Source organism: Diabrotica virgifera, chromosome 7 (genome assembly GCF_917563875.1).
Source record: "Diabrotica virgifera virgifera chromosome 7, PGI_DIABVI_V3a".
NCBI lineage: Eukaryota > Metazoa > Arthropoda > Insecta > Coleoptera > Chrysomelidae > Diabrotica > Diabrotica virgifera.
Genome location: NC_065449.1, coordinates 223,774,326 through 223,846,414, shown reverse-complemented (window position 1 = coordinate 223,846,414; position 72,089 = coordinate 223,774,326). Strand labels below are relative to the sequence as shown.

The following is a 72,089-nucleotide window of genomic DNA, read 5'->3' as shown; positions in this document are numbered from 1 at the left end:
AGTCTAGATGCCCTGGTCTTCATTTTTGTCAGCCTTAGTTCCATCACAGAAAGCAAAAGGACCAGTTCTAAACCAGTTCCAACTTAAATGCTAATAATGAACTGCCGGGAAAAATTGGCTACAAGTAGCGTACAACAAAAATCAATGGAAAGGAAGACTTGAAGAGGCTTACGTTCAGATGTGGACGTGAATGGCTAGACGAAGAAGAAAGAAGAAGAAGTTCCATCACCGGTGAGGTTGGCTTGAAGCTCCCGAAGGAAGAAAAGGTTGATTTGTTCCCAAAAACTATAAGATAAAGACACATATCAATCATCAAGAAGAAAAACCAAAAACGAGCAAGTCTGCCATTCTTTTAAGAAATAATCGTCAGAAACAGTAGCAGATGGCAAGAATAAATTAAATGGAATTAAGTTAAGGGGATTAGGTATGGAAAAAAAATGATTATAAAAAATTAAATGTAGACTATATAGTTCAGAGAAATAAGGAAAAGAAATATTATGTTGGTGACACAACACCCTTCAGGCCGAAACCAAATTTTTTGAGTAGTATGGACATCTACATTAATAACCTATATGTTTCTTGCATCCGATTTTGATGATATACATAGTTATAAACAAATGAAGATCAAAAAACGGTTAATTTTCGCTTTTTTCGTCTATTACCAAAAAGTTAAGCATTTTAAACAAATTTAAGAGTAAGAAGCTCATAAATCGTATAAAAAACTTCAATATGGTGTTCGCGGAATATGTTTATCCTTATTGGTTGCTTAGAAAATTGCAAAATAAATCATAAATTTTGAGTTTTAATAAATATTCATAACTTATGTAAAAATTAACTTAAAACTTTCCTATTACACGAAATGATGAGACCTCTGGTGCCTAAATCATACCCTAAATTTCAAAGCAATTGGTCAAGTAGTTTAAAAGTTATTTAATTTGTTTTCCCAAATTAATTTTTTTTGTAACACTATAAGTCAGAAAATGGTGAAGTTGCAGTAATGCTTTGTAAAGTATATGAAAGAAGAATATTTACACTATTAATTTAATTAAAAACAAATGCAAATATTGCAAAATTATTTTACAAGAACATGTGAAATAAAGGGGGGGGGCTAATTTCGTCCCTAATTGTCCTAGGACAATTGTTTTCTTTCTAAATGTGTCAGTCTTTCTAAATATGGAAAAATAATTTTTCTACGGGTAACGGTTAAAAAGTTATTCTAATTGTTTATTAGTAAGCAAAAAGTCGACATGTTTTTGCAAAATAATTTTACGCTGTTTAAAATTACTTTTTGTCATTTTTTTAATTAAGTTAACCCTGCTGTCCTGTTCGGGTCTATTTGACCCAAAAAATATTTTATTTCTTATTTTACAAATTATTACGAGGCGTAACGATTTGGTGTTTCGTGACTTTATTACCTACTATGAGGTCTTTCAATTGCATATGAGATAAAAAATCAACTTTCTGTTTTTTTTTTGATAAAAATGAAATTGTTACCTAGGGTACGTTCGGGTCAATATGACCCGCGTATTTAAACCGTTAACAATTATCTGTGTATGTGTGTTTAGTTGGCAGTATTCTATATTAGCAGGACCTGTATTTTTGTCAGCCAGATACGTCTGTAAATTAAAACAGGTTTCTGCAACCTAGAACTTGTAAAATAAACTGTAGTATAGCTGGACGCTGTTGCAAACCAAATTATAAATATGACCAACATGGACCGACAGCATGTCTTTGCTACCAACTAGAAAGACATGAATAAAGTTGGTTTCCAAGCATACATTGGTCTTTTATTTTTAGCTCAAGTTTATAAGTCCCATGGTGAATCAACTAAAAGTTTGTGGAATAAAGAAACGGGTCGTTGTATTTCAATCAATAATGTCGCTTGATATATTTTATAAAAAATTTACAAGTAATACATTTTGATAACAAAACTACTGGACAGGATAGGAGACGTTTTGATAAACTTGCTGCAATACTTGGAATTTAGGAAACATAGGTTAAAAATGTACGAAAATTTTTTAACCCTGATGAAACTGTTACCGTCGATAAGCAACTAGTTGCCTTTAGAGGCCGCTCTCCCTTCAAATGGTAAATTCCAAGCAAGCCAGCGAAATATGGCACAAAAGTTTGGGTTTTATGTAATTATGAAAAAATTGCAGATCTATACAGGAATGCTTGTGATGTGTGAGTTGAGCGGTGACAAAGCCGCATCTTTGGAAAGCTACAATATTACGTGTAAGAACTTTTTTACATCGTAAAATTTAGGACAATTTCTTCTAAAATAAAATAGATACAATGCCGGGGACTATAAGTAAAATAAAGCGGAGCTTTCAGCAAAAATCGTGAATAAAGAAGTTCATAGCTCGTCTTTTTACTTCACACAAGATACCACTGTTGTTGACAATATTCCTAAAAATAATAAAAATGTTGTTATGAGTACTTTGCATCATGATTCGATGCATCATGCATCGCTTTCAACATGTGAAAAAGCCCCAAATTATTTTTTCTACGAGCGTGCAAAAATGTCTACTTTCGCGCACGCATTTTAGTTTTGAAAGTTTCACTTTTCCGAACGCGTGGTACTTTTCCGCACGCGTGTTACTTTTCAGCACGCGGTTTTTACTTTTTCGCACGCGTGTTAATTTAGATATGTTAATATGGCCTTAAAGTAATTATAATATATGCAATAAACTAATATTTAGATATTATTTACTAATTTATTTCAAATATATCTTATTGTGTTCCTGTTTTAATGAAATTAACGCGACAATTCGATGAAATAAAATTATTTGACATAATATTCGAAAGTCAAATCGGTAGACAATAACAGTCGTTTTGAATCATCGTCATGGAAACCAAGATCGTCGTCATGCTAACTAATTATATTGAAAGTTTGGTTTTGACAACCTTGTCAAAGAATTAATTTGTGTATGTATTTTCATATTAATTAAATTAATTGATTAAGATTTGGTAATTTTTTAAAGACTCTTAGAAAAAATATTGTTCCTAACTCTTGCAGAAAGTCTCTTTTCCGCACTCGACTGCTTGCCGAACTCCCGCTTCGCGTCGTTCGGCAAACTGCAGTCGCGTGCGGAAAATAATGACTTTCTGCATTTGTTAGGAAAATAACTATTAAATTCCAATTCCAATAAGGCAGCGGTGGATACTCTAGATTAGCTTGTTGGCACGTATACATGTGAGAAGAGATAAATAGCTGGCCAATGATTGTTTTTTATAATCTGCTGAATATTTCTGCCTACAACGCGTTCGTGTTATGGGCATCAATAAATATCCAATGGAATACCAATAAACTGGAAAACGGAGATTTTTCTTGAGGAATTGGCAAAAAACGAATGAAACCAGTCATCATTTTCAGAAAAAAATATATACCAATAACTAAAGCCTCTCACGAACTGGTAAAAAGGACACGAGCAGAAGCAAGTAGACAAGATGGAAATGCTAGTGAACCGTCTATGGACAATCTAACTCCGCCTGCTAAACGAGCACGCTGTAAACTTGCCCTAAAAACGATAACAAGACTAATTATTATGTTGTATATATCATAAACATATTTGTAAAATTCATTTTTTTTATTAAAATCCTAGTTGTAAGCTGAATTAAATTTTTGTAGATATTTGTTACTAGGCTTTTTTGAAAGAAAAAAATACCTTTTATTTTTGTTAATAAGGTTTAATTAATTGATTGGTTGACTTACCTGTTAAGGAGGGACAATCATAATTGTCCTATCTTACATTTCGAACATTTGTACTTATGGTAAGTGGTCTTTTCGGGCCGCTGATCACAGTTTAAAGAAGCAGAAGAAGAAAAAGAAGATTATTAAGCTTCTTGACAAGTGACGTCCGCGCATCACTGTTTTTTTTTTATTTTATTTTTATCGCACAAGACATGGGTGGGTTCAAAAGAATCAATGGGGGGGAGCGTACAAATGTTCGAAATGTAAGATAGGACAATTATGATTGTCCCTCCTTAACAGGTAAGTCAACCAATCAATTAATTGTCCTTCACATAACATTTCGAACATTTGTACTTATGGTAGGCTGTTGAAAGATTAAACAATATTGTGCGATAAATAAACAAAAGTACATTGCAATCCAAAAATGAATAGTACTTAGCAATTTTTTTTTTTTTTTTTTTTTTTTAGAAACTTTACACAAAATATATACATATGTATACCTAACTAATATATTAGAGCAATTATTAATTAAGATTCATGTTTATATTTTAATTATATGAGATGTGTACTTTCAACCAGGTACAAATAAACATAATAAGAAAATTAATGTTCTTACTAATATTAGTAACCTACACATGTAATATAATTACAATTACATACAATTACATGGACTCACCAGACAATACGGTTTTGCAAAGAGTCCGTAATCTTTTGCTAGAGGTTTATTATAAAAAATATTGAATACTTGAGAATTTTCTGTCCATCTCGCCGTCTCTCTAATATCTTCTATAATCCAGTTCTAACTCCCGCTGAGGTAGATGCATGTCTGACACTATACACTTTAAAAATATTAGTGTCTATATTTTTAATTTAAAAAAATGTTATATCTATCTACTCAACGCCTGGGTAGATGTTGCTTTATACGTCTCTTTTTTTTTGTTTTTAGTTATAAACAAATTGTCTTCCGATTGAGGACGAATGTTTTAGAAATCTCTAAACACTCTCAACTGTGTTTTTTGTTTTAAATAGGTTGATATTTGTTTATTTATTATTATTATTATTATTATTATTTTTTGGGGAAGTCTTTATCCTATGTTATATCAAAATGTCAATTTTATCTTGATCCATGAAAATATTCTGAATTTTTATTAGGTACAGGGTTTGCAACCTCTGAACTGAAGTGAGTGCAATCAACATTACAAGTTTGTAAGTAAGATCTTTCAGGGAAAGGCTTGTGAGACGAAATAATGTTTCTAAATAAAGTAATACTGGTAGAGGGTCCCAAGTTAATTAATATTTGGGCAATTAAGGTTTGAGGTTATATATACATTTGTAAAAAAAATTTAAAAATGTTTTTATAATATTCTAGGATATCTTCTATCAACGCCAATGCAGCACTGTGAATGTTAATACTAGCTATAATTATAATCCGGTTCTACGATAGATTTAATAAAATTGAAATTTGATAATTCATAAGCAAAATGGTTATTATTTTATACTAAACCGTCACCATCTCTTGAAAAGTGTATCATACAGATTTAGTGATTTGTTGTAATAGATGGGATGGAATCCTCAGGAATGCCTTTTCTTAAAAAGCTTGCCTGACAAGAATATGAAAACCCAAAGGATGTCCTGGATATAAAACCCCAAAAAAAAATTCTAGATTAAATTTTTATCAGGTCCATAATTATCTTTTTGGTTGTGTAAGGTATGGTGGTCAAAGGTTGTGTACCAAGGCTGAAAAACATAAAATTTAAATCCATGCCAATCTAGAGTTAAGGCATTGGCTTTCTCTGATCCGGGGTCAGGGTTCAAAATTACATACCTTGCACATTTTTTTTTTTTTAGGATATGTGGCAAACATATCGATTTCTGGAATAAGAAGCTGCTCAAAAATTATAGTAACACAATTATCACTTAAAGAATACCTACTCTGTTTCTATTTTTAAAGATCTTGATTCCGAGTCAGGCAAAAGCATTTTTTTTTACTGTTACAGATGCAAAAATAATTTTTAAATTCCTATTTTCACAGAATTATTAAACTTATCTGCAAATGTTGAGTACTGTACACTACCCATCTTGTTAATGCAAGACACAGCTGTTGCGTTATTTATTCCTAGCAAAATGTTACAATTCCTATATTCGTTGAAAAAGGATTTCAAGCCACTATATGCTGCTAGTAACTGAAGTACATTTATATGTAGTTGTTGTTCATGACTCCAAAAACCATGAGTTTTGTTATCAATGCAGTATACCCGCCATGCTAAAAGATATATGCATCGCAAAATATTTCAAGTACATAATTGGATTATTTTATATTTTGCTCACTAATTGGTATGTTATTTAACCACCAATTGTAATCATTTTTAAATATTTAGGTATGGTCATTTTAGTGTTATAACTATTAGTTTAAGAAAGAGGCTACTTTTCTTTTGTACTTATTTATATATTGTTTTTTTTTTTTTAGTATAATTTTCCATATTTAACTTCCATAAATGGACGAACTGTTACAAACTGACCGATTAAGGCTGCAAATGATCTTATTTTACATGTACTTTTATTTTTGATGTTCTGAATACTATTAGATTTTTTTTTTGTCAGCAGGTGCAAAATATATCTGGTTCGAATCAAACGTAAAACCAAGAAAAGTTATATTTTGTGGGGGTGAAAGTATACTTTTCCTTTTTTTTTTATTTATAGTAAATCCCAAGCAGAAAAAACATAGAAAATGTTTAAACAATATTTTCTTTACATTTTAAATATGATTTTGAAATTGGTAAATGGTCCTCTAAAAAATTGACAAAAGTAAAGCCTCCTGTTATTAGATTATTTAGGGCTGGTTTTAAAGTTTTTGTAAATATAAAAGCCGAGATATTATTCAAACCAAACGGTAAACAGTTTAATTAATATAAAAAAAATTCTGTACTTAAATTTTAAATATTTTTTAGAATTTTAATGAACAGGAATAGCAAAATAGACAACTTTTAAATCTATTTTTGCCATAACCCTTGAAAATGAGCTTGAGGACTGACCTATTTTAGTCTTCCAGCTTAAAATATGTGGCTTCTATAAAGCAATTCAATTGTTTTAAATTCAAAACAAAATCTCTGATTTCCGTCTTTTTAGGCACAAAAAACTACGAAAAATAAATTGTCCTTTTGTATGTGAAGAAGGAGAAATAGTAATTTTTAATTACTTTTCAAGTAATTTTTTTTTTTTTTTGTCATACGACCAGTTTGGGTCTATGAGAACTTTTGGTGCTCTCTCTTCAGAGGGCGTTGTTTTAAATAAAATATTAAAACCTTAGACCAAACTTAAAAATTTCTTATCTGAAGTAATCCCTTTCCATATTTTAATACAGTTAGCCATATTACCCTATTAATTTTTATTGACATTTAGTATGACATCCTGGTTGTTCTCATTTGCTTTTGGTACTGCTGTCTGTTCGATTGTTTGCATCTCGATGCTAGTAGAGGGTGATTTGAGTACTGACTTTGTCCAATTCTTGGTCTGCTCAAGGTTGGATTGAAGTTTAAACGCTGCTGATTAAAGTTGCTAGATTCTGAAAGAACTCTTGATGGATGCTGAGTGGAAACAGCAGCTTGGCTTTGTGGTATAGTCTTTGGATAAACAGTGGTCTTTTGTGGCTTCGTAATGACTTCGAGATGACTTAATAAAGCTGATTTTGTATCTTTGTTTAATATTTTTGACAAAACCAAACAAAAAATTATTGTAAGTACACTTACTAACTTTGTAATATTAAGGTAGACGATAAACATCAATGCAGAATGTGCAAAAAGTAGTTAAATATATTTTATTCTATTCTAAACTTCTGGGCTACTATAAGTAACTCTGCGAAATAGGAGTAGCTCAAAATAAAGATTTTCTGGGCTACTAAAAAAAGTACCCTCTTCTAGTTTTATTGTTTGAGGACAAACCAAACAAACATTTAATGTAAGCAGTAAACTTACTACCCTCGTAATATGAAATCTAGGCAAAATGTGCACAAAGTAGTTGAATAAATACATTTTATTGTATTCTAAACTTCTGGGCTACATTAAAGTACCTCGGAGAAATAGAAGCAGATAAAATAATCATAAAGATTGTCTGGGCTGCTAAAAAGTACCCTCTGCTGTAATTTTATTGTTTGAAGACAAACCAAACAAAAAGCTTGGTGTAATTAAACTTGCATGTAATCTTAAATCGAAGTAGAATTTACAAAAGTAGTGAAATAAATATAATTCTATTGTATTCCAAACTGCTGGGCTACTGTAAAAATACCTCTGAGAAATAGAAGCAGATAAAATGATCATAAAGATTGTCTAGGCTACTAAAAAATACCTCTGCTCTAGTTTTATTGTTTGAACACAAAACCAAACAAATAATTTAGTGCAAGTAAACTTGCTTGTAACGTGAAATCGAAGTAAAATTTACAAAAGCAGTTAAACTAATATATTTTGTTCTATTCTAAACTTCTGGACTACTGTAGAGTACCTCTGAAAAATAGAGGCAGGTCAAATAATCATAAAGATTTTTTGGGCTGCTTAAAAGCACCCCTGCTCTAATTTTATTGGTAAACCCTTTATTTTGTTCTATTTTAAACCTTTGGGCTATAATTTTATTTTTAAACCCCTAATAATGTAGTCTGTATTACTTTGGGCTACCTTAAGGTATCCTTATTGACACAAACAATATAAATTTTTGCATAATATCATGTCTGTCGGACATTTTGCTACAAAATAAACATTAATAGGAAAACCAGTGCACTGTGGCAACATAGCGCCTGTTACATCTCTGTGTGTTTTGACAAATACTATTGACGTTTTGAGTATTTCGAATAGGGAAGAAGGCGAGATATAGTAACTATGACAACAGAGAAAATATATTGATAACAACAAAAAAGGACCCCAAGTTTGAATTTGGTTAAAATTGTCATTTCGTAAATATTAAATATTTATAGTTCGATCTATTCACACATAATTTAATTTATCTAACATAAAATGATTCAAAAATATCTTATAAATAACTTGGTCTTTTGGGATAAAACCCAAAAATATCATATAAATACCTTAACTCTACCAGTTTCTGTTGCAAATTTTCATATTTCCGCCTCTTTCGGGATACACAATTATTCTCTGATGACTTTTGTGGTATTTTAAACACTGTCTAATAATTTTTATAAAACTATTTGGAAAGCACTTGTGATCAGTACACGCACAGAAAAAAAACAGTGATGCGCGGACGTCACTTGTCAAGAAGCTTAATAATCTTCGTTTTCTTCTTCTGCTTCTTTAAACTGTGATCAGCGGCCCGAAAAGACCACTTACCATAAGTACAAATGTTCGAAATGTTATGTGAAGGACAATTTACATTAACAACATAATTTTTGTTTACTTAACCATAATTTCTTGTTAATAAAGTTTCATTTATCACCATTAGCTTATTTTATTTCGATTAAAGAGCGGAAACCGTATAGTTGGGTCATATTGACCCGAACAGTACATTTGTGTAGTTGACTCGAACGGAACAGCAGGGTTAATAGTACAAGTGTTCTTCTTTCATAAACTGTCCGAAGTATTACTGTAACCTAATTATTTTCTGACTTATAGTGTTGCAAAAAAATGAATTTGGGATAAACAAATTAAATCACTTTTAAACTATTTGACTAATTGCTTTGAAATTTAAAGTATAATTTAAGCACAAGAAGTCTCAGCATTCCGTGTAATAAGAAGGTTCTAACTTAATTTTTACATAAGTTATGAACATGTATAAAATCTCAAAATTTATGATTTATTTTGCAATTTTCTAATCAACAAATAAGGATAGACATATTCAGCGAACGCCATATTGAAGTTTTTTTATATGATTTATGAGATTCTTATTCTCAAATTTGTTTAGAATGCTTCACTTTTTAGTAATAGACGAAAAACGCGAAAATTTACCGTTTTTTGATCTTCATTTGTTTATAACTATGTATATCATCAAAATCGGCTGCAGGAAACATAGATGTCCATACTACTCAAAAATTTGGTTTCGGCCTGGAGGGATGTCACGAGAAAAATCTTATTTCTCTGGACTAATAAAAAGCTAACAATAAAACTCACCCCAAGAGAATAATAAGTCTGGAAATGATAGCTACTCTCAGTCCTGTAATTGGCTTTTATAAGATTACCACCACCATTTTGAGAATTGAAATGACAACGTGAACTGTATGGAGGTAGACATGTTCCGTATTAAGACAGATACTTACAGAGCAAGAATATACGGGGTACGTTCAGTATGACGATTTAGATGTTAGATGAAAAGAGATATATTAAATAAAAGATAATAAAAGAAGATAATAAAAGAGGGCTCCAACGAGTTTTTAACGAAGAAAACTGGTAAAACAAATGGAAGAAAATTATTGCTAATAAAATGTTAAAGAAAATAAAGTAAAATAATTATTTAAAAATAAAATAACAAAGATGTGACGTTTGTAACGTTACATTATTCCAATAAAATATGTCCATATGACAGTGCCGGTATTCATCAACTGGTGGTTGTTTTTGTTCTGGTGAGAGAAAACGCAGCACCCATTTTCAAAACAGCTTTCTCATACCTAAATATTTATATATAACAGGCAAAATGCTGCCTTAACTTTGGAGTATCAGCTATCTCTTTTGTCCTATTTGATGCAGCTAATAACTGCATCATTTGTCCTTCCAGAGCGCTCAGCGTCATTGGTGTCGGTACGGCTGCAGTTGAATTTCCTAAACCATCTAAACCATCGTTCAGATGGTATCTGTAACACTTTTTGAGCCATTACTCAGTTTGGGCAGTATTTTTCCCATCAAATAACAGTGAAAAGATCTAAACTAGAACACATAAGAAACGACGACATTAGACAACAAATGAAGTAGAAAGAACAATCATAGATGACATCGCAAAACAGCTAGTATTGTACGGACACGTAAGACGAATGGAGTAAAAAGAATCTCAAGAAAAGTATTAGAATGGACCCCACAAAAAAACGAAAACGAGGAAGACCAGCTACTGCATGGATAAAGGGCATCTCCAAGGCTATGTCGGAAAGAAGTCGGTGATGTCTGAAAGAAAAAAATAGAGCAGGACTGCCACAATAGCAAGGAGTGGCGATTATGAACGAAAAGACGTAGAACTAAATAAAACCTGTTTAAAATTATACAAATCACAGTGATAAATCAACACACGAAATTGGTTTGAATGCATTGTTTATAGTACATTATTTGACGGTTTTTGCTGTAAATTTTAAAAAACCGTTTGGATTGAAATAGAATATGGCATACGCATAGCAAACATGTCAAAGAAAAAAGTGATATTGTGCCGATGTGTGCTTTTGCCCTGGGGTGAATGTCACCCCTTCTCGGTGGTGAAAAATATACGTTCAAAATAAGTCCAAAATTCGATAAAATGCCTAATTCTAAGCAACTTTTATTCTATACAGTTTTTTCACCAAGTTAACACTTTTCGAGTTATTTGCGAGTGAAAATGTTCATTTTTTAATAAAACTAACACGTTTGTACACAATTTTTCGCAAATAATTCAAAAAGTAAGTATTTTATCAAAAAAACCGTTGTTATAAAAAGCACAGCTCGTAAAAAAGTGAAAAAATGGTGTATACATGAAGTTTCTAGCTAGACCTAGTAGAAGCAGAGTTATAGCTAAAGAAAAATAGGTTCATATTCGCCAAACTTCAAATAAATATATTTCAAAGAGAAATATCCAAAAAATGAAGCACTTTTTGGAAAAAAACTCAAAACTTTTTTAAAGAGTTTAAAAAGGTTTATGTCCATTTTTACAAAAAAATATTCTGGCATCAAATGTGAGCAAGTTACGCTCAAAATACAGTTGGTCCGTTTTGATCTGGCATAGAAAAATCGGGAAAATCACCCCCTAATTAACAACTCAAATAGAATTAATCGTTACCGCTTCACATGTTGCTTTATTTATGTTGTGTCTATATGATCTGTAAGTTTCATCGATTCAACGTGCTTATTTTTGAAAAAAAAAATGGTTTTAAAATAAAAATTTTAAAATTTTTAATTTTGAAAAAACTGCTCTTTTTCAAAATAACTTAAAAATTATTAGTAATACCAAAAATCTCGAGAAGTAATAAAATGTACGTTTTGTTTTTTTTTGAGTATTTTGGACTTTTTGTTTTCCTGTTGGAAAAAAATCGGTTATGCTATGGCTGTTCAGTTTGCATACACTCGGGATCAGGGACTCGTTTAAGCCATTTTAACTACAGCCCCTTCAAGAATAAGCACTTTGAACGGCTGAAACTTACAGATCGTATAAAGAATAAATAAGTAACGTAACCTGTCAAACGGTAACGATTAATTTTTTTTGATATGCTAATTAGGGGGTGCTTTTCGCGATTCTTTTTACCAAAAAAATAAATGTGTGTGTACTTTGTACGCACGTAAGAAATTATACTTCTATTATATGATTTAAACGAAATTAATATACTTTTTATTTGTATTTTATTTAAATATTAAACTAATTTATACTTACTATTTCTCAAACATTTTTATTAAAACAGTGCCAAAAATTAAAATAATACAGGAATAAAACACACAGAAACACATTAAAAATGCCACAAATGATTTCTGAACATTAATTGTCGGACATTTTTTTAACTAGATACGTATTTTCTGAAAATAAAATTATATAATAAATATACTTACAATCATAAAATGTATAAAAAAAAATAAAAAAATAAAAGTTTCCATTGGGATTCGAACCAGCTTTATCAGTGCGGTTGGTATTGGGTTCATTCGCCTTGAACGCTTCGCCACCGAGGCAATGCGTCATTATTTGCGAAGATCGACTAACTAAACGGATTAAACTTTTGACCTTTTGAATTAGGTAAATCAAATTATTTTGATTTTGAATTGAAAAAATACAACAAAACATAGAGTAAGAAAACAATATATTAGGTGAATATTGATAGAATTTTTGATGGTAATCAAATTATGTAAATAAAAGTATTACATAATAATCATAGATACTATGTATTTTGGTAGGTTCAAATAGGTATAGGTACCTACCTATGGAATTTTTTATTAGGATACTAATACATTTAACAATTAATATTACGTACCTGTTGCTTTTAAAAACTATTTAAAAGTCACTACAGTTATAAAACTTTTTTGTTTCTGTCCTCACAACAATAAAACTAATATATTATACAACATTTGTTTACCTCCACATTGAACAATTATTTATTATTGACAGATCATTTCAACATCCAATCAGAGCCCGTATAACGACTAATACAATACCATACTGTCGGTGTGCGCATGCGCGCGGATCAACAATAAATTCACCCTCAATCTCAATCGCGCCTAAAGAAGTATAACTTCAAAAATAAAAGGTACCAACAATATTATGAGCATAACTCACTTACTTTTAAGGTAAGAAGTTTAAAAAAAAACAAACCTTTTCTTAAACACTTTAAAAAAAATGAGTGTTCCCCGAAAAGTGTTCCGTTTTTTGGTTATTTCTCGATGAAATATTCGATTTGGAATTTGACGAATAAGAACCTACCTTTCATTAGCTACAACTTTGCTTGTACTTAGTCTACAGACTTAATAGATGCACCGTTTTTTCATTTTTTTATAAACTATATTTTTATTAAGACTATTTTTTTCGACAAAATACTTACTTTTTGAGTTATTTGCGAAAAACCGTCAAAAAACGTGGTTATTTTGTTTAAAAATGAACAAATTCACTCGCAAATAACTCGAAAAGTATTAACTTGGTGAAAAAACTAAATAGAACAAAAGTTGCTTAGAATTAGTCAGTTTATCGAATTCCAAAGTTATTTTGGACATATACTTTTTCACTTCCGAGAAAGGGTGAAACTCACCCCCAGGGCAAAAGCACACATCGGCACAATATTACTTTTTTTCTTTGAATTATTAGCTATGTGTATGCCAAATTTCATGTCAATCCAAGCGATTCTTTAAAATTTAGAGGTTTTGCAATATTTTACCGTTAAAGAACGTACTAAATACTATAAGGCAAGCCGCACACCAAAGAAACATGAAACGAAAAACATGAAACATGAAACGAAAAACATGTTTCATGAAAAGAAAACACTGCTAAACAAATCTCAAAGTCCGCCTACCAATGAAACGAGTGTGATTCATGCTCATGACACATTTTTATTTTCGGAGAGTTTCATAAATGGCCGGACGTATATTTGTTTAGCAGTGGTTTATTTCCATGAAACGTAATTTACGTTTCATGTTTCTTTGATGTGCGGCCTGGCTTAAAATCACAAAAATAGCGTCACTTGAAGCACGGTAACTCGATAAATAGTAATCCAAATGACATGAACGTTTTAATAGTATGCTTTTGAAACTTAGGACTATCCAAATGTCAAATGAAAAATTTATTGGATCCGCCATCTCATGGTTAGGCCCGGGACATATTTACCAACGTAGTACATATATTGAAGAGACTGTTTTGACTAGGTTAAAAATATAATATTTGCAGTAAAGTTAATTGATATAGGAACTATATCGACGTCTATGATTTCCAGAAATGTTATCTAATAAATATAGACATGACATTACTTTTTGTATATCGGCAAGTTAAATTTATGATTAAAAAAATTTAATAAGTAATTCCAACCAAATCTAGATAGATTATCTGGTACTTATTATTTGATATTTATAACGTCGAAACTATCATTATCATTACTGTACTTTTTAAAAACAATATTAATAGTTTATTTTAGTTTGTGTGTTTGTTACTTAAACAGAAAAATAGCAAATTTATTCGATAATCACGTGTCCTAATTGGGCGGTTCATCTAATCGGTGGTCTGGCCTGCTTTTCAATACCGTACCGGAGAAGACTGTAGAAGAGGTGATGGTCTAGCGCTAGCGTCTAGCTCATCACCTCTTAGAGGTGATCAGTCAAAATAGAAAAAATGTATCAATATTATTTTTCTACGGCCGTGCTTAAACAGCCACTTTCTAGCACGCATTTCGTTTTCGAAAGATGGACATTTCTGCACGGCGTGCGTGAAAGTAAATTTTCCCGCACGGCGTGCGGGAAAGTACAATACTTTCTAATATGGCATTATAATATAATATAATACATATTAAACTAATATTTAGATATTATTTACTAATTTATTTCAAATGTATCTTATTGTGTTCATGTTTTAATGAAATTAACGCAATAATTCGATGAAATAAAATTATTTCGACATAATATTTAAAAGTCAAATCAGTAGACAATTACAACGGTTTTAAATCGTCGTCATGGAAACCAAAATCGTCGTCGTTGTAACCCATTAAATTGAATGTTTGGTTTTGACAACCTTGTGAAAGAATTAATTTGTGTATTTTCACTCCTAATACAACATTCTTTCACCGTTTTTGCTGTAAATTTTAAAGAACCGCTTGGATTGACATGAAATTTGGCGTACGCATAGCTAACATGTCAAAGAAAAAAGTGTTATGGTGCCGATGTGTGCTTTTGCCCTTGGGGTGATTTTCACCCCATCTCGGGGGTGAAAAAATATATGTCCAAGATAAACCCCGAAATGGATAAACTGACTAATTACTAATTGTAAGCAACTTTTGTTCTATAGAGTTTTTTCACCAAATCAATACTTTTCGAGTTATTTGCAAGTGAATATGTTCATTTTACAACAAAATAATCACGTTTTTAGACGGTTTTTCACAAATAAGTCAAAACGTAAGCATTTTGTCGAAAAAATATTTTTAGGAAAACTATATCCAATAAAAAAGTGAAAAACGGTGTATATATTAGGTCTCTATACCTAACAAAAGCAGAGTTATAGCTAATGAAAAATAGGTTCATATTCGAAAAATTCCAAATAGAATAATTCAATGTGAAATATTCAAATAACGAAGCATTCTTGTGGAAATAACTTTACAACTTTTTTAAAGTATTTAAAAAAAGCTTTATTTCTGTTTTTATAAAAAAAAATTCTAGCATCAAATGTAAGCAAGTTACGCTCAAAATAAAGTTGGTCCCTTTTGTTTTGGCAAAAAAAAACCGGAAGATCACCGCCCAATTAGCAACTTAAATTAAATTAATCATTACCGCTTCACAAGTTACTTTACGTATGCTGTGTTTATATGGTCTGTAAGTTTCATCGATTCATAGTGCTTATTTTTGAAAAATTTTGGTTTTAAAATAAAATTTTTAAAAATTTTAATTTTGAAAAAACTGTTTTTTTAAATAACTTAAAATTTTTTAGAGATACCAAAAATATTAAACAACAAAAAAGTCGGCTTTACTTTTCTGAATTTTTTTTATTTTTTTGTTTTTCTGTAAGACAAAAATTGGTTAAGATTCGGTGTTTCTAAAGTTGCATACACTCGTGATTAGTGACTCGTTCCTCGTGACCCTTTTAACTACAGCTCTTTCACTTTCAAAAATAAGGACTGTACCGATGAAACTTACAGATCATATTTTATGATCAATATATACGCGAGTAAAAAACTTGTGAAGTGGTAACAGTTAAGTTCATTTGAAATGCTAATTAGAGGGTGAATTTCCCGATTTCTTACCAAAAAAAAGGGACCAACTATATTTTGAGCGTAACTTGTTTACTGTTGATGCTAAAAATTTTTTTTAAAAACAAAAATAAGCATTTTTTAAACACTTTAAAAAAGTAAAAATGAGTTTTCCCCAAAAAAGTGCTTCGTTCTTTGGGTATGGCACGTTAAAATATTCGATTTGGAATTTGACGAATATGAACTTATTTTTCATTAGCTATAACTCTGCTTCTACTAGGTATAGTGACCTAATATGTACACCTTGTTTTTCACTATTTTACGTGATATATTTTTGATAAGAATTTTTTTTCGACCAAATACTAACTTTTTGAGTTATTTGCGAAAAACCGTCTGAAAACGTGGTTATTTTGTAGAAAAATAATTAACATATTCACTCGCAAATAACTCGAAAAATATTAACTCGGTGAAAAAACTTTATAGAACAAAAGTTACTAAGAATTAATCATTTTATCCATTTCCGGACTTATTTCGAACATATATTTTTCACCCCCAAGAGGGGGTAAAACTCACTCCTAGGGCAAAAGCACACATCGGCACAATATCACTTTTTTTTCTTTGACTTGTTAGCTATGCGTATGCCAAATTTCATGTCAATCCAAGCGGTTCCTTAAAATTTCGGGGTTTTGCAATTTTTTGCCTTTATAGAATGTAGGTAAGTTTACCTTTAAAGAACCTACTATAAATAAAAATTGATATGACTCTATTCTTTGCGGGGAAGCAGGAAGAGTTAGTAACAATACTTTTTCTAGGGCCGTATATTTGGAAAAAAGCCACAAAAATAGAGTTATATCAATTTTTATTTAGAAGTGAAAATACCCAAATTGATTCTTTGACAAGGTTGTCAAAACCAAACTTTCAATAAAATCGGTTACCACGACGACTATATTGGTTTCCAGGACGACGATTCAAAACGATTGTAATTGTTTACTGATCTAATTGTTTACTGTTTTAAATATGTCAAAATAATTTTATTTCATCGAATTATCGCGCTAATTTCATTAAAACATGAACACAATAAGATAAATTTGAAATAAATTAGTAAATACTATCTATAATTAGTTTTTCTACAACCGTGTTAAAAATGCAACTTTTAGCACTCCATACGAGCGTTAAAAATGCTACTTTAAGGCACTAGTGCTTTAAAAATTTTAAGGCACTGCAGTTCGTATTGACCGTATAGGCAATTTTGATGTAATGTCAAAAAAATATAAAAATGGAATGTCAGTCAAGTTCAAGTAAAAGTTTTTGTAGATATTGTCCTGTAATTACGTTTGAAAAAAAATATTGTATGATATGCGTGTTATAAAGTACATTTTTAAGGCACTCATGTGAATTGCAGAACTCGCTTCGCTCATTCTGCAAACTTTCACATGCGTGCCTTAAACGTGTACTTTTAACACTTATAGCATAAATAACTATTATTGCATGTATTATAATACATTATAATGTCATATTACAAGGTGTTTTACTTTCCCGCACGCCGTGCGTGAAAATTTACTTTCACGCACGCCGTGCGGGAAAGTGCAACTTTCGGAAACGAAATGCGTGCGTGAAAGTGGCTCTTTTAGCACGGCCGTAAAAAAATAACTATTTTAATATTTTTTTAAATCTTAAGTGTTTATTACAAATCTATTCGGTAGATCCCTCAACTCTTATCGAACATGATAAGAATTATCAGTTATTTTCAACGATCGAACAGTGGTATGTAAGGTATTATCTTTTTGTTTTATATTTAGTATTATTTGCAATGAGTTATAGCAAACGTGCATATAAAATTAATGAAACATTCAAATTTATATTTAGTGTGCATATGTTTTCTTTTCAATTCTTTTCGTTTTATTTTTAAAATAAATATACAATATGGCAAGCAAAGATAAAACCAAGGTATGTATAAAATATTTTATATTTTAGTGCCATTTCCACGACGGAGGTCGGCAATCATCATAGCTATTCGAACTTTGGAGACAGCTGCTCTGTAAAGTTCATTTGATGTATGTACATCGGTACCATTGTCTCAGGTTGCGCAGCCACGATATTCTGCGTCTCCCTATGCTTCTGTTTTCTTGAACATTTCCCTGTATAATGAGTTGGAGCAAGTTGTATGTCTCTCCACGTTAACATGTCCAAGGTATTAAAATTCTCTGGTTTTGATTGTATCTAAGACTTCCACTTCTTTATTCATCTTTCTCAGAACCTCTTTGTTTGTGACGTGTTCTGTCCATGATATTTTTAGAATTTTTCTATATACCCACATCTCGAATGATTCCAGTTTTTTCATTGATGCCGCATTCAAGGTCCAGGCTTCCGTTCCGTAAAACAAAGTCGAGAAAACGTAGCACCTACCCAACTTTACTCTTAGCTCTAACTTCAGATCTCTTGTGCAGAGCACTTTCGTCATTTTGTTAAAATTTGCTCTAGCCTTTCCTATTCTAATTTTAATCTCCTGGAAGTAATCATTTGTGGAGTTGATCATTGTTCTAAGATATGCATATTGGTCTACTCGTTCGACAAGGGTTCCGTTTGATTCTCGTTATTTCTTGGCGTTTTAGATATTGTCATACATTTTGTCTTCTTGATGTTCATTTTAATTTATTGGGATCAGGATAAAATGTGAAATATTTAAAAATAGTATGTATCTAATTATTATTAGAAATATAGCAGAATATTATCTGTATTATACTTTATTTGTTTGAAACCGGCACCTCATTGCAAACGCATATATTCACTAATCTGCGTACAGAAGATAAATTTAGGCTATTGATTGTGTATTTTTGAAAGGAACTACAACGTTAACGGGGTTTTATTGTTTCATATAGTCAATGGAGCTCTAAATATGAGAAACCCGTGGAGTGCTATCATTTAAAGGGGTGCGTTTTTGAGAAAGGGGTGAATTAGTCCCTAAGCACAAGGCGAATTAAGGTGAGTTCTATGCACTTTTGGTACAAACAAGTCTACAGGAAAATTGTTCTAGTTAAAAACAGTTAAAAGTTAAAATAGTAAAGTTAAAAATAGTTTTTTTACAAAAATATATTCAAACGAAAAGCAAGAAAAAAACACCAAAGATAGCAATTTTGTTTTTTGCCCCATAACTTTTTTTACGGGGATATAGGTTTGGGAATTGCTTCAAAGAAAAAAGCTTTCATCTTTTCTTTTTAAAATGACGTTTAGTAGAAGTCTCTATACAGCGATTTTGGCCCATTTTCCTTGTTACTTCTCAAACATTTTTCTATAACTTTTTTATACGTAGCTTTAGGGATATGAAATGTCACATTTAATAGGAAGAAAAGTCAATTACTTTTAAAATGGTCTACTGTAGAAGGCTTTATTTTAAGTAAGATATTATGGTTGTTCAAAGTTTTATACTTTAATACCTGGTTGCACCAACAGATCTTAAGCTTAAGACGTGCCTTAAGCTCAGCTTACTCAACATACGCGTTGGACCATTGATTCTTAGAACAATTTTCAGCTTGCTACAATGTATTGCCACGTGGATTGCATCTTAATTTTCGTCTCAGTTAACACGTGCTTTAATAATAATAGAAAATTATCGATTTCGAAATTGAGCTGTGCTAAGCTGGAGCTTAAGGTTTGTTGGTGCAACCAGGCATTAATGATTTTTGATATTTAAATTTCTCATTATAACTTTTTTATTGTATATTTAGGTATATACATTGTACAATAAAAAAAAGCTTATTTTCTTTACTTTAAAATTTTGTCAATAGTGTACGAGGTATAAAAATATAAATTTCGCTAAAGAGTAAAGTACCTTTATATTTCACAATATCGAGAAGTGTTGTTAAGAAAAGTTATTTGGAATTAAAAATTATGTTATAATATGCGATTATATTCTTCTAATTGAAAAAAAAAACAAATAAAATTTAAAATTTTTCTCAAATTGCGGTTCATTTTAAATTGAAAGGATGAAAGTTATTTTTCGCTGAAGCAATGCCTATACCTTTATCTCGATGGAAAAAAGTTATGGGGCCAAAAACAAAATTGCTTTCTTTTGTGTTTTTTTCTTGCTTTTCTTTTGGATATATTTTTGTAAATAAAAATATTTTCGACTTTAAAATGTGACATTTCGATAGTAAATTTAACCTGGAATAATTTTCCTGTAGATGTGTTCGTATCAAAAGTGCATAGAACTCACCCTAATTCACCCTGTGCCTAGGGACTAATTCACCCCTTTCTCAAGTTAAATGGTAGTAGTAAGTTAAATGCACCCAGTTAAATGGTAGCACTTCGCGGTTTTTTCAAATTTAGAGGTCTATTGACCATATGAGACAATAAAATCCCGTTAACCTTGTAGTTCCTTTTAGCTCTCTTATTTGGAACATAATCAATAGCTTAATAGTGATCAAACTGAAATCACTCAAACTGATATCACCTCCTGTTGAAATGTAGTTTTAGATATATTGTTTTTCAAATAATCCACCATATTCGCATAGTAATAACAATACAAACATATGGACTATATTTATTCTTACCTAATAGATATGCAAATGATGGACCAGTGTTGGCGAATCAAAAAGGGCCAGAGTTACATGTTAAATTAAATTATTAATATTAATGTTAATATTAATACAGAAATTAAAAACTGATTTATTTTGATAAATTATGAATTACCAATTTTTTGCGTTTTTATACCTTGACTAGGTTTATGTTAGGTTAGGGTTCCTTTATTGTCAGTCTTTTCTTTATATTTTGATTCTTGGATACTGTAAATATTCTCTCGTTGACATATATTTTTGCTATATCTTTTAACCTATTTGGTACGATTATGAGTTTTACTTCTTATTTGGTACTATTGTTTTTGTCTACTCCCGATCAAAACAGCCAGTATCCTTTATGCATTTTCTTTAATCATTTTCCTTTTATCTTTGTGTCAAAATAGCCAGTATCCTTTATGTATTTTCTTTAAGCAATTTGCTTTTATCTCATTGTAAATTTTTCCAAATATTTACCTTTTTCTACCTTTTTTCCCCTACTACTTCTGACGTTCCATGTTTTCTATTTAATCTCTTATTTCCCCTCGTTCTTTATCCTGTCATTGGTTTTACTCTTTTCATTCTTATTTCTTTTTATATGGTGTAATTCCAATGTCTTGTATCTATTCCTCTCCTTGTGTATCGTTGTATTTGATTCTTCTTGTTCATTTCCTTCCAGTTTTCTTGGCTCATTTTTAAGGGAGTTATTCCTGATTGGACCATTTTTCATTATTATTGTCCTATTTGCAATCTTTTTCATAGTGTATCCTATCTTAGTAGTGATATCTTTATATTTTTCATCCTTGACCGTTTATCTGATTTTGTCTGTATGTCCCTTTCTCTCTTTTGTTTTTATTACGCCTATTTTTTCGTCCTTAGATTTTGTTCTTAGAATTTTAAATTCTGGTTTATGTGTCTAAGGATTTTTTAAACTAAATATATTGTAATGGGAGTTAACTTTGCTCGTTATTTTTAGGTTTTTCATTATTATTTTGTTTTTTGCATGGTACCAATTAGTTTCAATATGATATCTACTAATAATAAATTGTTGTCTTGTCTGTTATCGATAATATAATATGCAGATGACGATAAATTGTTTTATTATTTGATAAGCAGGTTTTCACAATTAATTTTAATTTTTTTTAACTACTCCGTACTATTGTTTTGGTATTTTATTTATTCATTTATTTATATACCGCCAGTTTGATATTCATAAAGATATGTATATCAATTTTCCTATTTTGATAAAGTATCAAAACTACTTTAAATTAATATTGCTGTTACTTTTCATAAAATCTAGCAGAAGGCATAGAAACATCAGAAGCGTATTTTTTAGCTTAAAATAAAAATATAATGTTCCTTATAGAATATATTCTTTGTCCGTAGCTTTCGTCGTTTGTTTTTATATTCTGTCCTATTTCGAGGCAATAATATTCCTTTCGCAGCATTATTGTTTTACATGTATGGATCGCTGGTCCGTAGCAAAACCCCCTTTTCGGAGTTGCCCAACCCCAAACAATCTCCAACAAGGTTGCTAAGGTTTCAGGTGTCCACCCGTTTGGTCAAGACCACACTTCGTGGAGGTGAGGATAGGAATGGAGTAGGAGAGGCTAGATGTGCTAACTAGAAACAGCATCTTATAGTGCGCATCACTATTCCTTTGAAACCCAATTGTTGACCAACACATTACATTTAAAATTACTCACATAAATGTGATCTGATAATGGATGGAATTTTGATATGCTGAAAGTACTTAGCTGATTTTTAGTAAATGTTTTACACACAATCAGTTTTTTGAAAACATACACCTCTTGTCGTTTTGATTCTTTTAAGTTTGCCTGCTGCTCTTCTCCAAAAGTTTAGCTGCTCAGTTTTCATCCTGCTATTAATATTGCGCACGACTTTTGCCAAACTATAAAATCCCTTAAAAATGTTTAGACGTAATATTTAATTATAAATTTTGGTTATAGCTGGAGAAGACACCAGGAGCAGATTTGGGAAAGCATTACGAACGACATGTGTTTGCACTAATTACATTGAAATGTCTGTTGCATTCTGGTATCAAGAACTTCTGGATTGCTTCAAATTTAGCGATTTTGGGCGTATACGATGATATTATAATAAATATAACATACCAAGATGGTAAAAAAGAGCTATTTTTAATACAAGTTAAAACAATAGAAAAGCCCGATCGTCCTATAGTTGCCGAGAGCTTTCTTTCCAAAGATAAAGAATGTGGAACGCTGCTGAAAAAATTTGAGAAGGATTATTTGAACATTACGACAAGTGAAAAAATTAAATCTCTTATCGACTATACCGAAAACAGTAGAATATTTTTTATTCATCTGAATAATTATCAACTTGAACTAGCTCAAAAAATAGAAAAGCTAGAGTTTGAGAAGCGAAATATTGAAGATTTTAGAGATTTTATAACAAGTGTAAATTCTGAATTATTTTCTGTCTTTAAATTGATTGATAAAACTGGTGAATTTGATGAACAATTCTTAAGCAGCTTTTACTTGTATCCATATCAAGTAGAAGTAGGTTGTATAAAAGAACAAATTCAAGAAATATTGAGTGGAAGAAAGGAGTCTACGATAGGAGATGCCTATATTCATAACTTTTACAGTTATTCTTCCTCTGGTAATTTTGTACCAAAAATTTATATGCTAGATATAAAGGTACTATTATTAAAATCATTCGATGAATTTGGAGCGTTTACTCCACCTTCAGATATAGTATTTGCAAAACCAAAAATTTTGGAAACTTTTAGCAACTTTTCCTTTTCTGTTATATTTGAATTAGAGTCTGAACGTATTATTTGGTCACAAATTATGCATCAACTAAAAGAGTATTTTACATTAAATATGGATGATAATAAACTATTTGACTATTGGGAAAAACCTTTATCAGATGAAGTACAAGAACGTATTAACGAAAAACACCAATTGCTGCAAAATTGTAAAAACTTAAATGTAAAAACATTGTATCTCTTTATGGTAGCAACTAGACTAGCACCTTTTTATACAAAAACTGAAAGTGGTCAACTTAAAACCCACATGCTTCAGTTACTAACTCAATTAAATATATACACTATAATTTATAATACAGATAAATCTACGGAAATATGTTTTCCGGAAAACTTCAATGTTTTTAAATCTATGGGTGATATGCCAAAAGAGTTATTTGAACAGAATATTAACAAAATTTTTATATCGCTTAGAAAAAAGAGTAAGTTGCCCATAAGTAGTTTGGTTGCGACTAGTGGAATTGGAGAATGTATTTCTACAGATCAGTTTGTACAGTATTACAACAAAACCTTAAACATGAACAACGAAAACTTTGACAAAAAAGAAATATATATTAATAGAACCTTAACAAGATGTACACTAAATGAAAGCATATTACTTGGCTTAAGTATTCCATGCTGTATTATTTTCAATTGTCCTAAAAATTTGGAATTAGACAAAATAAACAATCGTTTAGAGTTATATGATCAAAATTTAGATATTAATAAAACAAGTATTCTTTTGGAGTTGAAAAGAGAAGACGATGGTTTAATGGTATATACCACGACTTTCCGATCAAACGTTGACACCTTTTGGATAACGCATACATCACCTTACAGTTTTAACTTATTTAAAAAAATTGAACCGTCCATGAATAGAAAGTTTTGTATTTTGCAATACGAGTTTACCAAACATTATGTAAGATACTTCACCCTATTAAATTCAACAATCAATGTAGAACATTTTGAAAAATATATAGAGACTGATCAAATTACTGACAACACTTTTATGGACTTTTGCAGACAAACTCCCATCAATATTATTTGTAATAATGCTGGCACGGGAAAAACTATGCTTCTTAGGTACCTTTTACAAAACTTTCCACCAGAAGAATATGTTATCTATATAGAACTTAGTAAATGGGCAAAACAAATAAAACTTTTAAAAACTTTTGAAGATTTTGTTGCGTTTTTAAAGAAAAATTTTGTAGAAAATATACCCACAGGCATTCACAAAATGTCTGAATATATTTTGGATTGGCACATTAAGAATAATCAATTAGTTTTACTTCTTGACGATTTGGAGGAAATACAAGAAACATCTGTTTTGGATATTTTTAAAACGGCGATATACCTTGGATTACGATTATCGATTGTTGCAAGATCGCATCATAAAAAAAGGTACGAAAATATTTTTGGAGTAATTTCATTTGAGTTAACTGAGTTCACGGCTAAAGACCAAGATAGCTTTTTTGTGAATTTTTTTAGGGAGTATAAAATTAAAGATGCCTCCAAAAGGTTAGATGATATTAAAAGCAATGTTAGTCTATTTGAAACGTCAAATATTGGATTATGCCAACAAACTATGATGCTTGCCAAAATCTTTGAAGATAACAAAGACGCTCAAGTAAAATCTACAATTGATTTGTATGAACAATATATCAATACCGTTTTAAAGAAATTAACTAATCTAGAGCCTCAATTCGTGTATGATACTGTTTGCAAATTAGCATTAGCAAATATTTTTACAGAACGTATAGTGAAAAAAGCAATTGAGTGGAGAGAATTTATAGTGTATGTTAAAATGTTAGACAAAGAAAACATGAGGAATTTACTTACAGAGTCTTACGAAGGGTCCCTTCCAGTATTCAGCCACAAAACTTACGCTGAGTTTCTAGCTGCAAAGTGGCTAAGCGAGCATTTTAATCAGAATACGCGGTTTGATGTTAAAATCATTTATAAAAATTTATATACAGAGCAATTGGTAACGGCAAGATGGTTCCTTGATACGATGTTAATAAAAAATTTAAACCATACTAAAAATATTCAGTTACCTACCATTGGTTGTTGCACGTATTTGTCCGATAATATTGGACGAAATCAGATACATTATACCATGAGCTACGGGAAGACATTTGATATTCACACTCAAATTGAAAATCCAGAACAAACTACTATTATTCGCCGAAGTAATGAACTGCTTTTAAAGGTATCCCAATCAGAACCAACCAAGCTTAATCAAGATGAGCCAGATATAAATCTTTCTGCTAACAATTTACTTGGAGTTTCTAATAAAAGCTACGATATAAACCTATATGTTGGCCTTAACCAGTTTCATAATACAACAACATACTTCAGTGATGAAGAGCCTGTAAAATTTGTCCTGTATTTTGACATCAACAACGTTAATTCTTCTAACATATCTACTATTTACAAATTGTTGTTCAATGAATGTGATGATCTTCTTGGAAAATCCGCAGTGGAATATGCAATTTTGGCAGGAACTTTAATAAATATCGAAAAAGTGCTAGGTTACAATATCGTATATACCACAGTTGATTTTTCCAATCTAGGCGACGAAAAGTATTTCATGTTATATTATTCTGCAATAAATGGATTCAGTAGGATAATTAAAAAGCTTCTGACCATAGACAATCTTAAGAATGATGTAATAATGGTAAGTAAATACTACATGTATCAAATTACAATGTTTGATTTATTTTTGTGATAACATTTCTGAGTTGCTGGTAGTCAACATCTTTATTTATTTATTTTTTATTTAAAAAAGACAAAGTCGTATCCACCCTAAGGCTATTAGCGACATTTCTGTAACATTTGTAACAATATTAAATCAAAAATTGGTAAAAATGAATTACAATTTGTACACAATTAAACCTCTGGAGCAATAATTGGATTCCACGCACTAACACTTTATTTTTAAAATGAACTTTTAGATCGCTAGCGACACTCCGACACTCTCTTTCTGATGCACCATTAGTATCTGCTTGTTCATATTTCCTTCTATGCCTATGTATGTGGGATGGTATCCACAGGAAGTGGATTCTTCTGAAACTTTCTTGAGCTTTCATTAGTTCGGCCGTGATTCTTTTCTCAATGGGGTGTTTATGGTATATATTTTGCATAGCTTTGACTGTGCTAAGAGAATCGGAAATAACTGGACAATAAGGGAGGTTTTTAATATATACATATTTGATGGCTTTAAACAAACCAAAGAGCTCTGCAGTATAGATGCCGGAATTCAGAGAAAGATGTAGGAGCATACCAAGGCGATGAAAAAGTCCATCAATATTCTTTTGAAGTAGAAACTTGAATCTTAATGTTGACTTAATTAAGATGTGTCACTTTCCCAGTCCGATACCTCACTACCAAGGTGTTTATAAATGTTTTTTCTTAAGGACGTGAATTTGCGTTTTATAGATCTTTCCTTTAAATGGGGGTAAACTTCACTGAGCATATCGGTTAAGGCTGGTAGGTGTGTGGTATATTCTTGAATCGTGGCTATAGGATCTGTTGATCCCGTGATATTCGTTAGGAGCATGTTACGTTGATCAAAGTTTAGAGGGAAAGGTAGAGGGTGATTTTCTATGAAGTTCTTGACAGGGCCAAGTAAGAGAGAAAATGAGCATTCAGAAGTGCTTGCTGAACTAATTTTAGCTTTTTAAGTTTTTGTTTGACTTTAGGTGGTGGAAAAATGTTACGTTTTTTTGAAGATAGATCTGCTTCAGGTGAAATAATTTCATCAAATTTACGTTTTGGTTGATTAATTATGTCACTGTCCTTATTTGATGCATCTACGTTGTTCGGTACCTCCGGGACATTAGAAATAGAGATTTGTTCATACTGAGAAGGGTTTGTATCATTGGGTGCTTGCGAAGATATATTTGTTGCGCTTAATACCGATGCTTCATTGTTTTGGTTGGGGTTTAGTTGAGCTAGTGGTTCGGAGCACTGTGATGCAATGTGACCTGGCTTCTTGCATCTAAAGCAAACTAAACTGTCTTGAGAAATGAATATTCTATATATCGTGTTGTCAAAAACAAGAGTAAATGACTCTGGTAGTGTTAGACTGTGAGGACTGATATAGATTTGTCTTCGGAAACTAAGGATGTGATTGTACTCAGGCATAGGAGCACTAATTTTGAGGAATGTAATGGGGGAGACAGGAACTATGCCTATTTTTTGTAACTCATTGATTCAAGTCGTGCAAAGTCGTGCGATATTGAAGGACATACGCCGGAGAGCACTAGTCGTTCCGCTGGTGTAACTAACCTTCTTGCTCTGACAATTTCACCTTGTATTTATATTTGACCATGATTATTTATAAAAGCATCCACTATTTGTTTATTGGATAAATACATACATATGAGATTATTAGATAATCTAGAAGAGAAGATTATATTTTTCGATTGAATTATATTTCCAAGTGGGAGAAGGTAGTCTTGAAGTTTGGTATTTCTAAGGCACCAAAGATAATTGCTTGGGACTTTAAAGGAAATTGCACTCTCGACGCTGCCAAAGAGAATGACTGTGATGCTTTTATTTGACTTTGATGGTCTTGTATTGTAGAACTGCTGTGTGATTCCATGTTTGAATTCATTTCGATAAACGTTAAGTGAAAAGTAAGTCCGACCCTGTACACCTGCTAAAACAGGTATATCGGTCTTTACTAAAACCGGTTATTTTGCTGGTAAAACTGGATTTGTTTATTGACAACAATAACAAATAATTGCAATTTGCTGACTTTTATATTAATTTAACTGGATATTATGTAAAGAGTTTGTACACTTACAGTTTATTTCAATATATCACTGATATTCACAATTTATAACTTATATTAAACTTTGTTAATACTATAAATATTCGTATCCCACATTGAATACAACATTATAGTTATCGATGCAGGACCGGTCCCTACCAACATCTTTATGTATCTATCAAAAAAGCACAGACATTTTTTAAGTGAAAACTTCTTTAGGGACGTTGTGCGATTTTTGGATAGGGAAAAAGCATTGAATTCGCGACCGTCATCGCGACCGTCATCTTTAGGGGAAGTTGTGCGATTTTTGGATAGGGAAAAAACATTGAATTGGTGACCGTCATTGCGACCGTTATCGCGAACGTCATCGCGACCGTCATTGCGACCGTCATCGCTTATGCTATAATATATTATGTGTATGTGTATAACATGTATGTAAATTTAAAATAAATTTAAAACCTATTTTAGGATGGGGAAAAAGGATTTATTTCGAGACCGTCATCGCGACCGTCATCTGTTCGGCGAAATAAATTTTTTACGTATCTATATTATGAGTATGTTTACATAAATTGTATAAAAGTATTTAAACTTAAAATAAATATAAAATCTATTTTGGGATGCGGAAAAATATTGATTTCACAACCGTCATCGCGACCGTCTTCTCTTCGATGAAATAAATTTTGTACGTATATTATTATAATGTACGTATAATAATACTAATATTATTGAAGTGAAAACTTCTTTAGGGACGTTGTGCACTTTTTAGATGGGGAAAAGTATTGAATTAGCGACCGTCATCGCTTCGGCGAAATAAATTTTTGAAGTGAAAACTTCTTTAGGGACGTTGTGCACTTTTTAGATGGGGAAAAAGTATAGATTAGCGACCGTCATTGGTTCGACGAAATAAATTTTTGAAGTGAAAAGTTCTTTAGGGACGTTGTGCACTTTTTAGATGAGGAAGAAGTATAAATTAGCCGCAGAGCCGTGTGGTACATCTTTTCAATATGTTGCAAGTCTTCGAAATGCCGCCCCTTAAATACTATTGAAACTTACCTACTAACTTTTATTTTTATTAAAAGATATTACGCAAAATGAACGAAAACTTGTATTTTAAAAACAAAAGTACTTTAAATTAAATGAAATATGTATTAACACTACATTAAGTGGGTAGGCGCAAAATTTGCTTGCAATGCTTTTTAAATGCATTCATTTTTTTTCGAATCCTGAAAAAATAATTAATATTTTTGAAAAATTTAAATCCAGCCTAAAAGATTACATTATTACAGAGGGCCGGACGTCCCTGAAAATCTCTATAATGTTTATTTGAATAAGTTACAGGGTAAAAAAAAGAGAAAATTGAGTGTAATTTTAATTACAAATATCTTATTAAAAAAAACCTTGTGTTTATTCTAAGGGACTTTCGGCCCTCGGTATTAACGTAATCTTTCAATCTGCGTTTAAATTTTTCAAAAATATTTGTTAGTTTTTTTAGGATTCGAAAAAAAAAGTGAATGCATTTAAAAAGCATTGCAAGCAAATTTTGCGCCTAGGCTCTTAAGTAACATTTAGAAAAATTATAATGTTACCCTTCTGACTTTAATTTTGGCAAACTCGTCAATCAGATTGGTGTAGTCTAGTTGGGAGAGACAGGTGTAGCAACTAGTGAGAACTCTATTGAAATAAATGCTAAATTTTTTAGTTTTGTTTGTGTTATGGAGCTTCGTACATAGTTTTTAATTTTGAAAAATTTCTTTCCACACTAGCTACCGAGACAGGGAGTGTTAATAAAATTCTTAGTTTACAACCACATTTGGTCATTTGGGCACAAATAGTGCAAAACCTATATAAAGGTTTCATGTAGTATGGTATCATTTGAAATATATCACGTAATTCGGTTAGAAGATTATTATATCATCAGATTTTGTTTCTTTTTCTAGTGAAAGTATTGAATCAAGATTCATACAATATTTTTCTAGTGTTTTAGCATTTATTTCCCTCAATTTAAAAATATCATATAAAAATTTAAAATTTTTATTATGAGTTTCTAGAAGCGAAAATCGACCAATCAAAGAATTAATGGCAATGTTTAAAGTATAGATGAACAAATTTATTTTAAATTTAGCTTCATCTGTTAAAAGCTCCTCCATATATTTTTCGTACTCAAATTAACGCTTTTTTCTCCTGGCCATTGTTTATATAGGGATAAACAATTAGGGATATATATAGGATTTTTTTCCCTATACAGGGTGTCCTGAAACTCTACCGACAAACGAAGACAGGAAATTCCTCAGATAATTTTAAGGCAATTTAACCAAATTCATCTAGTCCGAAAATGTTTCCTAAGGGAGCTAGAACTCTTTGAAGATGGCGTCTTGTAATTAGTTTTTCTTAAATACCTCCAGAACTCTTCCAGTTAGAAAAACGAAAATTGGTACACACATTTATCTTCTAGAGATAAATCGATTTCATCCATTGTGAATTTCTAGTACCAGTCATAGGCGTCCTTTTTGGGTGGGGCAACGGTTATTTTATCGCATAACTTTTTTGTCTTTAAGTTTTAAGAATTTTTGATACTGGATTATTAAATTGTGATGTATTATATTACTAAAAGGCACTCCTGTTTTAAGTCGGTAGGACACACCGTTTTCTAGAAAAATCGATTTGAAAATTTTTCGTTTCCTGAATTTGAAAAAAAATTGTAAAAAAAATTCAAAAAATAACGGTGTATTTTACCAACTTAAAGCAAGAGTACCTTTTAGTACTAGAATACCTCATAATTTAACATTCTAGTGTCAATTCTTAAAAAAAATTCTTAAAAATTAAAGACAAACAAGTTATGCGATAAAATAACCGTTGACCTACCCAAAAGAGACGCCTATGACCGGTACTAGAAATTTGAAATGGATGGAATCCATTTAAATCTGGAAGATAATTACATGTACCAAGTTTCGTTTTACTAAATAGAAGCGTTCTGGAGATATTTAAGAAAAACTAATTACAAGAAGCCATTTTCAAATAGCCCTAGCTCCTTGATGAAGCCTTTTCGGACTAGATGAATTGGGTTAAATTGTCTTAAAATTATCTGAGGAACCTCCGTTTGTCGGTAGAGTTTCTAGACACCCTGTACAAACAATGTCCTGGCTCTAATTTCATTTTCAGCTGGAAATTCGGAATTTATATCAAAATTTTCTGCAATTACATTAAATTTTTATTTGGTCATTAGCCATATTGTCTCTAACTTTTAATTTTTTCTATAGTTTCTGACAACACTTTTTTACACAATCTGACAATTTCTTTTATTTTACTGATTATGCCGCCCCCCTGGTGATGCCGCCTGATGCGACTGCCTCGCCGCATCATAGCACGGCACGGCCCTGTAATTAGCGACCGTTATCACTTCGGCGAAATAAATTTTTAATGTGAAAACTTTTTTAGGGACGTTGTGCACTTTTTAGATGGGGAAAGAGTATTAAATTAGCGACCGTCATTGTTCGACGAAATAAATTTTTAAAGTGAAAACTTCTTTAGGGATGTTGTGCACTTTTTAGATAGGAAAAAAGTATTGAGTTTGCGACCGTCATCGCTTCGTCGAAATAAATTTTTGAAGTGAAAACTTCTTTAGGGACGTTTTGCCCTTTTTAGATGGAGAAAACGTATTGAATTATCGACCGTCATTGCTTCGACGAAATAAATTTTTGAAGCGAAAACTTTTTTAGGGACGGATGATAGATTAAGTTTTTCAACCTAATAAAAATATTTGTAAAATAAATATTTTTAAAAGATTTTTAATTGAAAATTTTATTGGCCCATTTTCCTGGTCACACCTCCAAGGCTTCTACAATATGCAAGCCAAATGGATGCTGCAGTGAAGACAAAAGGGAAGGAATTCTAACTATGCAATTCACAACCCCCGTCTACAGCGTGGTGAAGTTCCAACGTAAAATGAACCTACAGTCGGAAAAATGAAAGAATACCCATGAACGAACATATAAAACACGCTGTATTTTCCTGTCACCGTGTCACAAAGAAAATTGTCTAGTACAAGTACATGTAACAATAATTATTACATGTACTTGCACTGGCTAATTTTTTGTGTGACACGGTGACAGGAAAATACAGCGTGTTTTATATGTTTGTTCATGGGTATTCTTTCATTTTTCCGACTGTAGTTACTCTATAGGAGTAATACTAATATAAAAATAAAAATGTATACCATTTTTATTCAGTTGCAATGGGAAGCCAAAACTGTCTTAATTTTCACTTAGATCAGAGAGTGCAGCCAGCACTCTTATCGATGATTTCACCTCTTGTTAGAGGTTCATCAGAGACTGCATAGGCTGCTTTCTCTAGCCCAGAGAAAAATTTTCGACATATTAATCCCCCATTGCAACTGACGATAAGGTAGTAGGTGCGTAGCGGCATCTGCTAAATAAAAGATGTTTTTCAACCTAATAAAAATATTTGTATTAAATATTTATTTTAGATGGGGAAAATGTACTAAATTAGCGGCCGTCATCGCTTCGGCGAATTTTATTTTATGCATTAAATATTTATTTTACAAATATTTTTATTAGGTTGAAAAATTTAACCTTTTATTTAGCAGATGCCGCTACGCACCTACTACCTTATCGTCAGTTGCAAAGGGGGATTAATATGTCGAAAATTTTTACCTGCGCCAGGGAAAGCAGCCTATGCAGTCTCTGATGAACCTCTAACAAGAGGTGAAATTGTCGATAAGAGTGCTGGCTGCACTCTCTGATCTAAGTGAAAATTATGACAGTTTTGGCTTCGCATTGCAACTGAATAAAAATGGTATACATTTTTATTTTTATATTAGTATTACTCCTATAGAGTAACTAGGTCCATTTTCCGTTGGAACTTTACCACGCTGCCGACGAGGGTTGTGAATTGCATAGTGTAGAATTCCTTCCCTTTTGTCTTCACTGCAGCATCCATTTGGCTTGCATATTGTAGAAGCCTTGGAGGTATGACCAGGAAAATGGGCCAATAAGTTTTTCAAATAAAACTCTTTTAAAAATATTTATTTTACAAATATTTTTATTAGGTTGAAAAACTTAATCTTTTATTTAGCAGATGCCGCTACGCACCTACTACTTTATCGTCAGTTGCAATGGGGGATTAATATGTCGAAAAATTTTACCTGGGCCAGAGCAAGCACAAGCAGCCTATACAGTCTCTGATAAACTTCTAACAAGAGGTGAAATTGTCGATAAGAGTGCTGGCTGCGCTCTCTTATCTAAGTGAAAATTAACCCTGCTGTCCCGTTCGAGTCAAGTACACAAATGTACTGTTCGGGTCAATATGACCCAACCATGGTTTACGCTCCTTAATCGAAACAAAATAAGCTATTGGTGATAAATAAAACTTTATTAACAAGAAATTATGGTTAATTAAACAAAAATTATGTTGTTCATGTAAATTAAACCTTATTAACAAAAATAAAAGGCATTTTTTCTTTCAAAAAGGCCTAGTAACAAATATCTACAAAAATTTAATTTAGTTTACAACTGGGACCGTAATAAAAAGGATGGATTTTCCAAATATGTTTGTAATATATAAAACATAAAATTAGTCTTGTTATCGATTTTAGGGCAAGTTTACAGCGTGCTTGTTTAGCAGGCGGAGTTAGATTGTTCATAGAAGGTTCACTAGGATTTCCATCTTGTCTACTTTTTCCTGCTCGTGTCCTTTTTACCAGTTCGTGAGAGCCTTTAGTTATTGGTATATTTTTTCTGGAAATGATGACTGGTTTCATTAGTTTTTTCCCAATTCCTCAAGAAAAAATCCGCCGTTTTCCCAATTTATTGGTATTCCATTGGATATTTATTGATACCCATAACACGAACCCGTTGTAGGCAGAAATGTCCAGCAGCGTAGAAAAAACAATCATTGGCCAGCGATTTATCTCTTCTCACATATATACGTGCCAATAAGCTAATCTAGAGTATACACTGCTCCCTTATTGGAATTGTAATCTAAAATAATTTGGGGCTATTTTATTTGATGAAAGTGATGCATGATGCATCGATTCATGGTGCAAAGTACTGATAAAACAACATTTCGATTATTTTTAGGAATATTGTCAACAACAGTGGTATCTAGCATGAAGCAAAAAAGACGAGCTATGAACTTCTTTATTCGCGATTTTTGCTAAAAGCTCCGGTTTATTTTACTTATAATCCCCGGCATTGTATCTACTTTGTTTTAGAAGAAATTGTCCTAAATTTTACGATGTCAAAAAGTTATTACACGTAATATTGTGGCCTTTCAAATCACTATTCAAGTCACACATCATACTCATTCCTGTATAGATCTGCAATTTTAGAGCATAATAAGTTTTTCTGTTCATAATTACAAAAAAACCCCAACTTTTGTGCCATGTTTCGCTGGCTTGCTTGGAATATACCATTTGAAGGGAGAGCGGCCTCTAAAGGCAATTAGTTGCTTATCGAAGGTTACATTTTCATCAGAGTTAAAAAATTTTGGTCCATTTTCTACCTATGTTTCATAAATTTCACGTATTGCAGCAAGTTTATCAAAACGTCTCCTATCCTGTCTAGTAGTTTTGTTATCAAAACGTATTACTTGCAAACTTTTTGTAAATATATCAAGTGACATTGTTGATTGAAATATACTACGATCTTCATTCCACAAACTTTTATTTGATTCACCATGGGACTTATAAACTCGAGCTAAAAATAAAACACCAATGTATGCTTGGAAACCAACAACTTTATTCATGTCTTTTCTGTTGGTTCCAAAGACATGCTGTTTGTCCATGTTGGTCATATTTATAATTTGGTTTGCAACTTCGTCCAGCTATACTACAGTTTATTTTACAAGTTTTAGCTTGCAGAAACCTGTTTTTGTTTACAGACGTATCCGGCTGACAAACACACAGGTACTGCCAATATAGAATACTGCCAACTAAACACACATACACAGGTAATTTTTAACGGTTTAAATACGTGGGTCACATTGACCCGAACGTACCCTAGGTAACAATTTCATTTTTATCAAAAAAATCAGGAAGTTGATTTTTTATCTCATATGCAATTAAAAGACCTCATATTAGGTAATAAAGTCACGAAACACCAAATCGTTACGCCGCGTAATAATTTGTAAAATAAGAAATAAATTATTTTTTGGGTCAAATAGACCCGAACAGGACAGCAGGGTTAAGACAGTTTTGGCTTCGCATTGCAACTGAATAAAAATGGTATACATTTTTATTTTTATTTTTTAGGGACCTTATACACTTTTTAGATGGGGAAAAATGTTGAATTAGTGACCGTCATCGCTTCGACGAAATACATTTTTCAAATGAAAACTTCCTAAGGGACGTTGAGCACTTTTTAGATGGGGAAAAATATTAAATTAGCGACCGTAATTGTTTGACGAAATACATTTTTAAAGTGAAAACTTCTTTAGGGACGTTGTGCACTTTTTAGACAGGAAAAAATATTGAGTTTGCGACCGTCATCACTTTGCCGAAATAAATTTTGTACGTATATAATATATCGCACCCCTGCGAGAAAAGTGACACAAACCAAAAATACTGAAGTTGAGATAAATCAACTTAAAGATTGCTGTAAAACTAATCCTCATATTTTAAAAGGTTTTTGCTAAAAACAGTTATATTGGTTGATTATGTTATATTGTATAGCATTATTGTATGCACATGATGCACATGTAGGTCTACTTTTGTGGAATTTGCGTCATTATCAGGTAGATATAGGTAGGGTCTTTGAGTTATGTCACTTTTCTTGCTTTGTTTGTTTATTTTTTTGTTATGATCCTGTACTGTTAGTTACTTTTTAACACCAAACCATTGTATATTTTAACTGACTGTAACATAATACGACTATCAGACCTTATATACCTGGAAAAACTACAGCTTAAGGAAGATTAAAAAATAAAACACGTCGAAAATTATTGATTTATTAGAAAAATACAAAACGCAAAATTAACACAATTTAATAAAGAATAACTAATAAGATACAGCTAAAGTCATCAATACTATTACAACTAAACATAGAACTAAAGTAATTAATGCAATTAAAGTAATTAACGCAACGTTGAAAATTGATTTATTAGAAAAATACAAAACGCAAAAATGAATACAATTTAATAAAGAACAACTAGTAAGATACAACAAACTCAAGTAATTAATGCAATTTAAGAAAACATAGATTCATAGATGGGATTATACAATGTAAGAATGCTTTTCGCTGAGATAAGTGATTCAATATCAGCTTTCTTTAGAGCAGAAATTTGCATTTTTTTCTTATACGCTGCAACGCACTCCGGTGTAGAGATCTGCATGCTTCTTCTGTTATGATTGACGTTGATCTGCGCAAATTCATTTTGCTCGTATGTAGTTTTTACAAAAATAATGCCTGGGTTATTCTTCTGCACTTTAAGTATTTTTATGTCACTTGTTCGGATCAGTTCATTGTCCGATAATTTATTATAGTTTGAACCTATTTGCTGAGACAGTGTCTTCAAATCCATAAAGTCCTGGTAACCTAATTCTGTTACTTTATACGGATTTCCCTTTTTTCTTGCAGACTGAATTAATCTGACGTAATCAGTGGGAATATAGATGGGACCTGATTTAAGTGCTCGCTTAATCTGCTTTTCTATGACAGAACGAACATTATCTCCTTCATTTTGCGTGTGACCTGCAATTAGAAATTTATGTGTAATATATTTAATATTATATTTTTGTACAGCGTATAGGTACATTCCCATTATAAACTTGTTCTTTTGCTGACCACAGCAATTGTCTGAATAAAGTATGATTTCAAGATTATTGTTGTTGGTGGCGTTGGCTTTTTCTTCTAGGTATTTCAGAACGCAAGAACCTATCTCTATTGCTCCTCGAGCACCTTCACCTTCATGCCAAAAAAAACACTGTACATTATCTGACTGTAGTTCAGTGACAGTTAAATTGTAGCTATTAATTTTGCTTTTATAATAAAATGTTGATGAATTCCCTCTTGGTGCAGGCAGAACTGCTTGAAGGTCGTAGGTAGCAACTATAATGTTTCCTTCGCTTAGTACTGCTCTTTTTTTATCTTCCTCTTTCTCTGCCCTGGATAGAACTTTTTCCCTTAAATGTGTATCATATTTCTGATTTAATACCACTTTTTCGTTTTCTGTGGCATTGTTGTAACAGTTGCAAAGATCACACATATCTTTTTTCGGGGTGAAAAATGATATATTAAAGTTGTTGTTGAAAATTCGTGAATACATTGTGATATTTGCATAAGGAAGGTTTTTTTGAATACATTCATTTTTATAGTCGCGGTGTAAGTCAGCCAGACTTTTCCCACCTTCTATATATTCTCGGGTACTTTGTGCACGGAGGTAATGGCTTTCGATTCTTGGTATACATTAATATGATCAATAACACCATCTTTTATTGCGGAATCAACTTGAGGGTGGTGTTCGTGCTTTCCCCTAAGATCTTCTTGAAGAAATCCTTCGTTTAATTTAGCTATCACAGTTCTAATAGGTCGATCAGATATGTCCAATGTGGCCTTGAAAAATAATTTGCAGACACGTACCTTAACGTTGCTAATCAAGAAATGAAACGCATGGTTGCACTGGCGTCTGCTTCCTTCTTTCCTATACTGATATTGAGGTTTAATAGGAGTTATGCTTCTAGAGATAAATTCTCGCTGAGATTGCAGATTTCCAAGTGACCAGTATTTGTTATATATTTCTAGCCTTTTAGGTTCGTCTATTTTGTTTGAGCATTGTAGTTTGCATTGTTCTCTACAGGCTGGCCGTAAATTTTTTGCAGGAAACTTTGTTTTACGGACTGATGATGATTCATATGATTTTCCAGCATTTCGTAGCAATTTTGATTTCGATTTTTTCCATTCAACCGGATTTGCTTTTCTTTTTTTACATTTTCTCCTGTCATCTGCTTGAGTATTATCTATCTCTGTTTCTTCCTCCTGCGATGTTGTTGGCGATGCACTTGATACGTCAGAACCAGAATGTGACATACGAAAATCTGGATCCAAGTCTGAATCATCCACATTTTCATCTGACGATTCGTTTTGTTGTTTTGTTGATGTAACCCGTTTCAATCTGAACCTCAATGTATGGTTGTTTTCAGTACATTCCCATCTAGAATGCGTACCTTGAACTTCTGGTACTGTGGCTACTAATTCTACCTCTGCAGTTTGTTCGATGTGTATTTCATGACATTCAGGTACTGGGTTGCTCGGTTCTATTTCTTTTGAATAATTTTCTTGTTCTTCTGGTACTATGTTTCCCAATTTTATTTCTGTTGTTGAGTTTTTTTGTTCGATGTCTACTTGGTTACATTGTGGTACTATAGTGCTGGATTTTATTTCGTTTGCAACATTTTCATGTTCTTCTGGCACTATGTCTTCCAATTCTACTTCTTTAGTTGAATTTTTTTGTTCGACGTCTGCTTCATAACATTCTAGCACTGTGGTGCTAGATTTTAGGTCATTTGAACCAATTTTTTGTTCCATAGCTTGCCCCATTTTAATGGCTCCAGCAGCCAGTGCCAGTAATTTACTGCCTCTACTTCCTTGCTGGGAGTACATGATGAATCTGTAAAAAACGAATTTTCTGAAGATATGCTTGTAAAAATATCTACGTAAATATATTATGAAATTAATGTTAGAAACATGAAAACGAAAATTATTATTATGAAAACTTACACGAAAGTATTAGTAAAGGAAAGTATAAAATAAGCAGTTTTTGAAGTTATACTTCTTTACCGGCGATAGAGGGTGATTTTTTTATATGTTAAAACCTATCAGCCCGGCGCATGCGCATTATAACTTTGTTCTGATTGGATGTTCAAATGACATGTCAAAAATTATCCGATATGGCAGCTGTGGTTTGGAGGTAAAGGTAAAGGTAAACAAATGTATAATATATTAGTTTTATTGTTGTGAGGACAGAAACAAAAAAGTTTATAATATTGTAGTGACTTTTAAATAGTTTTTAAAAGCAACAGGTACGTAATAATTGTTAATGTATCATGGGTATAAACCTACCTATTTGATCTGCCAAAATACATAGTATGTAATACTTTTATTTATATAATTTGATTACCATCAAAATTTCTATCAATATTCACCTAATATATTGTTTTTTGACTCTATGTTTTGTTGTATTTTTTCAATTCTAAATCATTTCAATTCAAAATTAAAATAATTTGATCAATTTTCAAAATATCAAAATATCACAAGTTTAATCCGTTTAGTTAGTCGATCTTCGTAAATAATGACATATAGTGTCTGTGGCTAAGCGGAGAAGGCGAATGAATTCCAATACCAACCGCTCTTATCAGCGCTGGTTGGAGTCCCAATAGAAACTTTATTTTTTGTTTTTTTTAATACATTTTATGATTGTAAGTATATTTATTATATAATTGTATTTTCAGAAAATACGTATTTAGTTAAAAAAATTTTCGACAATTAATGTTCAGATATCATTTGTGGCTTGTTTAATGTGTTTGTGTGTGTTTTATTCTTTTATTATTTTAATTTTTGGCACTGTTCTAATAAAAATGTTTGAGAAGTAGTAAGTATAAATTAGTTTAATATTTAAACAAAATATAAATAAAAAGTATATTAATTTCGTTTAAATCATATAATAGAAGTATAACTTCTTACGTGCGTACAAAGTACACACATATTCTTTTTTTTATTAACTTTGTATAACTGTTAAAAATTTTTATACTAACCTCATATACATTAAAATATAATATGTGCACAAATTTTACCATTAAAAATTGAGATCAATAACGTACGAAATTTTTAAAATTATTCAGAAAAACTCACAGTTCGAGAGATAACATAAAATAGAAAATACGTAAGGTCTGGTTTTATGCAGTGGATACGTTCTACAGAAAAGCGCATATAAAAAAATCGCATTAGAAATGACTTTACTTGCCTTGAAAAACTAGGTAACCATTCCGTAGTTTTCTAAAATCACATAAAACCAAAACGTTTGTCCTCCAAAATTAATTGTCTTTGATGTTTTTTTTTTTTCATTATGGGCCAAATAAAATCTTGAAAGAAATTACAAAATGGCAAATACGGTACTGATATGGAAATAACCTCTTCTAATGAAAAGTGAAACTTTATGACACTCACGTTAAATGTTTCAATCAATAAATCAAAATGTGCTGCAACTTGATATCAGCACAATTTAAATTCTCCACTTATTATAAAATAGCACCGCTAAGAGGAAATTTAATTTCAAAACAATTACAGATTGTACAGAATGATGTACAGTACAACCTCGATTATCCGTCAGGGCACCGGACCAAGGGTATGACGGATAATCGAAAAGACGGTTAACAGAACATTAAAAAAAAATTAAAAATGCATGGTATGTACAACTCTCAAATTTCATTTGTATGTTTTGTTTGACAATATAAGAGGGATTTGTGTTCGTACAATCGAATCAACTTAAAACATTCTGAAATCTTTGTTTCACATTTTGCGACTGTTGCTTCACATTTTGCGACGGCTGAATTTCTTAATCGGCATAAGATCATGCAATCTACTTTATTGGATTCTTCTTGTTGAGAATACCATTCGATGAATTACTGCATGTGCGATGCAGCTTCTCTAGATTATTTACGCAAATCTTTGTCAGTTACAATAAGTTCATCAACATACCTATCTACGGTCAAATTCCAAGTCTGTGTCAGTTTCTGAATTTGTTTGTCTGCCTTTGTTGCCATTTCAACGATTTCTTTATCTGTCAGCCATGCTTAGCCGTTTGTGTCCTCATCACGAATCAAATTAACTTTCTTTTTATTTTTTTACATTTAAATTTTTGCTTATGTAGTCAATACAACGTCTGTATGTGCCCTGACGGTTAACGGAGGTGACGGTTAATGGAGAGACGAATAATCGAGGTTCCACTGTAATAGCAACATCATGTAAACAGGGGTCTCCCCGAATTGCAAACACTTACTATACTTTGCTTATATCTGGATGTGAAGAGTTAATATTAATAAAATTATTATAGTAGCTGTTAATAATAGAAAATTAATTAGTTTAATATTACTAAGATAATATTACTAATTATGACCGTATAAAAAATTACATTAAACTTACCTTATTCACGAAAAGTGACACAACTCAAAAGTGACGATTTTCTTGATTGGTTTAGGAACACTTTCCAGTACTAATGCTGAAGTGACACTGTTCTTGCTGTAGCGAATGACCAACTAGCCTTCGATAAAAGTGACACAACTGCCCTCACGTGGACAAATTTATAGTTAGAGATGTGGCGGTTTTCGTGAACGTTGGGACACTTCATTGATACGTTTCCATGGCATAACCCCAAAATTCCCAATTTTTGAATTGTGTCATTTTTCTTGCCGGCGTGCGATATGTATATTATGTGTATGTATACATAAATAGCATAGAACGTACGCATCGCTTATATAATATAGGTATAGCACTTCTTTTTGGATGGGGAAAAGCATTGAGCTCATAATTTATATACTATAAGAAGTTTTCACTTCTGTCGGCACTCCCACGAGTGCTTTAATTTTTTTTTTGTTTTCAATACTTCCACAAAATTTACTATAAATTAATGTCACTACAGCTGTTTCGGCTGATTGACTTTCTTAAGTAATGACTCCTTAGTATGCGGCTAAATTTCGTATTCTTTAACTGAATAAGTTGAGGAGGGGGAGCTGTTTGTCTCAATTTGATTATTTGGAATTTTACCTGTATTTTTTTTAATGAAGTAATAAATAAATTTTAGTGAAATAACTAAATACAGCAAATAACTAAAGCCGATAAGATAATATAGTTTCTGATAATATGATAAGCTCGAAGTGTACGCCTAAATGCGTGGTAAACATATTTAAAACAAAATAATCGTTTATTTCAATACAAAAAAAAAAAATTCTTGGTCGCTAATGCCTGGTTGCACCAACAGATCTTGAGCTTCAGCTTAGCTAAGCTCTACTTATAGATAGGATCTCCTTGAGTATCACTTACGTTGCACCATAATTTTAGATTCTTACCTTATTATCAAATATATCTATTATTATATTATGGTATTCTTAATGTAATATATTATAATTATATTATATTAATTCTTATGATATTCTCGACTTAAGCTTAAGATCTGTTGGTGCAACCGGGCATAAAGTACCTATATAATTGGTCTTTAAATTATCTTAAGGGCGTAGACGGAAAATTTCGGCTCCAATGGTGACTAAATGCATTCGTTTTTTTAGAATCGTGAGAAAACCAATAAAAAATATTTTTGAAAAAATTTATCGCAGAATGAAAGATTACATTATTACCGAGGGCCTAAAATGCCTTAGAATAAACAAAACGTTTCTTTTGAATGAGATATTTGAAATTAATTAAAAATCATACTAAATTTTCTTTTGTTCAAGCCTGTAGCTTATGAAAATAAACATTATAGAAGTTATCAGGGACTTTACGCCCTTAGTAATAGTATAATCTTTTATTATACGTTTAAAATTTTCAAAAACACGTATTAGGTTTCTCAGGATTCGAAAAAAAAAAGAATGCATTTACAAAGCTTTTGGGCCGAAATATTGGCGCCTATTCCCTTAAAGATTTTAATTTTTGATGTTTATAACAATTTCATGATTTTTATTTCAACATTTAGTACATTTACTTATAGTTTTTACTCCAAATTGTAAAGGATCCCTTGGAGTTACATGAAATTTGGCATACACATAGCTAACATGCCAATGAAAAAAAAGTAATATTGTGCCGATGTGTGCTTTTGCTTTGGGGGTGACTTCCCCTTCTCGCAGGTGAAAAAATTTACGTTCAAGATGGTTCAAGAAGTCCAGAAATGGATAAAGTGACTTATTCTAAGCAACTTTTGTTTTATGACGGTTTTTCACTGGGTTAATACTTTTCGAGTTATTTACTAGTGAATATGTTAATTTTTCAACAAAAAGATACGTTTTTAGACGGTTTTTCGGAAATAACTCATAAAGTAAGTATTTTATCAAAAAAAAAAATCCTTATTAAACATTTAGCTTATAAAAAAGTAATAAAAATGGTGTATGCATGAGGTGTCTAGACGCAGTAGAAGCAGAGGTAGCTAATGAAAAATAAGTTCATATTCCTTAAATTTGAAATCGAATATTTCAACGTGAAATATCAAAAAAATGATGAAGTACATTGTGGGGAAATCTTATTACATCCTTTTAAGTGTTTAAAAAAGCTTTTTTTTTCGTTTTTTAAAAAAGTTTATAGCATCACTGGTGAGCAAATTGAGCTCAAAATAAAGTTCGTCCCTCTATTTGGTAGAAAAAACTCGGGAAATCACCCCTTATTAGAATCTCAAATGAAATTAATCGTTATCGCTTCACAAGTTTTATCGCTTTACTTATGATTTATTTAAATGATCTGTAAGTCTAATCGGTTCAGAGTATTTATTTTTGAAAAAGTTTGGTATAAAAGTAAATTTTTAAAATTTTCAATTTTGATAAAATGTTCAATAACTATATTGGTGATACCAATAAATCTCAAACAATAAAAAAATGTAGGTTTTGATTTTACGAATATTTTGGATGTTTGGTTTTTGATTAAAGACAAAAATTGGTTAATATATGGCTTTTCAAAATTTGCATACACTCGTGATTAGTGACTTGTTCAAGCCCTTTCAAAAATAAGCACATTTGAACTGACGAAACCTACAGATCATATAAACAATACAAATAGGATGAAAAAAGCAACTTGTGAAGCGGTAACGATTAATTTCATTTGTGATGCCAATTAGATGGTGATTTTCACGACTTTTTTACTAAAACAAAAGGATCAACTCTATTTTGAGCATAACTTGCTTACTTTTGTCATCAAAAGTTTTTTTTAGAAACAAAAAGAATGCTTTTTTTTAAACACTATAAAAAAATTATAAGCAGTTTTTCAGAAAAATTGCTTAATTTTTTAATTATTTAACGTTGTAATATTCGATTCGAAATTTGACGAATATAAACCTATTTTTGATTAGTTACAACTCTGCTTCCCTACTGGGTATAGAGATCTCATACACACACCATTAAAAAACATTGTATAGTCTATATTTTCCTAAGAATGGTTTTTTTCGACAAAATACTTTGAGAGAGAAACTAACTAAGTTTTTTGAGACGAAAAAACGTCTAAACGACAAAATGAACATATCCACTCGCAAAAACTCAAAAAATGTTAGCTTGGTAAAAAGATGCTATAGAACAAAAGCTGTTAAGGTGATACAGGAGCGATCAACAGGTAGCCAAAACGCGTTCCAAGATTGCGGCTGTAATTTTGAATATTTTTTCGAGATATTTGTCACACGTATTCGTAATATAATAAAGAATGGCGGTACAGAGCCCAATTTGAAAAATGTATTAATATGTAGAAATTACTTTGTAATTAAATACAATATTAAAAAACGAGCCCGTATCGCCATTAAGAAGAACAAGAAAATACACTTTATTCAAATAAACCTTTTTATCCGATGCCTAGATTTTGTGTCATTTTGGAACTACTAATGAAATAAAAAATTTTAGTATGTAGTTCCAAATGACACAAAATCTAGGCATCGGATAAAGAAGTTTATTTGAAGAAAGTGTATTTTTTTGTTCTTCTTAATGGCGGTACAGGCTCGTTTTTTTAATATTGTACTTAGATACAGAGTAATTTTCACATATTAATATTCTTTCAAATTGGGCTCTGTACCGCCATTTTTTATTATATTACGAATCCGTGTGCCAAATATGTCGAAAAGATATTCAAAATTACAGCCGCAATCTTGGAACGCGTTTTCGCTACCTGTTGATCGCTACTGTTTCCTCTTAAGAATTAATTATTTTATCCATTTACGGACTTATATTAAACGTATAATTTCTCACCCCTTAGAAGGGGCGAAAGTCACCCCAGGGCAAAAGCACACTTCGGCACAATATCACTTTTTTGATATGTTAGCTATGTGTAAGCCAAATTTCATATTCATCCAAACGGTTCTTTATTTGAAAGATGAAGTTTTCGATCCTAATAGCATTATTAATAATATATAAAAAATATTAAAATATTACTAAAAGATTTTTAAATCGAAAACTTGTGGTACATTTCCTTGGTAACACCTCCAAGGCTTCTAAAATTTGCAAGCCAAATGGATGCTAAAGCGAAGAAGACAAGAGGGAATTCAAACAACTTACAATTTACGACCCCGTCTGTTCAGCTGGTAAATTCCAACAGAAAATGGACCTAGTTACTCGAAGGAGTAAAGACCAATATAAAAATAAAATAAAAATTTTATTTTAATTTAGCTGCAATGCGAAGGCAAAACAATCCTACTTTTCAATTAGAATACGGAGCGTAGTCCAGTCCTCTGAATCGCGATTTTCGGCTCTTATTGGAGCCTCATCGGGAAGAACGTAGGCATGTTCTCCATACTCTAACTGATCCGTACTGAGAGCTTTTCCCACCCATTGCAACTGAAGTGAAAACATTAGGTGACTAGCGTCATCTGGCAATTAAAAGATGAAGTTTTCGATGCTAATAGCATTATTAATAATATTTAAAAAATATTAAAATATTACTAAAGGATTTTTAAATCCAAAACTTGTGGTCCATTTCCTTGGTAACACCTCCAAGGCTTCTAAAATTTGCAAGTCAAATGGATGCTGAAGCGAAGAAGGCAAGAAGGAATTCAAAAAACTTACAATTCACGACCCCGTCTATTCAGCTGGTAAATTCCAATAGAAAATGAACCTAGTTACTCGAAGGAGTAAAGGTCAATATAGAAATAAAATAAAAATTTTATTTTTAATTCAGCTGCAATGCGAAGGCATTGGGTGGGAAAAGCTCTCAGTACGGATCAGTTAGACTATGGAGAACAGGCCTACGTTCTTTTCGATGAGGCTCCGATAAGAGCCGAAAATCGCGATTCAGAGGACTGGACTGCGCTCCGTATTCTAATTGAAAAGTAAGATTGTTTTGCCTTCGCATTGCAGCTGAATTAAAAATGAAATTTTTATTTTATTTTTATATTGGTCTTTACTCCTTCCAGTAACTAGGTCCATTTTCTGTTGGAATTTACCAGCTGAACAGACGGGGTCGTGAATTGTAAGTTTTTTGAATTCCCTCTTGTCTTCTTCGCTTCAGCATCCATTTGGCTTGCAAATTTTAGAAGCCTTGGAGGTGTCACCAAGGAAATGGACCACAAGTTTTCGATTTAAAAATTTTTTAGTAATATTTTAATATTTTTTAAATAATATTAATAATGCTATTAGGATCGAAAACGTCATCTTTTAATTGCCAGATGACGCTAGTAACCTAATGTTTTCACTTCAGTTGCAATGGGTGGGAAAAGCTCTCAGTACGGATCAGTTAGAGTATGGAGAACAGGCCTACGTTCTTTCCGATGAGGCTCCAATAAGAGCCGAAAATCGAGATTCAGAGGACTGGACTGCGCTCCGTATTCTAATTGAAAAGTAAGATTGTTTTGCCTTCGCATTGCATTTTTTGCATTTTTATTTTATTTTTATTGGTTCTTTATTTCTTTATCTTTATCCCTTAACGGTTCTTAAAATTTAGAGGTTTGGCAATATGGACTAATAATTATATTTCTTTTATTTTCTAGTAACTATTTCTTTTTTTTTTTAGATAAAAGACTATTATACAGAGATGAGTTTACTACACTTAGCAATCAAATATGGACAAATGGAATGTGTTAGGGAATTTATTAGTGTTTATCCAGCGCATAAGTTTGGGGAAGATAACGACAAAAATACGGCACTACATTTAGCAGCTGAGCAGGCGGATACTACTATCTTACGACAAATTTTAGAAAGCTCACCTCATACTGTGAACAATAAAAATAAAAATGGTCAAAACGCTTTATACTGTGCTGTGCAAGCACAGAACATAGCAGCTGTAGAGATACTTACAAAACTAGAAGATATCGAAATCGACTGTACTGACAACGAAACAGGAAATTCCCCATTCAGTATAAGTGTTTTAAATAGGTGTGAGAAAATAATGACAATTCTTTATGAACATGGTGCCAACATAAATCATCCTAATATTAAAGGAACCACACCCTTACATTTAGCTGTTAGAGAGAAGAATGAACAATTTCTTAACTTATTGATTAATTTAAATGCAGAGGTAAATACAACCAATGAATATAATCTATCACCGTTAATGGATGCTGCCAAAAGACAATTACCATTGGTAAAAATTTTGATCAAAAATGACGCTAATGTTCAACATATCGATCAAAATGGTTGGACCGTTTTACACCATGCAGTTAAATCTAATAATACACTAATAGTAACATCTATACTAGAAAATAAAGTTGAAATTGATACTCCTAACAACGAAGGCGATACAGCTCTAATGATAGCATGCAAGAGTAATCTTCCTAAAATGTTTGAACACCTGGTGATGAATAAAGCTGACATTCACAAATTTAATAAAAACAAAATGAGTGTCTTACATCATGCCGTAAAAGGTAACAGTATTCAAATTGTAAAATATTTACTTGAGATGAAAGTAGATATTAATGCAACAGATTCTAACGATCGTACAGCTCTAATGCTAGCTTGTTTTAACAACTTTGTCGATATTGTTAGGTTATTAGTAAAATATAATGCAAATATTCAATATACTTCAAAAGACTGGAAATGTAGTGCTTTAGATATATGTAAGAGGAAGGACCATTGGGAATGTTGCAAAATCCTCAATGAGGAATTGATCAAAAGAAATTAAATTAGTTAAATTAATTAAGTTAATTATTGATTAAGGAACAACGTAAATATGCAACAAAAGTAGTTGATTTTAAAGTATTTACATAAATTATCAAATGTTAACTTTGTTATTTTATAATTTCTTTGGTCTTAAAACAAACTTACTTGGAGACCAATATTGATTTGTAGCAAAATGTATTTGTGAATACTTAATACTTAATACACAAAGCGCCAAAATTAACGCACCACCTTAAAAATGGGACATTTTTAATATCTCATATTGCCTAAACCTGTGGTCCAATTTTAGTCTTCTTCTTCTTCTTATACTTGTTGTAGATCTGTCGATCTGTTAATTCCGACGTTGAAGTATTTCTTGAGAGGTAGACTTCCAGCTATCTCTCCATATTTTTGGTGGTCTCCCCGGTGGACACTTGCCTGCTGGTTTTCCTTCTAGAGCAATTCTTGGTAGTCTGTGCTCCTCCATTCTTTTTACATGACTCAACCATTCTCTTCGTCTTTGCCTGCCCCATCTGACTACATCTTGCACGCCACATTGTTCCCTGATGATGTTGTTTCTTATTCTATCTCTTCTTGTCTTCCCTGCTATTGCTCTTAGTGTCTTTACTTCGACTGTTCGTAGCATGCTTTTGGTCTTATTTGTGTCTTCTCTTGATTCAATGCCATAGGTCATAACATGTCTGATGCAAGTTTTACAAATTATAACTTTGCTGTCCATTTTCATATATGGGTTATTCCAGACCACATCTCTCAAACATCCGGATAAGACAGCGGCCTTGTTAATTTGTCCTCTTAGGTCTCTGACTGGGTTATGATAACTTGATAACTCTACGCCTAAATATTTGAACTGGTTTAGCTGTTCTATGGGTTTCCCCTCTACCACTAGCTTGCATCTAATTGGTTGCGATTTTAGTGATTTTTTTAATATGTTATAGCTCTATTCTTCAGAAATATCGACGTTATAATATTGTTGCTAAACAGGTATGTCTCGTTGTATACCGGGTGTAAAAATGATAGTGTGTTTTATCCTCAAAGTTTGGAACACCCTGTGGAATATTCTAGCGTATATAAAATATTAAAATTACAACTCAACTGTAGCCTTAGGCTATTTTTAAATTTTGCTTCTTGATTCATTCGCTTATGTTGGAGAATAAAAAGTTTGATACTTTAATAACTAGCAACATTCTTCATCAATACAGGGTGTTTCTAAATAAGTGCGACAAACTTTAAGGGGTAATTCTGCATGAAAAAATAATGACCGTTTGCTGTATAAATGTATAAATGTGTCCGCAAATGCTTCGTTTCCGAGATACGGGATGTAGAAATTTTTCTTACAAACTGACGATTTATTTATTGATCTAAAACCGGTTAAGATATGCAAATGGAATTTGGTAGGTTTTAAGAGGTAGTTATTGCGCATTTTTTGGCATACAATTAAGAATTTTATATTCACCATTGGCGTGCATACGGGTAATATGACCGGGTAATATGACCTAGAGATGCATCAAGTCAAACTAGTTTGATTTTATTCAACAAACTTGACTTGACTTGAAAATCAAACTTTTGTTGTAAAAAAGTTTGACTTGACTTGATTTCGATATCTTTAGGTTTGACTTGAAATCAAACTTCTTCAAACAGTTTGAAGTTTGAATATCATATTGGCAACTTATTTATTTCCAATTCTAATTGAGAGCGTACGGATTTTGTTGTGACTTATTTGGATAGGTCTGAATCTGTATTCTGCTAGTCCGCAAATTAGTTTGTAGTTCATATTTAGACGTCCATATTTGGCTTGTTTATTACATTCGTTTTGATGTGTGTGGCTTTGGGAGATAATATCTGAACTTGGATATTTTTCGGTTCAGAATAAGTACCAGAACAAATTAAAGAAGACGAAGAAGAAGAAGAAGAAGAAGGAGAAGAAGAAGACAAATTGAGTCTGAAGGTATTTTCACTGCAAAAATTAAGAGAAACAACCTGTAGTCGAAGCAGTATTAATTAAGAAAAATAAATATACTGATTTATTTGATGTTGTGGCAGGTGATTTCAAAACAATGAAAATTGCAAAGTGCATACATTCTTCTATTATGTAAAAATAAAGAACAGCGTTATAAAATCACAAACAGTGAACTAATTCTTTAAAAGGACAGCGTCATGCATAACTCGACCAAGCGCCATTTCTTTACAATCGAGATAACAGCGGATTCTGGTGACACATAGCTAAAACTATCTTGGAAAAATCCCTGTTATTGTCACGTTAACGGTTACTAAGAAAAACAAAAATAAACCAAGCGACATTCTGTCTATTAAGGGTTTTTAGTTTTGCATAATAAGACTATATTCATAACTGCCATTCTTACCTGCCATTCATAACTGCCATATATCCATAACTGCTATTCATAACAGTTTCGTAATTGTAGAGTAAGCAAGCGCCGACTTTGGTCTGTTTATGCTAAACTAAGCGTTTGGCCAGAATAACAGTTTTGTCCCTATTAATGTACACATACACATTAATTTTAAAGTTGCCGTCAAAAAATGATGGAATTTTTTTAAAGTGAAAATGTTGTGTTTATTTATAATTAAATTGAAAAATACAAATAATCTATATAAAATCTTTATATTATGTCTAACGTGCTATGTACTAAGAATATAGTATAAGTCATAAAATGGACCTTTCGGGATTCTTCTATATTTTGAATGTTTATTAATCATTTCTGTACTAAGAGTATAAATCAATAGCCTGTTTTTCATGTATAAATATTGATTTTATTCCAACAGTACAACTTTTAATTTCAAAAGTCTGCTTTGTAGGGTGCAGGTCAACTTATACTGTTAGTACCTACTGCTTTCACTTGCAGCTTGACTTTAGTACACACCACATGTTACGAGATTCTGGGGCGTTTGTATTGAAAAAATGTAGATAATCCAAATTTGACCATAAAATTTCAAGGAATTAACATGCTTAAAAAGGGGTTGGTAAGAAAACAGATTTTTGAGGTTCTTTGTTTCCTTCCTTTTTAACTTTCCTAAACCTTTTTTTATGACTTTCGTTCTGTGAACGGCAGAAGAACCGTCACGAAGACGGTGCTGGTGTTTATTGTTATCGGTTATAAAAGCAGAAAATTATGAAAATATGTAGCTAGATCCCATTTAAACCAAAAACTGTTCATTTAGTATTTTTTTATTTAATTTTTTTGTGCGCGCTTAAAATAGTTTACTGTGAAAGTGTCAGTGTTCTATTGTACATTCTATTGTTAAGCCAATAACATGCATGCGTGAGCCACCAAAAAGTTATGGGTAAAAACCCTTTAAAAGGTATAGTTTACACTCAATTTTCAATATGTGATGTTCATCCCTCTCATATCACATCCACGTGGGTTAGAGTCCTGTGTTGCCCTGGGTAATATTCAGGAATACTTGCAACATCCAACTATTTTAAACATAATATGTAGTATAATATAAGATCTTATACCTTTTAAAGGGTTTTTACCCATAACTTTTGGTGGCTCACGCATGCCAGTTATTGGCTTAACACTGATGATGGATTACTTGTTAATCCGAAAACGTTTTGTTTTGTGATGTAACCCTTATTAGGGTCTTTTAAATATACCTTTTACGAAGGATTCTGTATTTTTTTTTGATTTATGCTATACAACAAGCTACAGGAATTTTATTTTCCTCGTGGATTGTTAAAAAAGTATATCTACGAAATAAATTATTTTTCAAACTCTTTCAAACTAGTTTGACAAACAGTTTGAATTTTCAAACCTGTGCGATTGACCAGTTTGACTTGACTTGAATTATTTGTCAGAAGGATTGACTTGAGTTTGACTTGAAATTAAGTCAAACTCAAGTCAAGTTCAAACATTCAAGTCAAACTTGTGCAACTCTAATATGACCCGTATGCAAGCCAATGGTGAATATAAAATTCTTAATTGTACGTCAAAAACTGCGTAATAACAACCTCTTAAAATCTACTAAATTTCATTTGCATATCTCAACCGGTTTTAGAGCAATAAATAAATCGTCAGTTTGTAATAAAAAAATCATCATCCCGTATCTCGTAAACGAAGCATTTGAGGACATATGTTTATAAACAAACTGTCATTATTTTTTCATGCAAAATTATACTCCTTAAAGTTAGGTGCACTTATTTAGAACTACCCTCTATTGATGAACAACATGTCTAGTTGTTAAAGTACCTAACTCTTTTTATTATCCAACATAAGCCAATGAATCAAAAAGCAAAATGTTAATAAAATAGCCTAAGGTTACAGTCGGGTTATAATTTCAATATTTTATATACGCTAGAATATTCCTCAGGGTGTTCCAAAGTTTAAGGATAAAACACACTATCATTGTTACACCCGGTATACAATGACACTTATCTGTTTAGCAACAATATTATTACATCGATATTCTTAAAGAATAAATCTATAATATATTAAAAGAATCACTAAAATCGGACAACAGGTTTAGGAAATATGAGACATTAAAAATGTCCCGTTTTTAAGGTGGTGCGTTAATTTTGGCGCTTAGTGTATTTAAATACTTAGTAAATAAAACTACACTTGCGAGAAAAAAAATCGACTCAAAAGTAAAGTAAGTTATATTTTTTGACAACGCTATTTGGCAAGTATCTATCCACATATAAGTGGAAGTAAGTTACTGAAGAACATAACAAAGATAACTTAATATTGTATGTGAGAAAACATGTTATGAATGAAAGTCATTATGTAATGAACATAAAAATATATTAACATAAAAATCAAAATATATATATAGAGTATTTCCTCCTCTGCGTTATGTTACATTTTCCATGCGAGATCTTAAGGACCATTAAGTTTCTGACTGATTGCTGAAGAGTCGCTTCCCACTATTTATCTAATGCATATTTTAGCTCCGCCACTATCGCTGGTGCTGGATTATGAACCCGAACCTTCGGTTTGAGCTTATCCTGTATGTGTTCGATGGGACTCATGTCCGGACTCAATGGAGGCCAGTCTATTGTTGTTATATTGGTGTTGGCCAGGTAATCGTTCATAAACCGCGCTGCGTGACATCGAGCGTTATCAGGCATTAGCATGAAGCCGACGCCTATGTAGCCGACATAAGAAAAAACATGGTCTTAGAGAATACCCGTAATGTAATGATCCGCTGTCAAACTCCCCCCGCGGCCACCACTGGGCACGAACACAAGCTCTGTTTTTCTTATTAAGATACACCCCAAACCATACACGAACCACCTCCATAGCTCACGGTTTTGACACTACAGCACTGGGCAAATGATTCTCCGGGCCTTTGATAGACACGCCATCTTCTGTCATTTCTTTACAAGCACATTCGACTCTCATCAGAGAAAAAAACTCTGCTCCATTGGCCAAGGTCCCTCTAGCATTCCTCAAGGATTGTTGGAGCTCAACGCCTGTTAATCCGGTCAACTTAGACATCAAAATGCTTGGCAAATAACAAAAATTGCCGGAGAGCCAAATTTTGGTGGAGAGCTAGGGCATACCATAACAAATAAAGTTTAAAAAGTCCTTATCGATCCCATGTGTGCGTCAAAAGTTATTCGGGGTCAAAGGTCAAAATTTGAGATTTTTTGGATTTTTTTCGAAAACGGTAAGTTTTATCAAAAAAAACCCTCAACCCAAAGTTGTAGATCTTAACATTCTCTACAAAAATTGTTCTTACAATTTTTTCCTAGGAGTTACCATTCCTGAGATATCGCGATTTTAAAAGTTACTTTATACATTATATGCACATATAAGCCACGTATACATATGTGGCCCTTAAGACAAGTATAAATGCCTATTTGTGTCTCTTTTATATAGTATATTATACTATTCTGAAAATATTTCTTCAAAAGGTAATCAGTCCCAAACTGAATTTCCTCTATCCACGTGGCCTTGAAAAACATTTGGCTATAGGTACCATTGTTTAAAAAAAACAGATTGTCTATTATAGGCAATGGCTACAGTATTGTCCGTAGGTCTGGTTCATAATATTATCTGTTTCTCTGGCCTAAGTGTGATAAGTAAATGGGTTTACGGAATGCATGCAATGAATACTGTGTGTGAGGGGTTGCAAGTTCTTGCTAATGTTCGAATGGACACAACAGATCAGCATGTAGATGCAAGTGACTCGCGGCTCATAAAAGATGCTAAAGATATTAAAAAACTTCTAGACTGGTTTTTATCACATGATCCTTTTCCTAAAATTAATAAAATCATATCTATTGCTTCTGGAGTTGTTGGTGATGATAAGATTAATTGCCATAAAGCTCGTGAAGTTGGGGTTGCTTCAATGGCTAAAATGACAGGTGAAATATTTAATAATATAAAATTAAAACGCTCTGAAAAAGTACTCCCTCTTTTAGCTGCGAGTAGCACCGTGAAAGTTCACGAAGAAGAAGTAGCTATAGATCCTGTATTATTATTTCAACGCATGAGTATCACTGAAGCTTTTGAGGATGAGATTGAAAAATTTTTTGAGTATGAATTAGCTCCTTACCCCTTATCACTTTTCGATGCAGCTGGAATGCGTAAAACAACAAAGTCAGAATTATGATTGAGAAAGCAAATTTATGATTGCTTTGAATCAGTCAATACTGAGGTTGATCGTAGAAACGCTACTTACACTATTGATGGAGGGTACCTACTACATCACGTTGTGTGGGATCGAGAAGAAACCTTTAGCGTTATTTTTGATAAATATGTTCAGTATCTACGCAGACATTACGGGCTTACAGTGACAGTGGTATTTGACGGCTACAATGACTTGACAAAGAATATTAAAGCTGCAGAACAACGTCGTCGAACTACAAAAACATCATCGGGTTCCGAGATTATCTTTGATGAAAATATAACAGTTCCAGCGAATCAACAACAATTTTTCGCCAATATTAATAATAAATCTCGTTTCATTTCCATGTTAACTGACAAATTAACAGCTGCGAATATTGAAGTGAAGCAAGTTAAAAATGACGCAGATGTCCTTATAATTGAGACAGCAATTGAAAAATTTAAGGCAACAAACACAACAATTGTAGTTGGTGAAGATGTTGATTTGTTGATACTGATTACTGCAAGGACTCCAGTAGATAAAGTTATTTATTTTCTGAAACCTGGAAGGGCTCAACAGCGAACAGAGATATATTCTTCGAATAGTTTATCGGCTTATCCCAAATGCCAAAAGTACGTTTTATTTTTACATGCGATAACTGGCTGCGACACTACGTCCGCAATGTACAGAAGGGGCAAAACGTCAGTACTTAAATTATTCGAAAAAAAAAAGATTTGACTGACTGCTGTAAAGTTTTTATAGAACTTGATTCTACACCGCAAACAATAATTACGGAAGGAATTCGCTTTCTTCTTGCGGTTTATGGAGCTCCAAAAAAATTATTTGTCTTGATAAATACCGATACTTAACTTTTGTAAAAAATACGCGAAACAAAAAACAAGTACAACTATAATGGCTTCCTCCAACATCAGCATATGCTTTTCAACATTTGTATCGAGTATATTATCAAGTTCAAACATGGCTAGGCAATGAACTGAATCCAGAAGACTGGGGTTGGAAATTAATAGATAATACTCTGGAACCGATTAAAACCTTACTCCCACCTGCTCCAGAAAAACTCCTTAACACTATTTTTTGGAATTGCAAAAAAGGTTGCAGTGCCAAATGTGGATGTAAAAAAGTCGGGTTGCTGTGTTCTCTAGTGTGTACCAACTGCCAAGGTCAGTCTTGCTCAAATGTCCAGTTTAGTACAACAGAGGAAGACTCCTGTGATTTTAATGAAGAGACCAATGATTCAGTCACATTTGAACAATTTTTGAACATCCAGCAAGAGGAAGAGGAAGAAGATGAAATCGAAGAATACTTGACTGTTGAAGTAGACTTTCAAGAATATGAATCTGATTAAAATATCTAAAGAAATCAAAACAATAGTTAACCTAATAATCAATAGCAATATCAATAATCAATATCAATAATAAGGTAATATCTAGAACTTGACCGGTATTGTTTCCTTAAATTATCCTAAAATTGTCAAAACAGTTAGTGGAGTAGGCCTACAGGGGAAACCAAGGTAAAAAAAAACGCGCCGAGTACACTACCTCACAGGTGGTGTGGAAACGTGTGCATATCATGTATAATGTGACTCTTTGAATCGCGATATCTCAGGAATGGCAACTTTTAGGAAAAAATAGTAAGGACTATTTTTGTAGAGAATTTTAAGATCTACAACTTTGGTTTAAGGTTTTTTTTGATAAAACTTACCGTTTTCGAAAAAAATCCAAAAAATCTCAAATTTTGACCTTTGACCCCCAATAACTTTTGACGCACACATGGGATCGATGGGGACTTTTTAAACTTTATTTGTTATGGTATAGCCTAGCTCTCCACCAAAATTTGGCTCTCCGGCAATTTCTGTTATTTGAAATGTCTATATAGACCGGGTTATGTCTCGTGCCGATTCCGCAAGCAGTTCAGGAGAATGAATCAATCATCCCTCTCTGTCATTGAACTTCTTCGATCCAAACTTGGTCGTCTACTGTAGTTACTGTTACCGGTCTCCTGGTATCGACGGTAAGCCTGTGAGACACGTTTCCACAATTTTACAACAAGTTGCCAATTTGCGAAAGACAATTATATTTTGGAAGCTCTATGATAGACAATATTTTTTGTATTAGTTGTTTTAATTCAAAGAACGCAACATGAAATAACTAAGCATAAACTACAATTCATTGAGTCAGTCGATTTTTTTGCTCGCAAGTGTAGTAGAATACGTAAATGGCTCTCATGATCCATTAAACGAGGAAAGTACATAAATAAAATAGTTAGTTGTATTTCTTAAAATGTAACATAGGTTTATCTTTGCTAGTGGGGTTAAAAAATTATTTGTAATAATTGATCTCTTTCTACCAAGTCAATTTTGTCACAGTAATAATGGCAAGAGGGAATTCATTAAGAGGCAACAGTAGCAATCAACAGGTAGCAACAAACGCGGTCCAAGATTGCGGCTGTAATTTTGAATATTTTGTAGAGATATTTGGCACACATATTCGTAAAATATAATAAAGGATGGTGGTACAGAGGCCAATTTGACAAATATATTAGTATGTGGAAATTACTCTGTAATTAAATACAATATTAAAAAAACGAGCCTGTACCGCCCTTGGCACACGAAATAGATAATAACACCCATTACTTTACCCGTGAGTAATGGTTCATTACTCACTGGCTGAAGTTACTCACGGGTTGAAGTTAGATTCAAGTGTTGCATGGCACTTTTAATATACCTACTAGCAAATAAAATTACTTAAACTTGTTTATTTAATAAAATAATCTAGGGGAGTGCATATAGATTTTCACTTCGGAAAAAATCAAACCAGATAGAACTTTTGTAATTTTATTAAGAAATGTTTAACAAACAACATCAAAAAGTTCTATTCGAGAAGTGGGTGCTTCATTTTTTATTAAACAAATGAACTACGAAATTAGATGTTTTTTTTAAATAACTCCGAAAATATAAATTTTAGAAAAATTGATGACTTGACCATTGAAAAACTCAGAAAATTTTACAAAAAAAAAACTTTTACAAAGAATTCTCTAAAATTAAATCTGTACCTTCTATAATTTTTTATTTATAACGTCAAAGTCACCCTTCTCACAAACATTGGCTCACTGTAAACTAGCGTTCGGCAAAGTGTACGGTTGAGTTATTTTAATGTATTTCTTTAACTAATGGATCAAATAAAGTTTTACAAATTGAACATGAAACAGAAAAATTAAGCTATCTTATGGTTATTATAGAAAGAAATAAAATGTATGGACATAAGTATGGTGTGGGCGGACGGTGAGCCTTACATAAATTTTGTTTAAAAATGATTTATAAATGTGTAACTAATACAATTTTTCTTATAAAACTCTCAATTTTGCACAACTTACCTTTTAACCATCTTACTAAATGATGTTTCACTCAAAAAAAAATCTCAAAAATTTAATTCAAATGATGACATCTCAAAAAATGTAATTTTTTAAATCTTCGTAGTTTTATAGAATTACCACCAATTTAAGACGGTATTACTCAAGTTTAAACAGATTTATTACAGTTTTATAGGTGCTTTTTAAAGGTTAGGGTGTAATCTTTAAAATGCACTAAATTATTTTACTTTAGAAATAAAATAAACTATTTCTTTTTAAGAAAATTAAGAAAAATAACAAACATGTAATACAAAAACCGAAAATTACCAGCTTAAAAAAAAGGTTATACTAAGTGATCAAAACTTTTTTCGGTAAAACTTACCTAAAATACATTTAATAATAAGCTTCAACAATAATAATTGTTAAGCAAAAAATTTTTTTAACTCTATATAGTTAGTATGTCTGCGTAACTTGGAACCTATTGACAACTTTTTTATTATCAGTTTTACGAAAAAAAGTTATCCTTTATAAAATACTCTGCATCATATATAATCTAAGATGCAATCTACAAGTATCAAATTTAATTAGTGTTATACGAGGTATGTCAAAAAATATGAATTTCCCTCAAGAGTAAAGTAGGTACCTTTACATTTCACAATATCGAAAATTGTTATTAAGAAAAGTTGTTTGGAATTAAAAAAAAATGTTTTAGTGTTTAATTACATCCTTCTAATTAAAATATTGTGAATAACAAAGGCACTTAACTCTTAAGAAACATTCATATTTTTTACATACCTCGTATAAAATTAAAAAAGTTTGATATCTGATGGTTGTATATTAGTTTTTGGACCAGGAAAAGAATTTTATGAAGAATAACTTTTTCTCGTAAAGGTGATAATAAAATAGTTATTATAATTGTAATAAAATGATGATGACTACCTTTCCGTAATTTGAGCAAAAATTGAATTTTTTTCGATTAGAATGATGTAATTGTATATTTAGACATATTTTCTAATTTATGACAACTTTTCATAATAGCATTTTTTGATATTCTGGAACAAAAAGGTACTTTACTCTTTAACGAAATTCATATTTTTGACATAACTCGTATAAAATTGATAAAATTTGATATCTGATGGTTGAGTTTTAGATTTTTGACTATCCAGAGCATTTTATTAAGAATAACTTTTTTTCGTAACATTTATAATAAAAAAGTTTTCTATGTGGTTGCTAGCTACGCAGACACACTCTGTAAGAGCTTCTGTATAAGAATTTTCAAATTGCAATGCCATATTCTTAAAAAGATATTTTTAAAATTATTTATACAAAAAAATTGTTATTGTTTAAATAACTAATAAACAATTAGCGGCCAAATCTGCGAGTAGAACTTTTTATTTTAACATGTATATAAACTAATAAAAAAAGTTTTAGAAACATATAATAGGTCTGGATCCCGCGTATGAAAAAAAAGTTGATTAATAGCAAGCTGAAAATTTGTTAATAGCTTAAGGGTGTCTAGTCGGATAAACTTTGATATATGGGAACACTGTAACAGGGGCAGTTTTAATTGTGGAACAGGTTAAAAATTTGGAACGGTCAGAACACGAAAATGGCACATTTATTTTGTCCGACAGAACAGACATAAACTCTCCGAACAGAGATTAAACTCTCATGCAAAAATCAGACTGCTATTTATCACCTGTCATAATTCCTGTCATTTGACATATTCTACATGTTCCACTCATTAAAACGCCAATTTGGTGATAAATAGCAGTCTGATTTTTGCATGGGAGTTTAATCTCTGTTCGGAGAGTTTAAGTCTGTTCTGTCGGACAAAATACATGTGCCGTTTTCGTGGTCTGACCGTTCCAAATTTTTAACCTGTTCCACAGTTAAAACTTCCCCTGTTCCAGTGTTCCCATATATTAATGTTTGTCCGACTAGACACCCTTAACCTAATAACAAATTTTCAGCTTGCTATTAATCAACTTCTTTTTCATACGCGGGATCCAGACCTATAAGCTTGTTTGAATTATTCCGAAACAATGCATGTTTTCGTTCTAATTGCACTCCCCTAATCATTGTAATTTATATCAACAATTAAATTCGAAAAATGTTTAAATGTTTAACGGATTTTTAATGTAACAATGGGTTAGTATATTTTTTACGTTTAAATTTCAACATTTGACATTTTAAGATTAACGTTAATAAAAGGTAAATATAAACAATCGCTATTAATTCCGTAAAAGGGCTTACGGATATGAAATTTATATCAATGAATTATGTTTTACTTACTGTTGATTGTACAATAAATTTTTATTGAGACCACACGTTATTTTTCGTGTAATTGCCTTAAAATGTGTCTTATTTTTAACAGCCACCGCCATTAAATGAGACTAATGTCAACTGTTTCATTGTTTCATAAGCTTAAAGAGAGTAATTCTAACAGTGTTGCATTAGTTATATAAAATATGTTTTCTTATGAAAGTGCATCTTTTTGTTTTTCTTAATGGCATGGTAACTATTTGGAATTAGCCGGTTTTGTCACTTTGTTTGATCTAATGTGTTAAATAAATATACTATAGAGTGTATTCATTATTAACATTTTCATTATTATCTCATATTTGTGTTTAATTGCTTAATTTGATTTTTATTGTAGATATTGTCAAAAAAAAAAAACTACTGGTTTGTGGCGAATAAAAAAAGAATGCCTATTTTATTTTCGTCTATGTTATTCATCATCTTCTTATGTTTATTTATATCATTATTATCTTGGGTAGTGATAAAAATTATTCGCTTTAAAAATTACAGGCTATTTTAAATATGAATTAAATATCGAAGATACACACTGGTTACTTCTTTCAATTTAATTTGATTGATTTTTTAATCATTTATAAGATTTAAAATAATAAAAGATAAAAAGTTGGAGATTAAAAAAATAAAAGAAGTTCTCACTGGTAGAGATTCAAACTCATTCACGGTCAATGTAAAAAATAAATAGACTCTAAGAGAGCTGCAGTTTTTAGTAACGTCGATCTAAAGGACTTTATTATAACTGTTATATGAATGAATGTATATGTTATATGTATATGAAAATAAAATTGCTGTTTTTATTATTTTCTCCACAATTTGTTCACATTTTCTCACCTTTTAAACATTCCTTGAATCTTTACAAATGTTTCAAAATCGAAATTAGCTCAATTGATTCAGTTATTCTGAAACCGCTATACTCACTTACTTACTTAAGCCGTCCTCTTATACCTTACGGTGTCGAGGTAAGTGGAGAAATGAGACGTCTCCGTGCCTTTCGGTCGGTAGCTAGTCTTTCTGCTTCTCTACACCCAATATTTCTTTTTCCGCAAGCCTTTCCAATATTTGCATTCCACGTTCTTGCTGGCCTGCCTCTTCGTCGTTTGTTGTCAAATGCCGCTTTCCATACCCTCTTTACAGTTCTACCTTCACTCATTCTCGCCATATGTCCAAACCACGATAACTGTTTCGTTTCAAGTCTGTCTAAGGTCCTTCCAACACCGCACCTTTCACGTATGTCTTCATTTCTTATACGATCACGTCTGGTCACCCCGGATACCGCACGTAAATATCGCATTTCGCATGCTCAAATTTTACTACGGATGTTGTCGTTCACTGTCCACGTTTCACTACCGTAGAATAGCACCGGCTCGTATACGGTTTGAAATACTTTCATTTTTGTTTTCAGGCTTACTTCTTTCTTCCTAATAAAACTTTTATTTAGTGCATAGTATAATTTTGTTGCACTTATTACCCTGCTGTTTATTTCTGGTTCTCTATTTCCTTGCCCATTCATTGTTGATCCTAGATACTTGAAGTCGTCAACTTGTGTAGTGGTCTCATTATTCAACTTAACATTTATATTTTCTTGTGTTTTCGATATTACTAAAGCTTCTGTGTTTTCAATATTTATTTTCATCCCAAATTTCTGAAAGGTTTCATTCCAAACATTCACATTCACTTGCAAGTATTTTTCTGATTTTGCCACAATTACCAGGTCATCGGCATATATCCACTCTGACACGTAAACTTGTTGAAGTTTATACACCTCAACCCTAGTTCTTTTTACCTTACCCCTGCATTCTTTTGCAATTTCGTCCATTAGATTGATAAATAACAAAGGACTCAGAACACCACCTTGTCTTACACCTGTCCTTGTGTAGAATTCTAGAGATGAGCAATTGTTCGTTCTTACATTATTACGTGTACATTTATATATACATACTCTTTATTGCTTGGATTAACTTCGGTTTCACATTTCTACGGTTTAATATTTCCCAGATCTTGTTACGTGGCGCCCGATCAAATGCTTTTTCTAAGTCCATAAACAGAGAAACAACTTACTGTTAAGCTCTAGGGCTTTTTCTGATAACTATCTCACCGTAAATATGAGATCGGTTGTACCTCGCCCTGACCTAAAGCCGCATTGGCTGTCATCCAGTGTGGCCTCGATATTTTATCGCAGCTTTTTCTCTAGTATTATTTCGTATATTTTACTAGCAACTACCAACAATGATATTCCTCTATAGTTAGAAAGTTAGAACACTTATGTTTATCGCCTTTTTTGTGCAATGGTTGAAGAGTTGCAAGCGTCCAATCTCTAGGTATGCATCCGTTACGCCAACAGCTCCTTATGATCTTCCATAGTAGTTGTAATCCTTCTCCTTCCATATATTTAATTAGCTCAGCCTTAATATTATCGTGTCCTGCAGCCTTGCTATTTTTTAATTTTAACATTGCTTCCCTGTATTCTTCGTATGTTATGTCATCATCATCTTGTTGTTCATTCATTGTACTCCTCCCTGTCATTCTCTATTTCGTTGTTGTCTCCCATTAATAACTCCATAAAATGTTCTCGCCATCTTTCGGTAATCTCTTCATTTTTTAATAATATGTTAGCATCTTTGTCCTCTAAACCTGTTACTCCGACTGATTTCTTTTGTCTTAGATTTTTTAAAGTCCTATAAAGCAACTTCGCATTACCCTTACTATCACTTTCCATTTTATTTCCAAATTCTTCCTATTGACGATTCTTAGCTTCTTTAATTTTATTTTTAACCAGTATTCTCTGTTCCAAAACCGTTATAAAAAAGATTAAAAAAAATAAAATGTTTAATGTGTACATATCGACAAATGTCCCGGACACACTGCGTGACTTGTCGCATATGTTTTATAATATTAGATAATGTAACTCTTATTATAGTTGATTATTTAGCCCAGTCTATGTGGAGTTTTAAAAACAGTATTTTTATAATTAATTCTAACAATCAGTATAACCTAAATTTCTCATTAGCTTGCCGCTATTAAGGTGGTAATCAGAAGATGAAAGCTCATTCTACGCCTTAAACGGAGATTAGACGAATAAAAAAAACCCTCCTTCTCTAATCAAAATTACTTTCTGTGATACAATCTGGATTTTACTACCGTAAATATGGCCCTGAGTGTACGTGACTCTGTCTGAGAAAGAGGGATTCGAGCTGATGTCATTCAAGATAGGACTACCTCAATTTCTGTTTGCAGGTTAGAAGGTTAGATACACACAAAAAACAGCTTTGGCTTAGTTTCTTTAATTAAAAATCAGGATTCAATATAAACTGGGTATTGAAGCAATACGTTTATGGATTATCGCAAAGTGTTCGACAGAGTTGACTAGGTGAATTGGGGTACATTGTCTTAAAATTATCAATAGTAATTACACGAGAGCTCTAAAAATATCCATTTGTATCCCGAAAAGAAATTTTCTAACTTAGAAAATGAACAAGGAAAAATGGCACAAGATGATAGAGAGAGGAAACTCATATGGGAAAAATACATCAAATATCTCTTTGCAGACGAGAGGCCTGAGATAGAAGTCGTTCAGGAACAAGTGATAGATATTAACAACCTATCTGGTCCCGAGATCACAATTGAAGAAATTACTAGAGCAATAAATACCTCGAAAGACGGGAAAGCAGTTGGACCTGATAAAATTCCTGTTGAGTTACTCAGATTGTTAGATGAAGTGGGAATTACGATACTCCAAAGATTTTTCAACCAAATCTATAAAAAAGGAAAATTCCCTTTCCAATGGCTTGTATCTACCTTTATCCCTTTGCCAAAAAAGAACAACGCAACAAAGTGTCAAGAGCACCGACTGATAAGTCTGATGAGCCATTCTTTAAAAATATTCCTCAAAGTTTTTCACTACAGAATATCCACAAAATGCGATAAGGTTATTGGTTGCTCACAATTTGGATTTCGAAAAGGCCTGGGTACCAGGGAAGCACTAGTTGCAACCCAAGTGCTAGCTCAGAACTGCTACGATTAAAGGAAAGATGTAATGATGTGCTTTATAGATTATGAAAAAGCCTTCGATCGAGTACAACATCATAAACGCGTACATATACTAAAACAACTCGACATAGATCAAAAAGACATTCGTTGCATAGAGGCTCTTTACTGGAATCAAACAGCTGTCGTCAAGGTGGATAATGAAACAACGCAAGCTCAAAAAATTCTCAGAGGTGTAAGACAGGGATGCATTCTCTCCCCACTACTGTTCAATCTATATTCAGAAAGTATCTTCCAGGAAGCTCTTGAGGAATGCGAAAGCGGCATCAAAGTGAATGGTACCTGGGTCAATAATATACGATATGCGGATGATTCGGTCTTAATAGCAGACAATATAGAAGACCTCCAAAACCTTCTTAATAAAATTGGAGAGCATAGCGAGAACATGGGACTTAGCATCAACATAAAAAAGATGAAGTTCCTTATAATCAGCCGTCAATTATGTCAACATCAAAATGCAAAACTAGCATATAACAACCAAGTTGTAGAGCGCGTAAGAAAGTTTAAGTACCTGGGAACCTGGCTATGTGCAGACTGGATGTCGGATATGGAAATTAAATGTCGGATAGAAAGAGCCAGAAGTGCATTCATGAAATTCAGAAACGTCTTTACGAACTCTGACTTTGACCTAAACCTAAGATTAAGATTCACAAAATGCTATATATGGTCGGTGCTCCTATATGGCATGGAAGGATGGACTTTAAAAATAAACACAATGAATAAGCTAGAGGCATTTGAGATGTGGATCTATCGACGAATCCTTTCCCTGGTTCTCTGGACCGCAAGAATAACAAATGAAGAAATCCTGAGAAGAATTGGTACAGAACGACAACTGATGTGCACAATTAAACAGAGAAAAACGGCATACCTGGGACACATAATTAGAAATGAAAGATATCAGTTTCTGCAAACCTTAATTGAAGGAAAGATCGAAGGAAGAAGGGGAGTGCGCAGGAAGAAAATGTCATGGCTCCGTAATGTCAAACAATGGACAGGACTAAAAAACATAGGAGACCTAATACATACTGCAAGAGAAAGAGAAAAATGGTCAAACGTGATCGCGAACATCCATTAGTGGATTGCATAAGAAGAAGAAGAATCCCGAGTGACACTTTTACAGTTTTAATTTATGTCAAAGGGTCACAAGCGCAAAACAAATCTATAATTCGAGCTCAAGAGTAATTCGGTAAGATTATTATTTCATGAATAAAACTGTCTTTTTAAATCATTTTAACTAATACTTGATTGATATCTTCACCTGAATATTTGCTAAATCTGTCCATTGTTGTTCTCTGTGACAAGTTGTAAAAGATTAATTGTAATTAATGTCACTAAATGTATTTTTGCGTAGCAACGAAGGGCATGTGAAGTAAAATACTTGACGACGGGAAACTGTCAAAAATTATAGCTCTAATTTTTATTCTTGTACGTTTCTATTGGTCAGAATCTCTATGAATGAAATAATCAGTGGTAATTACACGAGAGCTCTAAGTCGATTTGTATCCCGAGTGATAATTTGACAGTTTTCATTTTGTCATAGTGTCACGAGGCAAAAAAAATCGGTAATTTTTAAGAGCTCGAAAGTAATTCGGTAAAATTACTTCATGAATAAAACTGTTTTTAAATCATTTATCTAATATTTTATTGACATATTCGCCTGAATATTTGCTAAACCTATTCATGCTGTTCTATTTTTGACAAGTTGTAAAACATTAATTGTCATTCATTTCACTTAATGATCATTTTTGCGTAGCAACGAAGCGAATACTTGACGACGGGAAATTATCAGTAATAATTACATGAGAGCTCTAAAATTATCGATTTGTATCCCGAGTGACACTTTGACAGTTTTAATTATGTCGAAGAGTCACGAGGTAACGAGGTACTTTTAAGAGTTCGAGTGTAATTCGATAAGATTATTTTATGAATAAAACTCTTTTTTAAATCGTTTTAACTAATATTTTATTGATATCATCGCCTCAATATTTGCTAAACCTATTCCTGGTGTTCTCTTTGACAAGTTCTAAAACATTAATTGTCATTAGGGTCACTCATGTTTATTTTTTCGTAGCAACGAAGAAAATCTAACGTATTACTTGACGACGGGAAATTATCGAAAAATATTATGAGTAGTAATTACAAGAGAACTCTAAAATTATCGATTTGTATCCCGAGTGACACTTTGACAGTTTTAATTTCACGACCCGAATGGGAGTGAAATTATGGAAAAGTGCCACGAGGGCAAAACAAATCGGTAATTTTTAAGAGCTCAAGTATAATTCGATAAGATTATATCATGTATAAATCTGTCTTTTTAAATCATTTTAACTAATATATTATTAGTTAAAACTAGTTAAACACATGCAGGCCGGGGTTTGTTTTGGTTGGATCAGAGAGAGCAGCATTATGTGCCTCCTGATGAGAGACTAATGAGTTTCGAAACCGGTAGAGGTGCTTGCTGCACTCTCTAATTGGACTAGAATATGGTGCGGCTGTATTTTCGTTTTGAAAAGAAATTGAAAATGGTTATTCATTTTTGATTTACATGTTTACTCTGATTATAAGTGACTTATAAATTGTAAAATTCCCTCATCTTCCTTAGTCTCAGCATCCGTCATGGCTTGCAAATTGTAGAAGCCTCGGAGGTGTTACCAGAGAAGGTTCCCATTTTTTTTCAGTCTGGTGGGATGTAGAGTAACATTATGTTGTTTTATATACCATTAGATTGAAAAACGTAGTATTTTTTCCAATATTTTATTGTTCTGAAGATATTTTGTTGTGGAATTTTTGTAATTAACTATTTTTAATGGGAAATAAGCCACAATTTTATTAACAAAAAGATTTTATTGACGTTTCGACGTCCAAATCGGATGCCGTTGTCAAAATACAAAAAATATTAATGAAATAAACAAAAATATTGTTAATTGATGGATTCGACCGTTACTTGATGGAAGTTCATTTTATCTAACAATAAAACACTGAAAACGTTTGTTTTCTATACTTCCACAAAATTTATTAGAACTATGAGTACAGCTGTTTCGGCAGATTGCCTTCCTAAAGTGATTTAGATTACTATGGGTTTGCCTTTTTTTATTTATTTATTTAATCAATTAAGCCCATTCGTACCTTTCGGTGTTGGGCTGTTTACAACTAGTTCAATATCTACATTTCAATATATTTTATTAATTATACAATACTTATTTTAACAATACAATTTTAATGAATATAAATTACTTATTTGACCCATCTTTCTGTCCATATGTTTTAATCTTGTGGTGCTTCTTTGATACTTCTTTTCCATGCTGTTCTATTTTGAGCTAATTGTTTTGCCATACTCTATTGCAGTCCTCTCTTCTCTGCTTCTTGTCTAACTTGTTCTTCCCATCTCATTCTTGGGCGACCTACTTTATTTTTCCCTTGTACTCTGACTTCTTATACTTTTTTCGTTATTCTTGTGTCGTTTAGTCTATGGATGTGTCCCAACCATCCTAACTGTCGTTCCCCTATAATTGTCTCTATGGGTTTTATCTTTAGAGCTTGAGTTATTGTGTCGTTTCTTATTTTATCTCTTCGTGTGACACCTATTTTTCTCAAGAATCTCATCTCTGTAGCTTTGATTTTTCTTTTGTTGTTCTTTGTTAGCGTCCACGCCTCACTCCCATAGATGATTGATGGTCGAACCACTTTTTGGTACACTTGTGTTTTGACTTCTTTGGGTACCTCTTTCTTTCCAAAGAACGTATTTCTTAATGTATTATAAATTATCCCTGCTTTTCCTATTTTATTTACCATCTTCTTCAATAATTGTACCTAAGTAGTTGTAGCTGTTTACTTGTTCCAACACTTGTCCTTCTACCTTAATTTTTATCACTTTTTTTGTAGTTGCCATAACCATTGTTTTACTTTTATCGGTGTCTATTTCCATGTTCATTTTTCTTAGTTCATTTATATAAGTGTTTATTATTTGTTGCAGTTTCTCTTCCGTGTCAGCTAACAATACCATATCATCTGCAAATGGTAATTCTTGTATTTGTACATTGTTCATTTTCCATTTTCCCAATATCACGTCATTAGATTTCTCCTTGCATTGCTTTATTGCGTCATCTAGTACCATTGAGAAAAGTAATGGACTTAGTACGCAGCCTTGTTTTAGTCTTATCTTTGCCTGGAATTCATCAGATGCTTGATTGTGCGTCCTTATTTTTATTTTATTATTTTTATATAAGACTTTGATTGTTTCTATCATATCCTTTTCTATTCCATTTTTCTTTAAACATTTCCATATATCTTCCCTTCTTATTCTATCAAAAGCTTTTTTCAGATCAATAAAGCATATATGTATCTCTTTGCCTTTCATCAATAGTTTTTCTCCTATTTGTCTCAATATGAAAATCAGATCTTGGGTACTCCTTCCTTTTCTGAAGCCATGCTGGGATCCTTCTAATTTTATTTCTAGTTTTTCCCTTAGCCATTTTTCAATTATTCTATTGAACATTTTGGCAGGAACGCTTGTCAATGTAATACCCCTATAATTTTTGCAATTTCTTGCGTCTCCCTTCTTAAACAGTGGTATTATTATATCTGTTTTCCAATCAGATGGTATTTCCTTTGCTGTGATTATTTCATTTAGTAGTTCTCGGAATTTTTCTTTTGAATTTTCACTCATGTACTTTAATATTTCAGCTGTGGTTTCGTCTTGGCCTGGAGATTTTCCCAATTTTAATTTGTCAATGGCTTCTGCAATTTCCTCTTTTGTTATTTGATGCATTTCCTCTGTATTTTCGATCATGTCTTCCTCTCTTTCTTATTGATATTGTTTCCATTGTGTTAGTTCTTCAAAATACTGCTTCCACCTTTGCATTATTTCTCTTTATGTAGTTAATATATTTCCTTCTTTATCTCTTATATTTCTTAATCTATGTGATTTCTTTTGTCTTAGCTGTTTCAATGTACGATAGAACAATTTCTGGTTATTAAAATAGTTTTCATTCATTTTGTGTCCAAAATCTTCCCAAGACTTCTTTTTTGCCGTTTTAATTTCTTGTTTAATGTCGTTTCTGGCCATTTTGTATTTTTCGTAATCGTCCTCCGATTTGGCTTTTAGATACCTTTTCCATACATTTTTCTTTTCTTTCACTTTACGTTGTATTTCTGCTGTCCACCATTTACTTTTCTTCGAATATATGTTTGTGATTTTAGTTGCTCCGCATACTTCTTTTGCCGTTTTCAATATGATTTCCTTAAACTGATTCCATTTATTTTCTATTCCTGTGTTAATTGTCTTTATAGTCTCGAACTGTTTGGTTAACTTCTTCTGGTATTCCTCTTTACTATCTATTTCTCTTAATTTGTAGCTTTTTATTTTTTCTTTAGTTATCTTCTTTCTTTTTTCTGTTGTGTTATGAGTGTGCACCCTTAGTTCCATTATAAGCAAGTAATGGTCACTGCTTATTTCAGCCTCTCTTTTTACCTTTACGTCTTTTATCATCTTTAGGTCTTTTCTTTTAATTAGGAAATAGTCTATTTATGGATTTTTCTTTTCTCGATGGGATTTCTCTGGTATATTTGTGTATGTCTTTGTGCATAAATTTTGAATTCGTAATAACCATATCATTTGCTATACATAGGTCTATGATTCTGTTTCCGTTATCATTTTTCATGTCTTCCCCATGTTGCCCTAGGTATCGTTCAATCCCTTTATTGTCTCTTCCCACTCTACCATTTAGGTCTCCCATTAATATAATATTTTCTCCTTCGTTATCCATCTCTGCTTGTAATATTTCAAAGAATTCAACTTTTTCCTCTTTTTTGGAATTATCATTTGGCCCATATGCTATGATTATGCTGGTTATATTTGTATTTTCTAGTTTTACTTCCACTACCAATAATCTTTCGTTTATATATCTTTCACCTATTATGTTATTTGTCTTTTCTGTTCTTACTATTAGGCCTACACCTCCCGCGCCCCATTCTTTTAAGTCCACTCATGACCAATATAAGCGGCAATCCTCATTTAGATCTAATATTCCTCTACCCTTCTTTTTTATTTCAGTTGAAGCGTTTAACATGTCTGCTCATATGGGAACAAGGAAAGACTATCTATAGAGATACTGAAGGAGGCAGAAAAATGAATCGGCCTCACACGTTGGGTGCCAGTTGAAGCGTTTTGCGAACAACTGGAGCCAGAAGGAGGCCAAAAATGAGTCGAGCCACACACGTTGGGCGGCATTTGAAGCATTTTGCGTGTCTGCTCATTATGGGGACAAGGAAAGAACTAACTATAAAAATATTGGGGGGTAGAAATGGGGCTAGTAGAAGGAACAGACATGCAAACCTTCTTTGCAAGACGGCAGCTCATTTGTTGTGCGGGAGCTAGGTCGTAGATTCGTTAGGGAGGGTGAAGGGGTGTTAAGATGACTAAACTACCATAACAAATACAAAGGGTACTTACTCTGACTAGAGGATCTTTCTACTATTTAAAAATCAGGACGCCGTTCGAAACAAATCCTCTGATTCATATACGAGTACTTACTGGACATTTCTCTCACTTACGGGTACCAATGGGGGGACATTCCTCTCAGATTCCTCGTTGGGGTTATACTGGGCAGCATCTGTTGGCTTCTATGCCATTTCTTTCTTTATTCTAAAACTTACACACAGTTGCATTAGAATTTAGTTAAAATTTTTCCAAAAAAGGTTACAAAAATAAAGTGGTAGATACACTTACAAAACGTTTATTCAAAACTTTAAACTCTTACCAGGTTTATTCAAAATTTTACTACAAAAACAATGATTACAATGATTACAAACAAAACAATTACAATTGAACTTGTTGGGCAGTATATGTCAAATAAAATTTGACCTATTTATTTCAACACAAGATTTGACGTAGCTGTCAAATGTCATAAGTCTCTGCCTTTTTTTACCATTATGAAAGCAAATTTCTTTATACAATTATTTACCAGCAATTTATCCACTTGAAATTTAGTAAAATTAAAAAAAACGTATCATACCTTAATTATTTTAACAATATCCATCGTCACACGGGTTACACCAAACTAAAACAACGGGGTCATTGGCCTGAGGCGGGGAGACATGGCTTCACTTTCACTCTTCAAACAATCAACTGGAGGATGGGGTGTGGGGGGGTAGACATTCCATACACAAATCACAAAGGGGGCTCTTCTGGGAGATTGGAACTTTTCATGGCAATCAACTGGAACTTGCATAGGAACAGGAACGACATTTCTTCGATGAAATCGGGGCTTGACCATCATACATAACACAGAAAAAAATGGGCAACAATGCCGGTTTGTAGAACTGCGTGTTTGGCTCTCAAGAGGCTTCGATTTTCCATTAAATCCATCAATATGTGAAAAAAATCCTCTCAGAGCACTCACCACACATTAAGATCTTCACAGCGACCATTCTACATTTTACCGGCGGGGAACAAAGGGACTACGCCCTACTTCGAGCGAGTACCAGCCGAGGAGCAGGATGCTATCACCTCGGGACGTAAAGCTGGACTAATTTGCGCTTCGCTCTGAAGCTACTACAGGGGAAAAATACGACGGAAGTACCGAGCGATTTTGATCCTTAGGGATGCTTAGTTGACAAGAACTCAACTTTCAGTTCAAGATTTCTTCTAGAAAGTTCATCTACGCATCAGAAC

At 32.2% G+C, this 72,089-nt stretch overlaps 1 protein-coding gene across 1 annotated transcript; it reads left to right on the top strand.

Moving 5' to 3' along the window:
- The first annotated feature begins 18,014 nt into the window (after positions 1-18,014).
- LOC114334778 (uncharacterized) lies at positions 18,015-61,173 on the top strand. The gene is made up of 3 exons (XM_028284873.2): positions 18,015-18,164; positions 22,738-26,232; positions 47,022-61,173. The coding sequence occupies exons 1-3, from the start codon at positions 18,141-18,143 to the stop codon at positions 48,126-48,128; spliced, it is 4,626 nt and encodes a 1,541-aa protein (XP_028140674.2). The 5' UTR covers positions 18,015-18,140; the 3' UTR covers positions 48,129-61,173.
- The last annotated feature ends 10,916 nt before the right edge of the window (positions 61,174-72,089 follow it).

What these genes read in the sequence shown, in the direction of transcription:
- LOC114334778 (XM_028284873.2), top strand. Translation starts at nt 18,141, where the DNA reads ATGGCAAGCAAAGATAAAACCAAG. An exon ending in CAAGCAAAGATAAAACCAAG is followed by an intron (nt 18,165 to 22,737) that starts GTATGTATAAAA and finishes TTTTGGTTATAG; the next exon opens with CTGGAGAAGACACCAGGAGC. An exon ending in TTAAGAATGATGTAATAATG is followed by an intron (nt 26,233 to 47,021) that starts GTAAGTAAATAC and finishes TTTTTTTTTTAG; the next exon opens with ATAAAAGACTATTATACAGA.